The sequence below is a fragment of the Anabrus simplex genome, chromosome X (assembly GCF_040414725.1).
Source record: "Anabrus simplex isolate iqAnaSimp1 chromosome X, ASM4041472v1, whole genome shotgun sequence".
Classification (NCBI taxonomy): Eukaryota; Metazoa; Arthropoda; class Insecta; order Orthoptera; family Tettigoniidae; genus Anabrus; species Anabrus simplex.
Window position 1 is genome coordinate 114310168 of NC_090279.1, and position 72089 is coordinate 114382256.

The 72089-nt window shown below is 38.9% G+C and overlaps 1 protein-coding gene across 1 annotated transcript; it reads left to right on the forward strand.

Annotated features, from left to right (window-relative positions):
- Window positions 1-1092: 1092 nt before the first annotated feature.
- Window positions 1093-40248, forward strand: LOC136886523 (uncharacterized). Its single transcript, XM_067159337.2, has 3 exons — window positions 1093-1389; window positions 19654-19755; window positions 40087-40248. Exons 1-3 carry the CDS (start codon window positions 1240-1242, stop codon window positions 40246-40248), a joined length of 414 nt encoding a protein of 137 aa, XP_067015438.2. The 5' UTR covers window positions 1093-1239.
- Window positions 40249-72089: the final 31841 nt, after the last annotated feature.

The window sequence follows — 72089 nt, forward strand, 5'->3', positions numbered from 1 at the left end:
AAATCTTACATGGAGTGACCGGGATTTGAACCACGTAACCCAGCGGTGAGAGACCGACGCGCTGCCGCCTGAGCCACGGAAGCTTCTATTATTATTATTATTATTATTATTATTATTATTATTATTATTATTAGCTGTTATCTAAATTCCCCGAACTACTACTTAGTCACTCCCATCCCACAATACGGTACGGTACAAATATTCAGGGATTTATATAATATGCACCCATTCCACAACGTGTCGTTTACACCTATCGCTTCAACGATTTTGTTTTGTGAAGGGTTGGGTGGGATGAGGTTAGGCTTACACTTTCGAAGATTACAGACCATTAATAATATTACTGTATCAGCACCGGTATATGTATGGAATACTGAACTAGATTAGGCCTACCGGCACTGCATCCGTTATTAATCCAATAGAAGTCTGGGCCTTTAGTTGCACGCATTTGTAGGTTATTTAAAAGACTTCCTCCAGAACACCGAATCTTCGCACAAAATATTTTCCTTCTATTGCGTTACGGAAATGTAGTGGGTTTTGCCTGTACGAAGGAATAATGTATTTTAGAAATATTTAAAAGATTCTTCCTAACTTGAACACTATATTACTGTACCGTTAAGCCTACATGAATATATTACCGGTACTGCAAACTTTACGTGCATATATCATGTAGACGCAAGTAGTATTTAAAAACAGCTTGCTCAAAAATAAAATACACGGCTGAAATACTTGATTCGCCAGAGGCTGATGACAATTACATTATCTGCATTGCAGAGGACATGACTGTGATGTAATATTTGGAGTGTAGCGTACCGTGTAATTACGCAAGTTTGGTACGCTAAAAGAAAATAGGACAGACAGGACTACGTAACAGTAGCCTACACTTTATATTACTGAAAATCCGTACTGGTACTGTAGAAGAACAGTCATACACGGCAATTCTTACGTTCTCTCTCTCTCTCTCTCTCCCCCTCTCCTTCCCAAGGGAAGAGAAGAGCAAGTTCAGTAAGAGACAGAGAAGACATATGCGTTCCGGAAAGTTGCAGACGCAAAGACGCTAAGGAGAAAGCGGAGAGAATCCATAGGACCGTGACAGGAGCTGCAATGCGAATTTGTAGTATAGTAGTGACAGATTTTGTGTATAAAAGTTTATGTGTTTAATTGTGATACTGTCAAAGTAGAAGTGGTTTGAATTGACAGTCCTTAAACAATAGTGTGCTGTAGTTTATTTAAAGGTATAAAATGTCGGAAGCTGATTATGAATATGAGGTGATGCGATGTGAACTGTTGGGTCTTCCACCACCTGAAAGGCAACCACTCCCACCTAAATCGTCCAAGGATGAGGAAGGGGAGGATTTTCACGTTGATGAAGAAAGTATAGAAGCAGATCAGGTAAAATATACTGCGTTCCAGTGCTGCCAGTGAACTGTTTTTATTTCTTATACTAGGATAGTTGAAGGATCGTAGGTTAATTCATAATCCAGGAAGAAGCTACAGTTTGTTTTGAGTTTGTTGTAGACCATATTTTGTTTAAACCTTTTTAAATTATTTTATTAATCGTTCATATGTTATTTTCTGTATATTTTGTTATTTTAATTTGAAATGTTTTCCAATAAAAAATAAACCATTTGTTTCATTTTAAAAATTGTGTTTTTTTTCCTCTATTATGTGGTAGGTATTGATGGGATAGGAAAGGCCTAGGAGTTGGAAGTGGCCATGGCCTTAATTAAGGTACAGCCCCAACATTTGCCTGGTGTGAAAATGGGAAACCTCAGAAAACCATCTTCAGGGCTGCTGACAGTGGGATTCGAAACCACTATCTCCTGGATGCAAGCTCACAGCAAGCTGCTTTATTAGGTAGAATAAATGCATTTCCACTTTGTATATTTTGTGGTTAGTAATCAGTTGTCATAGCCTCAGCAGTGGAGGTCTTCAGTTATATACTGATGTTTCTCTCTTACCTCATTGCTTGATAGTTATCCTTGGTGAGTTTCAAAGTTTTCCTTGAAACTTTAAAGTGTTATGTATACCTCCTCCAAATTTTGATCATGAATTACTTCAGGTCTTTCTCTAGTAACAATTCTTTCATTTAAGTTATCTAAATCAGTATGCATTGCTATAAGGATAACAAATTGTCATTTCATGAGAACTTATCATTTTTAAGTCAATTATGTATAATCTGAGAATATTTCCTAAATTGCCTTTGTGTTCTGGTAACTGCTACACATGCAGAGTAAAGTTAGAAACCCATTTTAGGTCGAATTAGGATGAATAAAAGGTATTGGTTAGGGTCTGCAAATTCTTATTTTGACTGTCTGTGTTTATTTTCCAATTTTTCTTGTTGAGGTTGGGAGGATATTCTGTCGATTTAGAAATATCCTGACTAAAACTAGGCATAAAATTACACGATAAAACCTTAAAAGATATACAAAAGTCAACTGTAATGTAATCGTTTCAGTAGTTTCATTCTGTCTTCCCAGAACTGAGATCAATAATCAAGTGTCACTTCCACATATGCTAAAACTCCAAAAACATTGTTCAGGGTAGAATTTAAAATTCAAATAGTTATTTAATACAAAGTCTGGCTCATCGGTTGAATGGTCTTCAAAGAACTTCTATCAGTCACCACTGATCTGCATTTAGGGCAGTTGCCCAGATGGCAGATTCCCTATCAGTTGTTAAACTAGTCTTTTCTTAAATAATTTCAAAGAATTTGGAAATTTATCAGACACCTCCCTGGTAAATGATTCTAATCTCTTTAACTCCTCTTCTTTGAAATGAATATTTACCCCAATCCTCTTGAATTCCAATTTCATATTGTGATCTTTCCTACTTTTAAAAACCCCCTTCAAACCTATTCATCTACTAATGTCATTCCATTCCATTACTCCACTGACAGTTCGGAACATACCACTTAGTTGAGCAGCCCAAACATTCCAACATTTTCGTAACGCTGCTTTTTTGTCAGAAATCACCCAGAACAAATCAAGCTGCTTTTCTTTGGATCCTTTCCACTTCTCAAATCAAGTTAAGTCTGGTGAGGGTTCTATACACTAGAACAATACTTTAATTGTGGTCTTACCAGAGACTTGTATGCCCTCTCCTTTACATCCTTACTTTTTTCCCATGGTGCAACAACCCCAAAGGGCCTTGGACTACCAAGCAACCACTGCTCAGCCCAAAGCCCTGCAGATTACAAGGAATTGTGTAGTCGACGCAACTAATCCTCTTGGCCATCATTCTTGGCTCTCTAGACCGGGCTGCCATCTCACCGTCAGATAGCTATTCAGTTATAAGAAGACCTAGAACCAGCGTGCAGATCCAGATAAAAATCTGTGACCTGGCTGGAAATTGAACCAGGGGCTTCCGGGTAAGAGGCAGGCATGCTACCCCTACACCATGGTGCCAGCATTACATCCTTACTACAACCCCTAAATACCCTCATAACCATGTGAAGAGATCTGTAACCTTTATTTACAATCCCCTTTATATGATTACTGCAATGAAGATCTGCACCTAGGTACTTACAGCGATCACCATGAAGAACTTTTACCCCATCAACGCAGTAATCTAAACTGAGAGGACTTTTCCTCTTTATGAAATTCACACCGCTTACCATTGTACCATTCCCTCCTGTAATTCTCACATCATCATTGAGGTCTTTTTGCAGTTGTTCACAATCTTATAACTTATTTATTACTTTATACAGTATAATATCATCCATAAAAAGCCTTATTTCTAATTCCAGTTCTTTACTCATATCATTTATAAAAATTAAAGGTCCAATAACACAGCCTTGAGGAATTCCCCTCTTAATAATAACAGAATCAGATAATACTTCACCTTTTTTAATTCTTCGAGTTCTATTTTCTAGAAATGTTGGCAACCATTCGGTCACCCTTTTGTCTAGTCCAATTGCACTAATTTCTTTCAGTAGTCTTTCATGATCTACCCTATCAAATGCTTTAGGTAGGTCAGTCGCAATGCAGTCTATTTGACCTGAATCTAAAATGTTTCCTAATATTGCTGGAAAGCTACAAATTAGCTTCAGTGGAATAACTTTTCTTAAACCCAAGCTGCCTTCAATCAAACCAATTAGCAATTTTGCAAACATGTCTATATAATCAGAAAGAATTATTGGCTTTATGTTTATCACCCCTTTCCTTTATACACAGAGGCTATTATAGCAACTGTCCATTCATTTGGTATAGCTCCTTCACGCAAACAGTAATCAGATACGTTATGTATCCCAATCCATTGCCTTTAGTATATCCTCAGAAATCTTATAAATTCCTATTTTTGAACTTTTGTATCGTTTTTTAAAAAGATTTTTGCTAGTTGTTTAATATCACACCAACACAGATAGGTCTTACGGCGACAATGGGTTAGGAAAGGGCAAGGAGCGGCAAGGAAGAGGCCGTGGCCTTAATTAAGGTACAGTCCCAGCATTTGCCTGGTGTGAAAATGGGAAAAACACGGAAAACCATCTTCAGGGCTGCCAACCGTGGGGTTCGAACTCACTATCTCCTGGATGCAAACTCACAGGTGCGCACCCCTAACCGCACGGCCAACTTGCCTGGTTGTATCTTATTGTAAATGTCTTCGTTATTGTAGATAAATTTTCATACTTCGTTAGTTACCCCCTGTGGGTGGGGGGGACAGACGAAGAATACACCCACGGTATCCCGTGCCTCTCGTAAGAGGTAACTAAAAGGAGCGACCAAGGGATGATTGAATTAGAACCATGAAACTACTTGTGAATAGTACCATCACTCGGGGAACACCATGAGTCACCTTTACTTGCGAGTAGTACCACTATGTTAGGTACACAATAGGTTTGTGGTTAGTAGCAACAGAGAGCGGTTCACTATGGGTTTACAGTACATGTGATACGTACCACTATATGCGGAACTCTACAGGCTTTTGTTGCCTGTGATTGGTACGATTATGTGAAAAACACCACGGGTCTGCGTTGCCTGCAATTAGTACTCACTATGTGAGGAACACCATGGGTTTGTGTTGCCTATGAGTGGCGCCATTATGTGAGAAACACCAGTATTCGGGAGATAGTAGGTTCGAACCCCACTGTCGGCAGCCCTTCTCCGTCCCATCATTGTCATAAGACCTATCTGGTCGGTGCGACATAAAGCAACTACCAAAAAAAAAAAAAAAATCTGAGTTACCTGTACAACGTACAATACTTATGAGTAGTAATGTGTGGAACCCTGTGAGTCTACGCTACTTTTGATTAGTACCGCAACATGAGAAATACCGTGGTTCTACTTTACTAGCGATAAGTAGCGTTATGAGGGACCTTCGACCTGGATTTTTGACCCCTTTAGACAACGAGCATCATGATTCAGGATTTTGCTTTGGAAGCAGCCCTTTGTTTTAAGATCATTTCTGGGAAGGCGGGCCATTGCGGGTCGAATCCACTGATTGAAGTTCATAATCATTGTTCGTCATCGTATGTTGAATTCTAGTCAGTGGATCGATTTGGGAATTATTTTTAACTTTCATTATTGCGATTTGGATCTGCTGATTATTTTAAATTCATAATCATTCTTCATCATTCCATTTTAAATTCTGGTCCTTGGATGAAGTTTGGACTTTTAAATTGTCATTACATTTTGTCTCATTTCGTACCATTAGGGGCTGATGACCTAGATGTTAGGCCCCTTTAAACAACAAGCATCATCACCATCATCACTTTGTTAGTATTAGTTGCCTCTACCAGGACAATTATCTTTGTAACCAACACATTTTTATTTACTTTTTTCCACTGATCATAATTACTTTTTTAAAATCACTCATACCTGACATATCAACCATATGATACTGCCTAAGTGTCCTACTTTTACAATCTTCCTTTCTATTGCATTTATTTTTAACTACAGCAAAAACAGCTTCGCGATCACCTATTCCGTCTGTTACTTCAGTTTCTGTATAGAACTAATCTGGTTCAGCGTATTCTTCCCTCTAGGTGGTTCCATCACTTTCTGATTCAACTTATTTGCCATTCATTGGCCATGCTTCGCATTACATCTGGTAAAGTGCGAGCACCCACTACAATCACATTCCTTTCTGTGTCGTTTCACATATAGCTGATTATCCTATCAAATAATTCCATATCAGCATCAATGCTACCCATTCCAGGTCTGTACACCCAAAAACACCAAATTGCCTATTATCTTTAGAGATGAGCCTCACACCTAGAATTTCATGTTTCCCATCCTTAACTTTTCCGTAGCTTACAAATTCTTTCACCAGATGAATACTCCCCCTCCTACCATTCTTATCCTGTCTTTACGATTAACACTCCAGTGACCTGAAAAATTTCTGCATCCATAATATGACTTCTCAGCCATGATTCAACTCCTGTTACAATATCTGGCGTGAATATATTAAATTAATTTTATTCCTTTCTTTACAGTACTTCTACTGTTTAACACACAACATTTTTATGTCATCCCTACTTGACTTCCAGATCGCTGTACTCTTATCACTGCTCCGTAGTCTACTCAGTTTCTCTGAATGTACCTCTCTATAAGGGAAACCTCCTAAATTTTACGTACCACTGCGGTTCAAGTGAAGGCCATCTGATCCCTATCTCCTACTCACCCAGGAGGATCTATAAATCTCACTCCCAGTTTCCCTTATACCCACCCCATAGTCTCATTTATATCCCTGATCACCTTCCAGTCAGCACAGTAACAATGTCATCATCCCAACTATGTTGGTACCTATACCTGCTTGCTTTACATTGTTAGTACCAATGTGAAACATGTCAAGGCCTTCTGTTCAGAGGACGCATAGGTTGAATAAGGGGACGTCATGCTACCGTACTTGCTGTATGTTCCAACTGCAGCGCATGCATATCACTGTGGCATGCTGGAGCATGATTGTCTTTTCTTGAAAATTCTATTTCGTATCAGCCATTGGCCCACAATTTTTTGGATTTTTTCTTGTGCAGCAGCTTTTCTTTATTGGTCTGCACACGTCTCGGCTAGTGACAAAAAAACAACATTGGTTTAACACGTCAGGGCTGTTTAGCAGGGAACTTCTTGAAGGGAGTGAGTCCCCACTCGTGTCATCTATTGGCCCACATTGCTTAGGAGATTTTTTTCTGCAGTAGTTGGTAACAAAATCTAGCTCTGTTTGTTTCTAGGAGTGACATCATATTGCATGGAATTCCACCCAATAGCAGTGGCAGTAACCACAGGAAATGTGGACGATCCTATTAGGTTATAAAAGTAATTGTACTTCTTTGGGCAGTTTGGTGGATCTCTGGAATTCTACAAGTAATCTGAAGGAGTTTGTAATGGTAATTAGTAAAAAGAAAACTGTAGTCATGCACTGTGGAAAAGAGAAGCCAAGTGAACATAGACGGAGAACGGTTAGAGAATGTAGAACAGTTTACATATCTGGGTAGCATTATTAATGGGAGTAATGAAATCAACCCTAAAATTAATAACAGACTAAGTAAAGGTACAACATTTCATCAAGTCAGAGAGCTTTTATGGGATGACAAAGTACCCAAGAGAACAAAGTTTAAATTATATAAACAGTATTTCATACAAATTGTAACATAGGACTAGAAACGCTGGTAACTAATAAGAGACAAGATAGTAAGATCCAAGCAGTAGAAATGAAATTTTTAAGAACACTGGTTAAAAAGACAAGAAGAGATAGAATTCAAAACATTAAAATTGGAGAAGAGCTAAATTTAGAACCGTTAGTACAAAACATACAGAAAGCAAGGCTGAGATGGTTCGGACATGTAAAAAGAATGGGAAAGAAACAGGTAGCAAGAAGGGAATTAAAAAGAGAAGTTAAGGGAAAGTGACCAGTAGAAAGACTGAGAAGAAGGTAGATGGATCAGATTTGGAAGGACATTAGAGAAGCTGGATTAGATGTGGCAGAAGTAATGGAGCAGGAGAAGTGGAAGGACAGAAAGGAGTGGAGGAAGCTTGTTAACCACACCCAGGCAACTGGAGTGGGACATTGATGATGATGATAATGAATATGAAGTAAGATTTGAGATTTACCTCTTGCTATGTCAGTTATGCTGAGGGAACCTTATACCACCTCTACCTCAGAGGGCCCCTGGTTTGATTCCTTACGAGGTTGGGGATTTTACATGCATCTGGTTAATTCCTCTGACTCGGTGACACCATACTACCAACCACCACAGAAACACGCAGCAGTGGTACGTTCCTCTGCACGGGGTTTAGTGATGAGCGATACCGTGATTTGTGAGTCACAGTGTGATTTGATATCGTGATTTTCTGATATCAGTGATTTTTAGTTGTGACGTGATCACGATCACCGCATCGTCCGTGCTGCTTGTTATTTGTAGCTTGTGATCAAGAGAATGCGTGATCACAATCACCGCATTGTCCGTGCTGCTCGTTATTTGTAGCTTGTGATCAAGAGAATGCCTTGTTATTGTGACTAGCTATCTCTATGTAAACATTTATAAGAAAATCAGCCACCTAATGTTTTGTACTTAATAAACAGCCTACATTTTGGTTGCATTACAGACACGACCGTTGCCAATTTAGTTCTAGGCGTACTAACATAATCATTTTATTATTTACATTTCTTTTTTGTGCACATGCTGAAGTTCAACCAATATGTCAAGAAAAAAATAGGATCAATACTGGCAACAGTCGTCTTTTATACTGTAACCGATAATTTGGTATATGCTAGGATATGAAATTCTACATCTTTATCTGGCACAAGTGAAAAATATAATGATGAATAACTATTCTCAGCCACCTAAATGTAAGGTTAAGGATACCACTGCACCTTTCCTTAGATACCAGTGCCGGCAGTAATTTTGAAAGATGTAAGGTCTGGAAAGGTGGTGACACAGCTGCGTGAGGGCAATTAGGAAGCTACAGTGAGCAGCGGTCGCAGGGGCAAGGCAATACAGCTGAGGGATGTGGGGCGTTGACTACATGGCTATCCAATATCTCCAAGCCTAGAGCTGGGCAGCAGCTGTTATTGAAAGCCAAGGCCTTTTGAGGCCTGGAGTGATCTTGTTCTTAATTAACTTTAGAGCAGGGCCTCTCAGGGTGCATGCGCGTGGTGCATGCACTGTGCACGGTGCAAAAGACGACTTGGCTTGGTTGACCAGAGTGCAGACCCCCACTCCTCGATTTGGAGCATTAGCGCTTACTCTCTCTTTCCTCACGCCTGTCTCGCTCGCTCTGCCTGTCTCCCTCTGCCCCACTTGCGCCGTAGCGCTCCAAATCCGGGCTGACTTGAGCCGAGTATAGGCGAGTTGAGCCGACCTTAGCCGAGTAGCCCAGAGACGAAGCGTTGATCCGAGCCATGCCGAGCGGCAGCGATGCACAGTGCACGGAGCTCTTGCACCTCTATCTGCACGCGTGAGATTTTGGGCGTTTGAGAGGCCCTGCTTTAGAGTAATAGTGGTTTAAATGAAATAATTCAAAATTACAAATTATATTCATTAGCTATTCCTTATCTTAGTCTGTAATTTTCATTACATTACTGCATTTTAGATTTCACAAGAGAAAAAATGCCACCTTCAGCAGCATGCTGATAGTGCCAGTCACAAAGCGAAATCAGCCATGAAAAGTAGCATTGGACAGACTCTACTCACACAAGTATACCTCTCACAACCCATAGTAGTTTCTATGCTGATATGTGTAGAGCCCTAGTTGCTGAAAATATCCCCTGGAATGTGTGCATAGTCTGTTTTCAGAGATTTGTGTACAGAAATGCACCAACAGCACATACCTTCAACATCTACATTAAAGAAAAACTATTTAGAAATTTGTTACAAAGAGGTAATTTTGTCAGTCATGGAAGATATTTGGGAGTCTTGCATATGGTTGTGTGTGGACAAAACCACCAATTCTGTGAGCAGGTACATTGCTAATCTTATGGTAGGAAAACTGGAATCCAATTGGGATCTACTGCTCTCTTTCTTTGCTCTAAGCAGCTTCAGAAAGTAGATCAAAGCATTGTGTACATCATCAACAAGGGGTTCCAATTGTTGTATCCTGGGAGTGTTGATGATCATAAAAGTCCTTCTCCTTGTCTCCAATGCTGTTTCCTTCATGATTGCTACTCCACCTCTCCTCAAAACTTTCTACCCTTCTTTAATATTCATGTTACTTGCATCACCCATGCCTTGCATAGACTCACAGGAACAGTTAGGGCCAAGTTTCTTGCAGGAAATAATCAATCAATCAATCAATCACTACTGATCTGCATTTAGGGCAGTCACCCAAGTGGCAGATTCCCTATCTGTTGTTGTCGTCCTAGCCTTTTCTTAAATGATTTCAAAGAAATTGGAAATTTATTGAACATCTCCCTTTCATAAGTTACTCCAATTCCTACCTCCCCTTCCTATAAATGAATATTTGCCCCAATTTGTCCTCTTGAATTCCAACTTTTTCTTCATATTGTGATCTTTCCTACTTTTAAAGAAGCCACTCAAACTTATTCGTCTACTAATGTCATTCCACGCCATCTCTCCGCTGACAGCTCAGAACTTACCACTTAATTGAAATAAAACAATAAGTTAATTTATTGTTATTATTTCAGTCAAATATCATCAATACGGATCCAAAATTTTAGTGTACCATTTGCCACCGAGGTAGACACCTCATTTGCAAATAAAGAGATTTTGATTTGATTTGAAAATGATATTTATCACTTGTAACATACCACTTAGTCGAGCAGCTCATCTTCTTTCTCCCAATTCTTCGCAGCCCAAACTTTGCAACATTTTTGTAACACTACTCTTTTGTCGGAAATCACCCAGAACAAATCAAGCTGCTTTCCTTTGGATTTTTTCCAGTTCTTGAATCAGGTAATCCTGGTGAGGGTCCCATACACTGGAACCATACTCTAGTTGGAGTCTTACCAGCGACTTATATGCCCTCTCCTTTACATCCTTACTACAAACCCTAAACACCCTCATAACCATGTGCAGAGATCTGTACCCTTTATTTACAATCCCATTTATGTGATTACCCCAATGAAGATCTTTCCTTATATTAACACCTAGATACTTACAATGATCCCCAAAAGGAACTTTCAACCCATCAACGCAGTAATTAAAACTGAGAGGACTTGTCCTATTTGTGAAACTCACAACCTGACTTTTAACCTCGTTTATCAACATACCATTGCCTGCTGTCCACCTCACAACATCATCGAGGTCACGTTGCAGTTGCTCACAATCTTGTAACTTATTTATTACTCTATACAGAATAACATCATCTGCAAAATGCCTTACCTCTGATTCCATTTCTATACTCATATCATTTATATATATAAGAAAACATAAAAGTCCAATAATACTGCCCTGAGAAATTCCCCTCTTAATTATTACAGGGTCAGATAAAGCTTCACCTACTCTAATTCTCTGAGATCTATTTTCTAGAAATATAGCCACCCATTCAGTCACTCTTTTGTCTAGTCCAATTGCACTCATTTTTGCCAGTAGTCTCCCATGATCCTTCCTATCAAATGCTTTAGACAGGTCTGTCGCGAACAGTCCATTTGACCTCCTGAATCCAAGATATCTGCTATATCTTGCTGGAATCCTGCAAGTTGAGCTTCACTGAAATAACCTTTCCTAAAAGCGAATTGCCTTCTTTCGAACCAGTTATTTATTTTGCAAACATGTCTAATATAATCAGAAAGAATGCCTTCCCAAAGCTTACATGCAATGCATGTCAAACTTACTGGCCTGTAATTTTCAGCTTTATGTCTATCACCCTTTCCTTTGTACGCAGGGGCTACTATAGCAACTCGTCATTCATTTGGTATAGCCCCTTCAAGCAAACAACAATGATGAAAGTGTTCTGTAAGACTCCATCAAGAATAGCCATCTTCCGAGAGAAATTCTCCTCTGTTCCCTTTCCACCACAGCCGTTGGGGTTCCTCAATGGAAGCTGCCCTGTATTATATGGAATATCTGTGATAACAATATGCCTTTAACAGACAATTCTGCATGTGTGTCGTATGGGCAAAGAACTGCTAAAGGGTTATAGCAGTGTTCAGAGACACATTGCATATATTCAGGCAAATTTCTCATTTCTTCCAGTCACCATTGCAAAAATAGAAAGAAAAAGAAGTAAATAGTCTCAAGCAGCTATTTTTTGTAATTGAGGAAGCTGAAGTACTAGGGGTAAAGTAGGGGATAAAATGAAAGACAGGTGGGCTAGTGTACTGCAGAAGAATCCAGGTAATTCAGTGCAGAAAAAGGTCCATCAGGTAATGGATGGGGGAAAAGATAGACCTACCTAGTGAAATGGAACTGAAAGATGTAGGTAAATTTTGCTATGCCCCTCCAACATCTGTGAGTGTAGAGTGCATTTTTTCTGCTTTAAAAAATATTTTAATAGACAAAAGACACAGCCTGACTGTGGAAAATTTGGAGAAGATTATTGTTATGCACTGTAAAGCAAACTACGAATGAAAAGTGCAGTAGGAATGTTCCTCACAAATAGATACACATACCGGTACTCCGCATTTACACCGTTATGGGATGCCTACAGTGTTGTAATTGTGTTCAGTAATTTTAGTACAGTACTGATGAATTTTTTTGTATACCTAATCCATAGCTGTTTGTGATAAACGGCTGTTTAATTATGCCCTAATTTTGCAGCTATTCCTGTTAAGAATGGGTAGCCTATACCACATTACTTAAAGTTTAAAAAAAAAGATAATATTACAGTGTAGGTCTAAATTGTCATATTTTAAAGTCTATTTTCTGCCTATTTTAAAAGCATATTTGAAGTGCCTAAAACAATTTTTTTAGAGTCTAAAATCCCATGTATCATCAGATACATACTGATTGTTGACTACTACTTTCTGGCAAAGCAACTGAGGGATGCTTGTATTTCAAATGTTTATTCAGATTTGAAGTACTTCTTTTATAAGACAATTTCTGTTTGCACATATTACATAATGTGAAATTTTCATCCACTTCTTTAAGGAACTGCCATAGGTCATTATTCTTCCTCTTTCTATAAAACACCATTTGAGTCAGCTTGCCTCCTAATACTGAGCTCAGGTGACAATATGAGAGGTAAGAAAGGGAAATACCCCCGGCCATTCCAAAATACAGGAGAAAAACATGTTTGTTACTATTCTAGGCGAGTCCCGTGAACCACGATTCTTTTGAATGCGCGCTTAAAGATAATACCACACTGCGAGTCAACTTGACAATTTTCTAAAACTGATATTGCAAGCGATGCCAAGGATTACAAGGTTTTCAGTGGTTACTATATTCAGGAGAAATGTGCTCAATTTCTGTAAATACCTTATATACTTACGATAAGTTGACATCCTAAAAAAAAAAAATGAAATCTACAAATGTCCATACGGTTGGTAACCATGGTGATGCTCCTTGCTTGAATGCATCGCTTCGCGTGGATAGCGTTGCTGCAGTACATGTCGTAATATCACAACTGATCACAACATCGATCACAGTTTAGGTAGCAACATTCTAGTTCGGTAAATGGAGAGGGTGCACGATGATCACTTGAAGTGAAATCTTGAAATCACAGTGATAGCGTAGAAAGTAACAGTCGTTACTCATGATTTATTGATATCAGTGAAAAAATCACAGTTTGTGAAATATCGCCCATCACTAATAGGGTTGGTGCCAGGAAGGGCATCCGGCCATAAAACAGAGGCATGTCCACACGTGCAGCACAGCCTACTCGGATGTGGGAAAAGCAGAAAAAGAAGTTAAGACATGGGAGACAGCCAGACTTGAATGTGCTATCCTCCAGAACTTGCAGGATTTTTAATGGTTTTTTAAATGTTTTTCAATCTAGGGAAAATAGTGATTGTAATAACTTTTAGAATTTTGGAGAGATCACACTTTCTTCAGGTTCCCTAGGGGAATAAACATGTATATCATCTGATGGCCAGGCAGGCAACAATCTTTGGTAATGAGACAAAGTCTCTCAAAGTGCATTGGCACTGCTGGTGGCTCCAAGTAGTCTATGCAGTGGCCATGCATCTTGTTGGGTGTGCTATTTACCAACTGAAGAACCCAACTTAGCACACTGGGATAAAACGCTGGCAACCAGGAATGAGTTAGCTGGAAAATTTATAATGTCCAATAGCGGACCATTTATATTGGTATTATACATTTACTCATTCGGGACAAATGTTTCAGGTTCCCTACGGGAGTCAACATGTATATCAGGTGTGCTATTTACCGACTGGCAAGTTCAAATTAGCACACTGGGGCGAAATGTTGGCAGCTGGATTGAGTTACCCTGAAAATTTATAATGTCCAATGAAAATGAAAATCCACAGCCTGTTTCCAGTCGTCAATATTGTCTTTAACCGCACAAATTTTTTCGTCTGTAATGCTGGTCCGAGGACAGTGATCGTGTTGCTGATTTTCCACGTGTTCTCCTCCTTCCCTGAACATTTTATGCCAGGCAAACACACGCGTCCTTGACAATGTTTGATCACCGAACTGTGCAGTCAATCTCTGGCAAAATTCCACCGCTGTAACTCCTTCATGAGCAAGAAATTTTATAATTATGTGTTGTGCAGTGGAGGGGTGCACCTGTTGCTCCGACATTGTGAGCGTTACTGACAAAACGGTGGGAAATATCTAACTGCACACTCTCCCCACTACTAACTGTCCTGCCTATGCCTGTCCTACCAACTGTTGATGTTCAGGAACAAAAATCTCATTTATATTTGATCAACTTTCGTATATGTGCTGTGGACCTCAACCATCCAGACATCCTAGACAGGGCCAAATGGCAGAAATGTAGTCGAAGCTGACCCCACTTAAGGGGAAAAGCACTAGGAAAGAGAGAGAGATACTGCATACTAAAAAGCCTGCATTAATTTCCAAACCTATCCTATGGAATGACACTGTTGATAGTTATTCGTTCATTGGATGGGAACGTTATACTTTGAACAGACCCCTTGGGTGTTATTCGACAGGAGTAGGCTACATGCCGACACCTTATCATCACATCCAGACACTAGGTCACCTGTCCGACTTGTTGGCTGAACGGTCAGCATACTGGCCTTCGGTTCAGAGGGTTCCGGGTTCGATTCCCGGCCGGGTCGGGGATTTTAACGTTAATTGGTTAATTCCAATGGCACGGGGGCTGGGTGTATGTGTTGTCTTCATCATCATTTCATCCTCATCACGACGCGCAGGTCGCCTACGGGAGTCAAATAGAAAGACCTGCACCTGGCGAGCCGAACCCGTCCTGGGATATCCCGGCACTAAAAGCCATACGACATTTCATTTTTTTTTTACTAGGTCACCTATGGGTATCAAGTATCAAGACCTGCACGAGGCCTCTCAAGAGCTCAAGAGGCCACATGATCAACTGCTGTCAATGAGGATGAGACCTCAGAGAAAGCTGTAATTTTGCTCTGATGTGTGCTAAGAGGCAGATGAAAAATGTCTGCGTCCATTAGGAAATAGCCACAGGCGTCATTTAGGCAAAATTTCGGGAGCCCCCTTAAGACAAAATCGTAGGCAGTTAAATATTATCAATCTTCCCTTAGGAGGAGTAGAAGTATATATTGCCACCGGCCTTAAGAAGTATTTTGACAAACTGATCAAAATAGGTGGCTGAAGGAATTCACTGTTGCATCACTCACATAATTCATCACAAATTATATTTCATTGCCAACTGGAGAATAATAATATCTTGTTGTCCTGACCGAATGGTCTGACGCGAAAGAGTTGAGCATTGCTACCCTCCCCTTGAGGCGGTTTTCCGCTGTACCTTAAGTAAGGCTACGGCCGCTTCCCTCCCACTCCTAGCCCTTTCCTATCCTTGCGTTCCTGTGTGTTAGTGCGACATTAAACAGCTGTGACATGTTGTCCCGATCAGGGTGTGCGCTTCAGCAACAGCAGGCTGAATGGTGAGCGTTCATTTGACTATTAAGGGAATAGTGTTATTTGTTTTTCAGTTCCAGTGGACAGAAATGTAACTTACATTGTAAGAAATTAGTTATTTCTGTTCTGTTGTCGTATATTGACAATAAAAAGTTTAACAGTACCTTAAAATATACTTGTACTGTACTCACTTAACTACAGTTTTTATGTTTAAATTATAAGAAGGGTATGCTCATACTGTATAGTAAAGACCAAAGCTGTGCCGGGCTGAGTGGCTCAGACGGTTGAGGCGTTGGCCTTCTGACCCCAGCTTCGCAGGTTCGATCCTGGCTCAGTCCGGTGGTATTTGAAGGTGCTCAAATACGTCAGCCTTGTGTCGGTAGATTTACTGGTATGTAAAACAACTCTTGCAGGACAAAATTCTGGCACCTCGGCATCTCCGAAAACCATAAAAGTAGTTAGTGGGATGAAACGCAAATAACATTAAGATAAGCTGTGGCTTGTTGTTGGTTCAATCAGTCAGTCAATCACTACTGTTCTGCATTTAGGCCAGTCGCCCAGGTGGCAGATTCCCTACCGGTATCTGTTGTTTTCCTAGCCTTTTCTTAAATTAATGCAAAGAAATTGGAAATCTCTTGAACATCTCCCTTGGTAAGTTATTCCAATTCTTAACTCCCCTTCCAATAAATGAATATTTGCCCCAATTTGTCCTCTTGAATTTCAACTTTATCTTCCTACTTTTAAAGACAAATTTATTTGTCTACCAATGTCATTCCACACCATATCTCCATTGACGGCTCAGAACATACCACTTAGTTGAGCAGCTCGTCTCCTTTCTCCCAAGTCTTCCCAGCCCAAACTTTTGCAACATTTTTGTAACGCTACTGTTTTGTCGGATATCACACAGAAAACATCAAGCTGCCTTTCTTTGGATTTTTTCCAGTTTTCGAATCAAGCAAACTGGTGAGGGTCTCATACACTGGAACCATACTCTAGTTGGGGTCTTACCAGAGACTTATATGCCCTCTCCTTTACATCCTTACTACAACCCCTAAATACCTTCATAACCATGTGCAGAGATCTGTTCTCTTTATTTACAATCCAATTTATGTGATTACCCCAATGAAGAAGTGTCCTTATATTAACACCTAGGTACTTACAATGATTCCCATAACGAACCTTGTTGGAACCTTGGTTAGTTTAAATGCTCTGATAAACCCATCAAAAATCCAATCATGTTTACTGGGAATAATATTAGTCAGACATGATACGCTTTTGGACCTTTGCCATATTGGAACAAGGTGAAATTCTTTATGTTTTGCAGAGAACTTTTGTATCATCTTTTGAAAAAATCTCATCTGTTCACCAGCAAGACTTTCCTAATAATGAAGGATTGAATTTAAGAATACTTTACTGTTGGTCTATAGTAAGTGGTATTCTCGTTCGTCAGATGGCTGGCTCACTGTGTTCTAGCCTTCCAAGTGGGATGTGGCGACATCATCCCAGCTCCATTTAAGATGTTTCTTGTTCCATAGTTTGTGCATGCAAAGTAAACAGCAAGGTCATCAGACGGCTTAACTTAAAAACCTGTTCTGGTTTCATGTCCTTTGTCTCCAGCATCTGAACCTAGGCAATAAAATTATGATGGGGAAGTTAAAAGGATAGTAAATACACCACAGTGTCATAAAGCAGCAAGAATAGATTAAATTAGACCTGAAATAGTGGGGTGACATCAATGAAATGGCTTGATAGAGTAGTAGGATTAGCATGGAATGTAAGGTTGGTATAAGAGCAGTAATACCACCCATTTATAAACAAGGGAACAGAAATTACTGCTTCCTCCTTTTCCTCCTGATATGTTTCTGCTATGCAAGTCATTCTAATCTTCTCCTTTTTTCTGCACAGTGTAAAGTTCATCTCTCTCTCCCACTGTAGTCCTCTCTGATTTACATCATCCTCTACCTGATCCCTCCATCTCCATCCTCCAGATTCTGTCCATTCCAGAGCTCTTCTTGGTAATCTTTCTTGTCCCTTTCTTTTGACCCGGCTTAACCATTTCAACCTATTTCTCTCCATAGTTTATTTTAGGGGGTTGATCTGTTGCGTATTATTTCATTTCTTATCTTGTCCCTCCTCGTCTTACCCAGGATTCCTTGCAGAAAGCGCATCTCTGTCACTTGTAATCTGAGTAGATCTTTTCTTGTCCATTCTGGTCCATAGGTCAGTATTGGCAAATAATATTTAAATATCATGATTTTTTGCTTTGGTAGGTAATTTCCAATTTCTAATTATCAATCAATCAATCAATCAATCAATCAATCAATCAATCAATCAATCAATACTGATCTGTATTTAGGGCAGTCGCCCACGTGGCAGATTCCTTATCTGTTGTTTTCCTAGCCTTTTCCTAATTAATGCAAAGAAATTGGAAATTTATTGAACATCTCCCTTGGTAAGTTATTCCAATCCCTAACTCCCCTTCCTATAAACAAATATTTGCCCCAATTTGTCCTCTTGAATTCCAACTTTATCTTCATATTATGATCTTTCCTACTTTTAAGGCACCACTCAAACTTAATTGTCTACTAATGTCATTCCACGCCGTCTCTCCACTGACAGCTCAGAACATACCACTTAGTTGAGCAGCTCGTCTCCTTTCTCCCAAGTCCTCCCAGCCCAAACTTTGCAACATTTTTGTAACGCTACTCTTTTGTCGAAAATCATCCAGAACAAATTGAGCTGCTTTTCTTTGGATTTTTTTTTTTACAGTTCTTGAATCAAGTAATTCTGGTGAGGGTCCTATACACTGGAACCATATTCTAGTTGGGGTTTTACCAGAGACTTATATGCCCTCTCCTTTACATCCTTACTACAACCCCTAAATACCCTCGTAATCATGTGCAGAGATCTGTACCCTTTATTTACAATCATTTCTATGTGATTACTGCAATAAAGATCTGTCCTTATATTAACACCTAGGTACTTACAATGATCCCCATAAGGGACTTTCACCCCAACAACGCAGTAATTAAAACTGAGAGGATTTTACCTATTTGTGAAACTCACAACCTGACTTTTAACCCCGTTTTAATATTACGGCAGTGAGGGGGGCAAACACAAACACTCAGTGCTCGAGCCAGAAGAATTAATCGAAAGGGACTAAAGTTCCCAACCCAGGACCCTGTGAAACAAAGGGCAGAATGCCAAAGAGTCGGACAACACATATGTTTGCTTTGTCTTAAATAAACCTCACCCTGCCCTAATCAGCCAGAATCTGCACTCCTTGTCACTTATTCATAGTGTACTTTGGAGGGAAAGCCCAGGTTATCCTTGAAAAATAATCAACAAACAAGATCATTAACCAACTCCCTGATAAGTTTCCCAGCTCATCACGTGCCTAATTACAATGATTCATTCATCCCCACCTGTGAAATTTCCTGCCAGATGAAATTAGAGGCATTCCTATTACACAGCTGTTGCAATTGTTACTTACAAAAAAGAACATAGTACATAGCATAGGTAGTAAGAGAATTTACTTTCTTCATGTAAATATTAACTGTAGGAAGTGGATGATAAGCTGTTATGATCAGTTTATAATAAGTCACCATTTTGTAGTATATTTTAGAATGTAAGATCAATTAGAAATATGTATTGTGGTTTGGCTCTCTAGCCTAAAGCATGTCATACAAAACAAGGCACCAGTAGATCAATAAATATGTATATATGACCACAGGCCGTGAATTGTGTAAGGTATGTTTTTCCTCTTCCAGCAAGTGGAGGTGGAGAGTGAGCAGCTCAAGAACACTTCCGGGCGACTGGACGAGCTGAACAGCATCCTCAACGTGACGCAGAAGAAACTCAACAGATTCAAGGTACAGAGCAAAGTGCTGCATCTCACTCTTGTGGATAGGAGCAGTAGAATAACACCCCTGCCTATCGTAACGGGACCCAGGGGCTCTTAACTTGGGGTTGGTGACCACAGGGCCCTCAGCTGAATCCTGGCATTGCTTCCACTTAACTTGTGCCAGGCTCCTCACTTTCATCTATCCTATCTGACTTCCGTCGGTCAACTCTTGTTCTTTACCGACCCCGACATTATTAGAGCACTCGAGGTCTAGGGAGTTTTCACGCCCTTCGTGGCCCTTGTCTTTCTTTGGCCAATACCTTCATTTTCCGAAGTGTCGGATCCCTTCCTTTCTTCCTCTTTGATTAGTGTTATATAGAGGATGGTTGCCTAGTTGTACTTCCTCTTAAAACAACAATCACCACCACCACCACTCTCACTGTTGTTCAGGGTTATAAGTTTGATCACTGTGTCATTCCATCAGCTCAATATTGCTAGGGTCAGCAGACATCCATATTTTGTACAGACAGTTTGTACTTTGAGGGTAGGGTCCGTGTCCTTATCATACGTTCTTAAAAAGGACAAAATGACCGTATTTTCTTGTTTGGATACATGGTGATACAGAAAAGAAGTCAAAAGATTACTTAGTTTGAATTTCAGTTACTAGATGACATCACTGTATGCACTATAAAGCCGGTCATGACGTTGTTTTTAACATCAAAGTTCGTTCTACTTTGGCAAATATTTAGATATTCAGTAAAACAGTATTCTAATAAATGTTAAATGTGTTCACTATCCCCTTACCTTCACTTCGCTACGAAAGCTCCTCCAAGCCAAAGCATATTTATAACAATTGTCTGGCGTGTGTGTAAAATTGCAGCGAAAATAAAGATTCTTTTTTGTTGTTGGTTATGAAATGAGTATAACAAGTTAACAAGTTCTTCATAAAATGTTGAAGCGGAAATATGTCTTCTCAACTGAGTTAGAAAAAGGAATATCTATTTCTGAAGATAAATAGAAGTTATGAAAGTGGGAATGAAAATGAGGTATGCACTCTGTTTTTAATTCACAAGAGTGATACTAAAAGTGCTGAACTACAAAAATCGGTAGCCTGGAAACAATGGAAGAATGCGCCTTCCGAGAGTAATTATAAAATATTCTCGGACCTTCGCAAACACCACAAGTACTTATTAAGGCGGGATTACTCTGACTGCCTGCATTGAAGTAAAACACAACAGTAAAAGGTTCTGGTCACTTATAAATAACAGAAGAGACAATAAATGAATACCGGAAGTAGTAACCTGGGACCAGTCTGTAGCCAGTGGAGCAGATAGATCTGAATTATTCAATGAATATTTTACCTCTAATTTTGTTAAACCTGTACAGTATGCTGATTTTCCTAAAATCAAACCTGTTACTTCCCATAGCCTCAGTAATATTTCCACCATTGAATCTGAAGTGTACTCCCTACTTTCGTCATTGTCAGATAATAAACCCACTGGTCCTGATGGTCTTAGTCCTATCTTTCTTAAGAATACAGCAGTAAGTCCTTCATACCCTATTAGTGTGATATTCAATCGGTGCTTCTCAGTCGGCTACTTTCCTAGCTCCTGGAAACTTGCGTATATCACACCCGTTCTTAAAGGTGGACAGAGGTCAGATATTGCAAATTATCGCCCGGTCTCTATATTACCTGCTTTATCAATCATTTGTGAAAGGATCATCCATCAGCATTTGCTTGCGTTTACAAATCCATATATATCCCCTCAGCAGCATGGTTTCCTTCCTGGAAGCTCCTACGTAACTAACTTGGCTATCCTCCTCCATCATGCCACGTCTGCCATCCACGCGGGCTCTCAACTTGATGTATGCTACATCGACATTGCGAAGGCCTTCGATACCGTGGATCACACCCTTCTTGTGCACAAACTTTCTGAACGGTTTAACGTGCATGGGAGACTCCTAGCTCTAATTAATAGCTTTCTGAGCGAAAGACTAGAGCGCATTGTTCTTGATGGATGCAGTTCTTCTCTCACCACCACCCTCTCTAGTGTCCTGCAGGGTAGTGTCCTTGGTCCACTTCTTTTTGCCCTGTTTATTGATGACCTTATTGATACTGTTTCCCACCATTCATGTGAAATACTGCTCTTTGCTGATGATTGTAAAATCTTCAAGCATATCGATTCTTCTACAGATACAATCCATTTGCAAAATGCACTTGATTCACTATCAGGTTGGTGTACTACATGGCGTCTTAAACCTCATCCCTCCAAGTGTTCCACCATTTCGTTCACACTTCGTAAATCCCCCGTTCTACAAGAATATCACCTACTGAACCAACTGATTGCTCTTGTTGACAATCAAAAACATCTAGGAGTGCATTTTGACAGTAAATTGTTGTTTGTCTCGCACATAAACAGGGTTACCTCACGTGCTATGTCACTCCTTGGGTTACTGTACAGGTTTTCTGACATCACAGATGTAAATGCCCTCAGAAGAGCATTCTACGTCTCCTGTATCTTACCTATTGTTGAATACGCCTCTCCAGTCTGGTCCATTTCTGCTTCTTCAAACCTCAGCCACCTTGACCGTGTACAATCTTTTTTCTGTGCTATCGTCAGAGCCAAGGTCCCTGCATGTAGCAATCTAAGCACTATCCCAGTGCTTGGGAAACTGAACCTCAAGACTCTTTCTGCTCGGAGGAAAGTAGCCGACCTAAAGCTGCTATACAAAGCAGTTAATGGTCTGTTTAGGTCTCCAGATTTAGCTTCCTTATTCCCCCTCCACATCCCATCCCGTAATACCAGAATGAAGACCCTATTCCATACTCCTTACTCCCGGCTTTCTCTCACCCAAAGGTCCCTTTCGGTACGTATTCCAGCAATGTTTAATACATTATCTATCAACAACAACCTAGATCTCTTCGTAACGTTTCCTTCCTTCTGTCATGATATTTATCATATAACTTAATTTTCCTTCTTGTTCTTTCCCGTTCTGCTCATGTATTTACTGTAAATGTATTTTTCTTTGTTAATAACGTTGTTTATGTAAATACGTATTAAATAGAATTGTACAGTTTACATTGTGTATATTTGTGTCCTTTTTAAATATTTATATATCTTTAATTTTAGATTCATATCTATTGTACATAGCTCAGATCATTGTAATTCGGCGTTATGCTGTTGCTGATCCTGAATAAATAAATAAATAAATAAATAAATAAATAAATAAATAAATAAATAAATAAATAATTTTCATAAATAACCACATGGGAACTCAGAAGCATTGCAGAACTGCTAAAGCTTCAAGTGTAAGCAAGGCGGTACAGTATATGTGTGTAGGCAAGTCAATAAACATCTGTAGTTTTGCTCTAATTTTCTTTGGGTTGGTTCTGGCGTTGTGTGCTCACCAGCCGCTAGATGGCACTGTTGTCTACCTCTGTGATAGGTTTCGGCGTTATCAGATTAGTACAGCTTGCATTGTTGCAACATAAAGATGGCCGCGCCACTGTCTGTTTGTACCGGGGAAGAACAACATTCCATAATCTGGTTTTTTTTTTGTGGTCTGAGGGTGTACCAGGAGCGGAAATTCATAGAAGACTTTCAGTACAATATGGAGACAATGTTTTGCCACAGCGAAATGACTACCAGTGGATTGAACAGTTCAAAAGTGGTCGCACGAGCGTGAAGGATGAAGAAAGATCCAGTCCATTTGCAGCCATAAACGATGCCAATATTGAACAAATGCGTGATATGATCCTGAATAATAGACGAGTGACTGTTGATGACGTGGTAAACAATATACGTCGATTCAGCTCCAATCAACAGGTGAAGGAAGCGGTGCCTACGTGGCTTGCTACACAACCAGAAAACTTTTTTGCAGAGGGTATCAGAAAGCTTGTGAAACTGTGGACCATGTGCACTGAAAAGCAGGGTGACTATGTTGAAAAATTATATCAATGAAAAGTGTGTGCTCTTTTTTTGTAATGAATTATAAAAATTGCAGATACTTATTGAGTTGCCCTCATATTTTTTTAAAGAATAAAGTTGCCTGACATTGACAAACTATTTGGTGAAGTAATAATTGTGAATCTTGTGTTTAAAACAATGAAAGAAAATGCTGAAGACACAAAACTGTAGGGCGTAAGTCTGTGGGTTGAACTTTCGAAAACAAAAACAAAAAAAGCTGAAAGGAAATGGCTATGAACATAATTATTTTGGAATTTATTTAGGCCTAATGTCTTCCAGGTACTTCTGTCCTGTAGAGAGAGTGATTTCTTTGATGCAAAGTATTTGGATACCTGGCAGAAATAGGTTCTAGGTGAATAAGGAAAAGGCCTTGTTACCAATTAAGGTGAATTCAGAATACTTATGTGCAGATTTCTGTGATTTCATCAAAGAAAAATTCAATGACCTCAAAACATCCATACATTGAACAAATATTTCAATACGTGGCAACTTAAACCTAACCTGAATAAAACTGAAGTTAGCTGTTTCCATCTAGACAATAAAAGAGCCAACTACACACCTCAAGTGGAATTCAAAGGCCAATGGTTAAAATATAATCCTTGCCCAAAATATCTGGGCATGACAATGGACCGGACACTGACGTACAAACAACATCTTCATAATACCACAGAAAAGATGAAAACAAGAAACAACATCTTGCATAAGCTCAGTGGAAGAGGTTGGGGGCAAATGAATCGGTTCTATGAACATAAGCCCTTGCTTTAGTTTATCCAGTGGCTGAATACTGCTGTCCTGTGTGGCTTAACAGTGAACATACTGCACAATTTGATATCCAACTAAATGACACAATGAGGACAATATCTGGCACTATCGAATCAACACCCCTACAATGGCTACCTGTGTTATCCAACATCCACCCCCCTCATATTCGAAGGGAAGCAGCTCTGGTAAGAGAATGGAAAAAATGTCTCAGCAACCCTCACATCAGGACTGCAAATTTCAGAAACCAGTGAGATCGAAATCAAGGAACCCATCATATCACATTTTAATGCTGATCAGACCTGGAAAGATGAATGGTCTTCTTCAAACCCTGATCAGCTGGGTTTAATTAACGATCCATGTAAAGCTCCACCTGGTTTCAATTTACCTTAGAAAGGCATGGACATCTTTAAACAGAATTAGGACAAACCACGGAAGATGCAAATTCTGGCTTCAGAAGTGGGGAAAGGCTGAAAACTCATACTGCGACTGTGACCGTGTCCCCCAGACTATCCAACACGTTGCTACAGAGTGCCCAAGAAGAAGATTTGAAGGAACTATTCAAGATATACACAGTGCCACTGATGAAGTTGTGAACTGGTTGAATACACTGGACTCCTCCCCATGGCACTATGGCCTACCAAGCAACCGCTACTCAGCCCGAAGGCCTGCAGATTACGAGGTGTCGTGTGGTCAGCATGACGAATCCTCTCGGCCGTTATTCTTGGCTTTCTAGACCGGGGAATACACTGGACATTACATGTTACTTTACCTGATCTGTAAATACTGCATATAGCTTATTGTAATATTTACATTTCCAATGTATCTTTATTTTGCCATACAAAATAATAATAATCAAAGATAACACTTCTTTTCTTAACTTGACTCTTATTGATACCATGTGTGATAAAATAAGTTTATCAATTTAAAATATATTACTATTATTATGAAATTAGTTTTAATCTCGCTGGTTGTCTTTAGTGTTGTTACAATGTTAATTAGATAATAATGATAATCCATTTTCATGAGTTTCCTAACAAAAATTTGCCTGAATTTGGCAAGAATAAAAATGTCCATATCTGTTGGTCCAGAATTCTGGCTAGAAAATGTGTCTTCTTTCAAATAGTGGGCGAGTCATTTTAAATGTTGTCTACAGTATGTATTGTAACAACTACTGGTAGCGAGTAGGTTCAATGACAACCGAGTGAGTGGCTGTGCTATCAGCTTGCATGGGTTTGAGCCTCATTGTCAGCAGCTCTGAAAATGGCTCCCCATGCTGCAGCCATGGTTGATTCCTTTCTGCTCCTAGCCCTTTCCTATACCATCATCACCATAAAGCCTGTGTCAGTGGGATGTAAAGGACATGCATATTCTCTCAAACTCATTCACACCAGTTTTACAGTTTGTGCTCTCTATCACACATTTTACAGTTATGCACCACAAAGTTCCCAATACTGCACATTGTACTGCCTGCTACATGACATAACTCACTGGCACTCGTTCGCCAGTCGAACACTCCAACAGTAGAGTAAAATAATATATTATTATTGGTCCACCTTTTCAATACAAAATGAAAATTACATAGGGACTAGTTTCGACCTAGTAATAGGTCATCATCAGCCTGAAGTAAATTAAAGCGTAAATATCGAAGAAAAACATAAACAATGTAAACACAAGTACAGTCTTTTTAAAGGTACATACCATGTGGGAATTTGAGTAGAGATATATTAAAAATAATAACTCTTCCAATTGACGAAGCACTGAGCGGAAGTTATGTAAAGTTCGGTGCGCCGTATATTATAAAAGACCACTGTGCACTAAATGATGTAATAAAGAAGAAGAGTAGGTTGAATGCTGGCTTCTTCTTAGCTGTTGTATATTTGAAGAAGATTACGTCATATTTTATAAGGTATTGAAAGACGTCAAAATACATGGATGTTGGAAAGGCTCTTAATTTTTTGGAACAAGGCAATTGTTGCGCGAGGAGGCTTAGGAAACCAGAGAAGCGCTATATTATGTTAAAAAATAGAGATCCTTGAAAACGTTCCGTGCGTCGTATAAATTGTGGAAATGGAAATCGAAAAAACTTGGTTCTTAAGCGATAATGTTGTTCATTCAGAGATCAATTGAAAATAAAGAATCGTAACATTGTCTTCTCAAGATGTTTATAAAGTAGAATTAATAGACGATGCGAAGTATGATACTAGGAGAAAGCTGTTCTGCTTCTGGAATCTTGAAGGACGATGGATGTTTCACGAGGTGGAATAACATATATGGAGTTAAATAAAGGTGGATATAAATTCGCAGTTCAATGCGGACCATAAATTTGATTCTGAATAAAAGACAGTAAGATTTTTTTATTTTTTTATATTAGCTGAAGAGAGAAACGGAGGTAGGTAAGGATCAAAGGAAAATATTTTTTTGAGGAGGTGAAGGAAGGAAAATAAAGGTATGAGATTTTTTTTTTTTAGCTGAAGAGAGAAACGGAGGTAGGTAAGGATCAAAGGAAAATTTTAGAGGAGGTGAAGGAAGGAAAATAAAGGTATGAGGTTTTTTTTTTTTAATAGCTGAAGAGAGAAACCGAGGTAGGTAAGGATCAAAGGAAAATTTTAGAGGAGGTGAAGGAAGGAAAATAAAGGTATGAGGGTTTTTTTTTTTTTTTTAATAGCTGAAGAGAGAAACGGAGGTAGGTAAGGATCAAAGGAAAATTTTAGAGGAGGTGAAGGAAGGAAAATAAAGGTATGAGGTTTTTTATTTTATTTTATTATTTTTTCTTTTCTTTATTACATCATTTAGTGCACAGTGGTCTTTTATAATATACGGCGCACCGAACTTTACATAACTTCCGCTCAGTGCTTCGTCAATTGGAAGAGTTATTATTTTTAATATATCTCTACTCAAATTCCCACATGGTATGTACCTTTAAAAAGACTGTACTTGTGTTTACATTGTTTATGTTTTTCTTCGATATTTACGCTTTAATTTACTTCAGGCTGATGATGACCTATTACTAGGTCGAAACTAGTCCCTATGTAATTTTCATTTTGTATTGAAAAGGTGGACCAATAATAATATATTATTTTACTCTATTGTAATCACAGTTCAATACGGATCTATCATTATGAAACTTATTTCTTTTAACTCCAACAGTATTCGTAAACTTCTCTGAGCACACAAAATTCCATTGAAAAGGAAAAATTAAAAATACAAAAAAAATAAAAGACCCATCCACCTTAGTCAGTACAATTCAATATATTACAACACTTCTTCTTTAGGCCCTTTCAGCCACATATTAAAATGCAATGAATGGATAAAATGATGAGAGAAACAAGTGATGTAAACTGAAACTATATAAAAACTTATCAAGAATAAGTTATGTTCATCCTGATGCAAGGTGACTATTAAAAATTGGTATAATTAGTGTTTTTTAAACGTACGTCTGGGCACTTATACAGACATTACATGAATCATCTATATATATAAAATAAAGACGTTTGCCTGTACGTTGCTCAGAATTTGAAACAGAATGGTATTTCTGTATCTGTCATGCCCACAGTAACAAGGAAATGCACTTTCCTTACGAGGATCTTCAAAATGCAGAAGTATTCAGTCAGCAGTATGTAAAGATTGTTGGCTTCAAGGAGAATGTCCAGATAGAGGAGGTGACTAATACTAAAGAAGTATTAAAATTTACCTATGACAACAATAATATTTACAGTAAAATACAAAAGTTGAAAACTAGAAAAGCAGCTGGAATTGATAAGGTATTGGGGGATATAATAAAGAAATGGGTTGGGATATAGTACCATATCTGAAGTAATTATTTTATTATTGTTTGCATGAAGGAGCTATACCAAATGAATGGAGAGTTCTTATAGTAGCCCCTGTGTATGTATGAAGGAAAGGGTGATAGGCATAAAGCTGAAAATTACAGGCCAGTCAGTTGGCATACATTGCATGTAAGCTTTGGGAAAGCATTCTTTCTAATTATATTAGACATGTTTGCAAAATTAATAACTGTTTTGATAGAAGGCAGTTTGTGTTTAGGAAAGGTTATTCCACTGAAGCCCAACTTGTAGTATTCCAGCAAGATACAGCAGATATCCTGGAATCAGGAGGTCAGTTGGACTGTATCGTGATTTACCTATCGTATTATGGTACATCATGTGAGACTACCGGCAAAAATGAGTGCAATTGGACTTGACAAAAGAGTGACTATGTTTCTAGAAAATAGAACTCAGAGAATTAGAGTAGGCGAAGCTTTATCTGTCCCTGTAATAATTAAGAGGGGAATTCCTCAGGCATTATTATTGGACCTTTATGTTTTCTTATATATATCAATGATATGAGTAAAGAAGTGGAATCAGAGATAAGGCTTTTTGCAGATGTTATTCTGTACAGAGTAATAAATATGTTACAAGATTCTGAGCAAGAAGCCTCCGTGGCTCAGGCGGCAGCGCGCCGGCATCTTACTGCTGGGTTCCTTGGTTCAAATCCCATTGCTGGACAAAGCAGAGGCAGGACAGGTTTTTCTCCGGGTACTCCAGTTTTCCCTGTATGTTTCATTCCAGCAACACTCTCCAATATCACTTCATTTCATCTATCATTCATTAATCATTGCCCCGAGGAATGCGACAGGCTTTGGCAGCCGACACAATTCCTATCCTCACCACTAGATGGGGGCTTCATTCATTCCATTCCTGAGCCGGTCGAATGGCTGGAAACAGGCTGTGGATTTTCATTGTGAGCAACTGCAAAATGACCTTGATAATGTAGTGAGATGGACAGCAGGCAATGGTATGTTGATAAACGGGGTTAAAAGTCAGGTTGTGAGTTTCACAAATAGGAAAAGTCCTCTCAGTTTTAATTACTGCGTTGATGGGGTGAAAGTTCATTTTGGGGATCATTGTAAGTACCTAGGTGTTAATATAGGGAAAGATCTTCATTGGGGTAATCACATAAATGGGATTGTAAATAAAGGGCACAGATCTCTGCACATGGTTATGAGGGTGTTTAGGGATTGTAGTAAGGATGTAAAGGAGAGGGCATATAAGTCTCTGGTAAGACCCCAACCGGAGTATGGTTCCAGTATATGGGACCCTCACCAGGATTACCTGATTCAAGAACTGGAAAAAAATCCAGAGAAAAGCAGCTCGATTGGTTCTGGGTGATTTTCGACAAAAGAGTAGCGTTACAAACATGTTACAAAGTTTGGGCTGGGAAGACTTGCAAGAAAGGAGACGAGCTGCTTGACAAAGTGGTATGTTGCAGGTTATAAATTTCATTTTTTGTCCATATTGAATATCTACTTGTGATACAAATTCTTATAATATATATTATTATACATTATTATGTATTGAATAGGTGGTATTTAATAAAATTATTAGAATTTGTATCACAAGAATTTGTATCGTAAGTGGTATGTTCCGAGCTGTCGGTGGAGAGATGGCATGGAATGACATCAGTAGACGAATAAGTTTGAGTGGTGTCTTTGATGCTTGTTGTTTTAAGGGGCCTAACATCGAAGGTCATCGGCCCAGTGGTGTCTTTAAATGTAGGGAAGATCACAATATGAAGATAAAGTTGGAATTCAAGGGGACAAATTGGGGCAAATATTTGTTTATAAGAAGGGGAGTTAGGGATTGGAATAACTTACCAAGTGAGATATTCAATAAATTTTCAATTTCTTTGCAATCATTTAAGAAAAGGCTAGGAAACAACAGATAGGGAATCTGCCACCTGGGCGACTGCCCTAAATGCAGATCATTAGTGATTGATTGATTTTTAATTTTCCATCATTCCTGTCCGGCTGGCTGTATGTATGTATGTATGTATGTATGTATGTATGTATGTATGTATGTATGTATGTATGTATGTATGTATGTATGCATGCATAGTGGGACACCCACTTGGTGGCAGCACAGGTGATTGTAATGTCAACAGAGACCCTTGGCCATTAGCCCGCGTTATATTCGTCTTCAGTTGTAATAATTTTTATTGCTCATTATTGTCGCTGTCAGAGATTTTCGACAGTTTGCATTGTTAGTGTATTCACGATTGAGTGGTGTGAGAAGTGTTATGTTTTAAATACCTTGGTCTTTGTCACTATTGTGCTATAAGGCAATGTATATCAGTGCAGGAGGAAACTACCACATCATGCCCTCGTTTTTTGTACCCGGCTGCAGATCTGGATATGACCGATCGTCTTCAGGTAGGCATTACTTTAGGACCCCTAAAGAGAGTGGCGTTTTACTGAAATGGGAGAAGGCTATCCATAGAAAAGACCGAAAATTAACTCATAACTTTCGTGTGTGACATTCATTTTTGCGATGACTTTCTAGTAAAAGTAGACTCGTTTACGGTGAATGGTGAAAGAGTAGAGATACCAAGACAGCGCGAAATTAAAACCAGAAGCATTTCCTCACATACTTCCTAATCTACCCAGGTATATTTCTAAGGCAGTTAAGAAACACAACTCCCCCCACGAATAGGCACTCCACACAAAGAGATTTCTCTAATAAAAGCCCTGAACAGATCGTAAATATCAGTGATAGTGATCAACCTGTATGCTCAGCAGTTTAAGATAGCTCTAATGTCACATATGCTAGGAAAACAACTGCGCTGTTAAAGAGGAGATTGAAGAATCAGAAACGTAATTTCATTAGAACGCAGAATCAACTCAATGTCGCTAAAGCTAAGATACATTTGTTTGAAAAAGACATTTCTGATATAAAAGCAAAGTCATCTCCGTACAGGCCATGAAGGCCCCTGGAGGGTGGAAGGTAAAGGCTTCCACTATCCGTAACCTCGGCACTTGATGGGGTAGAGTGGTTGGCTCTACATCCTGCCGCCTTTGCCCCCAGGAATTAACCTGGTACTCATTTTTTTTGTAGGCTGAGTGAACCTCAGGGCCATATGCACATCCAGAAATGGAAATATTGTTTCTTAAATTTTACGTCTTCCTGATGGGGATTCGACCCCACGTCCTTCCGGGTGAACCGAGCACGTTTTTACCGCCTCGACTAAGCAGCCCCTTTTCTGATATAAAATCAAAGAGAAATTTCACTCAGTCAAAACAATTTGGTTCTGTCAGCAAAAACAGAAAATTATAGTCAATACAATGTTAAAGAAACGTCAAGCAAAAATTAAAAAAGGAAAGAGATATTGTGTTGAAATTCTTCTTAAAGCACTTCTTTTAAACATAAAGTCTCCCAAGGGTTATACTTATCAGCACTGTTTAAATCATGACTTGCTGCCTTTGCCTTCTGAATCCCACTTGAAAAATTTGGTGAAGGGCCTAAAATATTTGTACGGCATAAATGAGCATGCTACCACTGCCATAGCAGATTTTTTTAATGGAAAGGAGGAATATCAACTCTTAGGAATGTTGATATTTGACAAGGTAAAGTTACGAGAAGAAATTCGCTTTAACTCAGAATGGTTTCAAGTGAATGGTTGTGTTGATGTGGGGAAATTTACTGAAGATAAAAGCAAGGGTCAGTTGGCAAATTATGCTCTAGTTTTTATGTTTGTTCCTATTCTATATAACTGGATACAATCCATAGCGATATATGCTAGCCGGAACGCCACCCGTGATGATATAATTGCAAACATTCTCACTCAAGTCATCATACAATTAGAGCAAGTAGGTGTCCAAATCATTGGTTTCACATCGGATGGTAGCCAGTCAAATAAAGAGTTGTGGAAATGCTTAGGAATATCTGGTAACATAAAGAGTCTGAAGTGTTCCAATCCAGCAATCAATCAATCAATCAATCAATACTGATCTGCATTTAGGGCAGTCACCCAGGTGGCAGATTCCCTATCTGTTGCTTTCGTAGCCTTTTCCTAAATGATTTCAAAGAAATTGGAAATTTATTGAACATCTCCCTTGGTAAGTTATTCCAATCCCTAACTCCCCTTCCTATAAATGAATATTTGCCCCAGTTTGTCCTCTTGAATTCCAACTTTATCTTCATATTGTGATCTTTCCTACTTTTATAAACGCCATTCAAACTTATTCGTCTACTAATGTCATTCCACGCCATCCCTCCGCTGACAGCTCGGAACATACCACTTAGTCGAGCAGCTCTTCTTCTTTCTCTCAATTCTTCCCAACCCAAACATTGCAACATTTTTGTAACGCTACTCTTTTGTCGGAAATCACCCAGAACAAATCGAGCTGCTTTTCTTTGGATTTTTTCCAGTTCTTGAATCAGGTAATCCTGGCGAGGGTCCCATACACTGGAACCATACTCTAGTTGGGGTCTTACCAGAGACTTATATGCACTCTCCTTTACATCCTTACTACAAACCCTAAACACCCTCATAACCGTGTGCAGAGATCTGTACCCTTTATTTACAATCCCATTTATGTGATTACCCCAATGAAAATCTTTCCTTATATTAACACCTAGATACTTACAATGATCCCCAAAAGGAACTTTCACCCCATCAATGCAGTAATTAAAACTGAGAGGACTTTTCCTATTTGTGAAACTCACAACCTGACTTTTAACCTCGTTTATCAACATACCATTGCCTGCTGTCCGTCTCACAACATTTTCGAGGTCACGTTGCAGTTGCTCACAATCTTGTAACTTATTTATCACTCTATAGAGAATAACATCATCCGCAAAAAGCCTTACCTCCGATTCCACTCCTTTACTCACATCATTTATATATATATAAGAAAACATAAAGGTCCGATAATACTGCCTTGAGGAATTCTCCTCTTAATTATTACAGGGTCAGATAAAGCTGACTCCAACAGAAAACTATGGGCATTTTCAGACATGCCACATATATTTAAATGTATAAGAAATAATTTTCATGACAAAGGACAGATTAATTATAATGATAATATTGTTGGTTATTCATTCTACGGGAAAGTTTACGAATATGACTCGTCTCCTGAATTTTCCGGATTGAAAGTTTGCTACAAACTGACGTCTGCTCACTTGGATCATAATTAGTTTCGGCGAATGAATATAATGAATGAATGAATGAATGAATGAATGAATGAATAAATATAAGACTGGTATTTCAACTATTCAGTAGATCAGTTGCTAATAGTATAGCATTCTATCAGGGTATTAAAACACAGGGTTTAGAAAACAGTAAGCAAACGGAAATTTTCACAAGCAATTTAAACTGTCTGATTGATGGATTACATTCGTCTATTCCCACTCAAGCACTGTATAAAGGATCACAGGCACATGAAACATTAATTAAATGGCAGAATGTTCTCAGAGATACTCGAAATTCATTCACTTCACAAAGGATACTGGAGTCTTTAAGAGTTACCATAGAAAGTATCTTAGAAGTGTCTGAATATTTGTGAGAACACAATTATAGCTACGTTTTGACAGGAAAATTTAATCAAGATCCCCTAGAACGTCATTTCGGTATCCTGCGATCACCAAGTTGTGATGATCATTTGTCCACTATTGACTTTCTACATTTACACACGTTGCAGTCTATTTACATACCGACTAAACTTGCCTTTGTTGATTCCCATAGGGAATTTAAAATATTTGTCCTGAATGAGTAAATTTATAATACCAATATAATGGTCCGTTATTGGACATTATAAATTTTCCAGCTAACTCATTCTTGGTTGCCTGCGTTTCGCCCTCGTGTGCTAAGTTAGGCTCATCAGTTGGGACTTAGCACACCACCCAAGACGCAAGGCTAGTGCTTACCGTGGAGGCCACTGCATAGGCTACTTGAAGCCACCAGCAGTGCCAATGCACTATGAGAGCTATGTCTCATTTCCAAAAATTGATGCCTGCCTGGCCATCAGATAATACAGTTGTTGATTGCCATAGGGAATCAACAACTGGTCTTGGGTGGTGTGCTAAGTCCCAACTGATGAGCCTAACTTAGCACACGAGGGCGAAACGCAGGCAACCAAGAATGAGTTAGCTGGAAAATTTATAATGTCCAATAACGGACCATTATATTGGTATTATAAACTTGCCTTATCGTCTGGCGGAAACTGTGAGTACAGAGCTGAATCCCCACTGATGTCTCTTGTTAATCAAATGCGTATTCTTGCAAGAGAAATTGAAAGTAAAAATTGTGCAGTGAAAGACACAAGTTGTAGCTAAAATCAGGGAAAAAGTTATGAACGTCAAAAATGACATTCAAATACCAGACTGGGAAAACAGTTTACCTGAGTTAAATGGGCGGGATTGTAGCAAAGAGTTCTTAGTGAATCAATACATAGTGTGGAGTATTTCAAAAGTGATTCAGTGGGATTTATGACGTCCTTTCCTTTTCGGCAAATCGACTGATATTCTGCCTGCTTCCCTAACACTAATTAAAGATTACAGCTCAATGCAAAGCGCCACATATATCACCTATGCGTTGGAAAGTGTTTGTAATGTGTTGCTGCGAGTGGAAAATGTTGTTGCGGAAAAGCTATCGTGTATGGATAGTTTATAGGGTGATACTTTCTTCGAGTGCTTGGATAAATTAGATTTTATTGAAGTGAAATCATCGCAGTTGGGGTGCTGTGAAGATCATGTGCTGTGTTTGCTACCAGAACTCGTATTTCACTACTTGAAATGTCGATTCTTCTTCCACACGAAGGAGATGAGAAGGGAGCTGGTTACTTTGAAGGCAGCAAAATCATCCAGGATATATTCCAAAGTGTCCAGCAGATGAAATCATTTTCAAACGTAAGCTGCATGCTTGAGTTTCTTAGTAGATTTTGAAGTAGTAGTCCCGATAATGCCTCTGTTATCCTCGCGCTCAGTCATCACTGTGGATGGCAGTACCATCTGTGCGGCGGTCCATGGTAAATCTTGAAGGTGTCGCACTTCCTCTTCGTAGACTATGGTACTGGCTATAATAACAGAGATATTCATGAATTTTGATTTTTGTTGCTAAGTCCATATCAATCATTCAATTTATAAACTTCATTGTGTATCCGTATGGAACCGAGAATAGAAAAGTCCATAGCAACGTCTAACCACGAGAAAATGGCTAATCAGAATTAAATAAAAATTGGTATGTGAAGGGAATAAGGTGCTACAGTCTATGTTATAAGTAATTTTTATTCACACTGGATGAAATGGTAGTTTAGGGGAAGGTGCCTAAAATTTAATTTTTTAAATACCTGTGTTATTGGTTCTATGGAATAGTATTACATACCATAACAAAAGTTGTAGAGAATACAATTTCTGATAATTTATGTCTTATACAGAATTTGTTGCTTAGTGAACGTCAAGCATTGTGATGTGATTTCTGTCTTTTGCTGCCACTCTTCTCCGATAGATGGGATTACCCGTGTAAAACAGCCTGCCTGAATATTGGCGGAAAGTAGACGGGGAGTTTGCACGTGATTGCCCCGTCAATGATGGATGTTTTTTAATTCTTTCTTTTTAAGGTAATTTTGTGTACAGAGGACCGGTGCATTTGTTATAAATAGGTCAGATACCGTGTCTTGATAGAAAATTGCTCCATGCTCTGCCTGGGTAATTTTTTTAATGTTCGCTTTTAGGATTTGTATTACCTGTTAATTATGTGTGAAGAGAGTATTTTGTGATGTTGATTGATATTTTACTGTTTTTTAGTTTTAGAGTTCTTGTTGTGTCTGATTTAAAGTTTTAGATTATTTTGTTGCACTTTGTCCATGTTGTCTGGGAAATACTTGATCCTATCAAATAAATAATACCCGTAAAAATAAGTGATAACTGTATGTATTTACACGTTGCGCTATAGATATGTTGTACATGATTCCAACTGTCATTAATCAACCTAGTGAACCCAAAAACTGTGTATTCAACACTAATCTCAGCCATCTTGGTTATTTTCCTTTTCACCTTTCTGAACTTGGACTGAAAAGGCACATAGAGTGCCATAATTCATTTCAGCAACACTGAAAGTGTGGATTAGACATTAATATTGGTGTGTAACTTACTTTTTACAATCCTGGTTTGTAACTTGATGTTATATTCCACCTGATCAATACATATATTTTTTATGAATAAGACTGGTTCTGTACACAAGGAAATTTCCCACAGAATTCAGACAGGTAGCAACTTCTACAAAATAGTTAAAGACATAATATGGAACAAGAAAATACCAACCAAATATAAGAGAGTCATAATGAAACCTATTACGTACCAATCCTGACCTATGGTTGCGAAACGTGGACCATGAGAAGTAAAGATGCCAGTAGAATCCAGGCAGCAGAAATGAGATTTGTCCGTAGCATGATCCGTAAAACACGGAGGGACAGAGTCCGTAATGAGGAAATCCACACAAGCAAGCTCAAGTTGAAAGACTGCAGGACAGAATAACATCGCAGCGGCTGGATGGTATGGACATATGAGACGCATAGAAGATAACAGATTACTGAAACAAATGTATGATCTAAAACTTGAAGACGAAAGACCAAGAGGGCAACCAAGACTTAGGTACAAGGACATGATAAAGACTGTCGTTGACGAGCAAGGACATACTTTGGAAAGCATCGAAGGAGAGAAGTTCAGAGACCGGAACTGGTGGGGAAGTCTTGTTCGCCGACCCAGCGCTTAAGATAGAAGGACATGGGATATGTATGTATGTTGTTTTTTTTTTTCTTTTTTCTTTTTCTTTTTTTTTTTCTTCACGTCGCACTGACACAGATAGGTCTTATGGCGACGATGGGATAGGAAAGGCCTAGGAGTAGGAAGCGGCCATGGCCTTAATTATGGTACAGCCCCGGCATTTGCCTGGTGTGAAAATGGGAAACCACGGAAAACCATCTTCAAGGCTGCCGACAGTGGGACTCGAACCCACTTATCTCCCGATTACTGGATACTGGCCGCACTTAAGCGACTGCAGCTATCGAGCTCGGTATGTATGTATGTATGTATGTAGGACTAGTTTCGACCATATGACTCGGTCATCTTCAGGTATTCATTTACACAAGTTAAACTAAAATAAGGACACGATCATTAAATTAAATAGGGTTTCTAAACCCTGAGCTAAAAGTATAAATACATTGTGAAACACTTTAGTCCACATTAAAATTCTTGGATTATCACTTGACTTCTGAAATGATGAGATTAGACTAATTTAAAAACTTGATAGGAATGTTTCAATTGTGTGCAGGTTGCTTCTTATAAAATAACAAATGTTTTAAATATAATCAAAAGATTATGTTCACATTACAGGCAAAACAACCTGATAATGGTTTTTGAGATGCTCAAAAACAATAGTTTAAAATTGGAGGAATTATTACATCCGGAACACATTGAATCTTATGAGAGTGACATGTACATCACTGTCTGTTGATGATCCGTAATATTAATCTGATGTATGTAGTTCATAAAACAGCTAAGTAGTCAAAATGATCTATCTTCAAAAATGGAATATTTAAAGAATATCCGTAAGTTCTTAAAACAACAGTTTATACTGTATGCCGGAAGAGTCCCTGTCAAGAGTGAGTTCCCAAGTGTTTGCGGAAATAACTTCTACTACTAAAGACACACTAATACATGGAAAAAAATGGTAGTCTTCATACACATGACAGTTCACTCCGGAGAAAGACAGTTATATGGAGATATCCTTCAAGGTCGCTGTATGACACCTGGCCCAGAAATGTCATCTCCGTACACACATGATGTTTCACTCCGGAGAGAGACCGTACTAGGGATGTCTTACCCCCACAGTATTTTTATCCATACAGTAAATCTATTTTACCAAGTTTTGTTGAGAGCATGCTGGAACATACATCCATATTCTCGGTCATTTTGGACATTTTTCACCCCTCTTCACACCTCATCCTTATGGTGATAGAGACTTAAGCAGCGTCTGGAGTGTCACTATTCGTCTCAGTGACCCTGAAAACTTTGTATTCAGCACTAATATAGGTTGCTTTAGATTATGTCACTCTCTCCCCACTGTCCCCCATCCCTCTCCACAAGTATTGTATTTCTCTCCAGATAGTATCAACTCATCTGTGTATCAAGTTTGGTTGAAATTGCAGGTTTGTCTATAGTCACCGTCGTTTAGCTTTGCTGATATCTTTATGTAAACATATTACTCCTTAACTGTGTGCAAGCTGCTAAGTTCAGAATGTATTGCGGACTAGGGTAATTCTTAGCCTGCAGTTATTGGAGTAGTTATTTAGTGATTTGATTTTAGGATTACGGTACTCAAAGTAGGCTGAACGTAGAGACCTATCAATGTCTCATGATTCACCGATAGATAATTCTGGAGAGAATAAAACAAAAATGAAGAAAATAGGTCCAATAGAACGGCTGAATGGACTGGACAGAGCCGTTTTTAGTAAACTTTTTAAATATATAGATGAGATTGTTAGTCCACTCTCGCATGATCAAGATTGGCAAAAATATCAAACTCAATTGCCTGGCATTTGCAGATGTCCTTGCGCTGCTCGCAAATAGTGTGAAAGAGGCTAAACACCAAACTGAAGAACTCTAAAAAAGAACAGCAAAAGTCGGACTACAAATCTCATTTGAAAAGACGGAAACGCCAACTATCACGCTGAATAATAACAAACAAATTAAGATTGTAAATAAATTCAAGTATCTTGGGGAGGTTAAACAAGAAAGTATCATTAGAAAATAGAACAACTAAATAGAAACAAGCACAACGTATCACTTGGCCAACCTACAAGAAGAAATCTCTCTCGATAAATGCAAAATTCAAATACTACAACTCTGTTATTAAACCAGAAGCAACCTATGCTAGTGAAACACTATTCAACAACAGATAAATTACAGAAGACAGAAACAATCATAAACAAAAAACACCAAGTAGATGGACAATGGCGATTATTACCTAGTGAAGTATACCAGGAAACTGAGTCAATAACAAAAACAGTGCAGAAAAGGAGGGTTGCATTTTTCTGCCACATATCAAGACTACCAGAAACCAGGGTAATGAAACATCTTTTCAACTATTTTTGAAAAGTAAAACCAAGAATAATTTGTTCAAAGAAGTCCAAAATGTTTTAGATGAGTTAGATTTGACAATGCAGCAAATTGATGACCGAGAAAAGAGGATCCTGAGAAACAGAGACTTAAACTAACAACTTTTAGAAGCAAACAGTACACCATAACGGATGAAGAAAGGGCAGTCAGGTTGAAAAGAATGAAGAGTTCTGGGAGCAGAATAAGAAACATAAACCAAATTTGTATTTAATACTCTTAAGACTTAAATGTATATGGATTGATTAAAGTGCTCCAATGTGGACATAAAATAATTTTTAAAAATATTTAGATAAGATTCATAAACTGTAGGCAAAATTGTGTAACACTATGTTAACTAGCAACAGTACCTTGAGAGCTGCGCAAGCCATGGATCTCTATGTCATGGCCATCATCACAGCCTGCACGGTTGCTAGGTAACATCGCACCACACATTTTATTGAAAGACATATTATCATGATCCTTTGATTTCCCCAGAGGGAAATTTGACTCTTTTTTTTTTTGTCCTATATCTTTGAGTTAAATGTGTACGAATACTGAATGTCATGCGTTTACCAGTATTTCATATTCTAATGTTTGTTTTCATATTTTGGTAAACCTTTCTGTCTATAGCAATAAGGAATGAGAATCCCATATTTGTCTAACGAGAAGCTAGAGTCATCCTTCAATTGTCACTTTCAGGCAGTGTGTGGGAGCCTGACCAACTTGCTAAAGATCAGAGTGCCAAGCAGCGGCAAGGACACGGCATCGTCGAGCAACCTGAGTAGTCGGGCCTCCATCGCTTCCAACACGGAGGGTGAAGCAGCTCCATCATCTGATGATACTGGTATGCTTACAGCTTGAATATGTTACAGCGAATATTGAAAGTCGATAACGCTAGGCTGTGTGGCTCAGACGGTTGAGGCACTGGTCTTGTGACCCCAACTTGGCAGGTTTGATTCTGGCTCAGTCTGGTGGTATTTGAAGGTGCTCAAATACATCAGCCTCTTGTCAGTTGATTTACTGGCACGTAAGAACACTCATGCAGGACTAAATTCTGGGGAGTGGGACTTAAAGCAAATAACAATATTATTAAAGTTAATTACTGTCAATAGTTGACGTTCACGGGGACGAGTAAGGAAAGTTGGATATTGAGCGGTTAACGTAACACAATTAAATGGAAAGAACATTAGAACACTTTAGAATGGTCAAAAAACATTGCAACACAAAATTTAAAAAGACAAGGTAAGGAAACACGACAACTACATGCAACCCTGTGAGGTGGTGAAACATATCCTTTTTGCGAAATAAATTTTCAGAAAGGTAATTTTCCTGGTACTCAAACATTCTTCTTCTTTTTTTTTTTTTTTAACTGAAAAGATTGAACAAACTCAAGTAACATAAATGTAACAAAACCTTTTCAGTCTGCCAAACACATTAGAATTACAATATAAATTATAACACTATAAACATACCTGTTAAAATACACACTGTTATACAAAGAATGACACGTTTTGTTCTACAAGAACATCCTGAGATTCTATCAAATCACTAAAACATGCTTATATATGTACAGTATTGTTTAAGTTGCGTAAACTTGTCAGTGATAGAGAGTTTAGTGATAATATGAACCAGTAATGACAAAAAATAAATTTACAAGTATTAATATAATGAAACACTTCTGTACTTATCTAGACTGCCAATGCTAAGTCCGTTGTCACCAAGCACGAATGAAAGAAGATATAGCACTCACCCTGAGATAGCGAGTGAACACCTTGGCTTGAGCACTACCGCTCGCTAAGATGGTCAGCCAGACAAAGACACCGAAAGAGTGGTGAAGTTCAAGAAACAGGAAATGGTGCAAGGACAAAAGGGGATCAATCAGAATGCAGAATTCACCTTCAGATCCTAATTTTACCAATTAAAAACACTTTAATTTTGTCCAATTAGATCTCTCTTCTTTCTTGCTTACTCCATGAGAGTTACATGTTCTAGAAAAGTTAGATCTTGTGATAAATTTCATCGTAAAGCCCGTATTATTGTAACTACTTGATCATACATTCCACCTTTACAATATAAATGAGAGTTCCCATCAGTTCATGCCAAATTCTGCCTTTTCACTGCCACAATAATCAACTTAAAAGCTTTGCAGTCTGTCGAACACACAAGTATAAGTATTACACTATAACACACCTTTAAAAAGCACATTATTGAACTAGGAATAAAAATACATAATTGCCTTCCTGATGAATCTGGAAAGTAGAAACGAGCTCGTGAGGGTCTAAGAAGAACTGCCTTAATGAGGATCTGCACTAGCAGAAATGGAAAATGATACACCATGAAGTATCACTCCAAACTTTGTGGAGATATTCATCACATCATTATCAGGTATGGCCCCCCAATGTCAACAGCCTCTGAATGTCATCCTGAGGGATTTCTTGCCATGCCTGAAACACATGCTTTGTCAGTTCATAATGATTGATGGCTGGAGGCTGGTATCACCGTATACGTCTTCCCATCACATCCCAGACATACTCTATGGGTGACGAATCAGGCGATCGGGCAGGCCAGTCAGGGATCTGAACATTCCTCAAGGGATTTCTGTTATGAACTGCAGTGTGGGCTCGTGCATTATCTTGCTGGAATATGCCATTTGGTAGCCTCGTCATAAAGGGTATTACAACAGGGTTTACCATTCTTGCCACATCCTGGCGAGCATTTAGTCTCCTTTCAACAAGTACCAAATCTGTCCTGTTGTCATATCCACTTGCTCCCCACACCATAATTCCAGGAATCTGAGAGGTATCTGCCTCGATAATTGCTGCTTCCTGTGACCTTTCACCAGGTTGTCTACGGACATGTTCACGTTGCTCTGACTCTGACTCGGGCTCTACACCATGCAAGTCTCTGTTGTTCTGTGCTTTGGTGTCATGGCAACTCAAGATCTAAACCCAGCTTCCAGTAATCTGTTCCCTACGGTTCATGGTGACACTCTGCCTGTAACACCAGTGTCCAGATTTCCGTTGGTGTCATCCGTCTGTTCGTCAGAGCCAGCCGAAGAATCCTACGATCTCCTTCTGGAAGGACCCGTGCCTGCTCTTCGTGCCACACTGTTGCCCTGAGTCCATCTTGTTATTACTCGTTCTTCAGTCATTGCACTACAACCGTCTGCGCAATGTGTCGGTATGATGCTCCCATATTCCTCATGCCAATGATTCTACCTTTCACTAAGTCCGAAAAATGGCAATTAGCTGTCTGTGCACGTCCTCTAGGCATGCTGTGTTGTGATCTCTACCTGAAAAGAGACAGTAACATTAGACACACCCAGCAGCCATCACGTATACACCCCGCCGCCATCTTTAAGAATGGTGTTTCCCTGTACTAGCAATTAGGTCATACAAGGATGAACATATCTCATGGGGTATCAGTCAAGGTGCTCATGGCGTAACACTTTCCATTTCCGCCTCGTGTATTTGAAGATGTGGAGATTGTCTTTCTTCATTATTTATTTATTTGATTTATTGTTCAACAGGCATTTCTGCCCACTTACAGAACATTTCCATTTCTTATTTCTAATTTTATAAATAATTTATAATAAAAATTAAAATATGAAACCTAATACTATACTTATGAACTATGGACAGTAGTAAGTGTGTGTTTCAACTTATTATCTTAATTTCTCCTAAAATGTACATTCATCATCATCATCGTTGACCAACTCCAAGTTTCCCAGGTGTGGTATATGAGTCCCTTCTGGTTTGTTCGGTCCATGAACCATTCTTCGTTCACAATCCACTCCCAATCCTGTCCTCTCTCCTCTACATCCTTCTTCCCTAAGTCTGTCCATTTTTCTCTACGTCTCCCCACTGGTCTCTTTCCCCTTATTTCTCTTTCCTACTCCTTTCTTGCAGATCTATTGGCACTCATTCTTTTCACATGACCAAATCACTTCAGTCTTGCCTTTGGATCTTCTGGGGTGAGGAGTCTTCTAGTCCTACATCTTCTCTGACTTTTTCATTCCTGACTTTATCCTTCCTGGTCTTCTGGATCATTGTGTGTAGGAACTTCATTTCTGCTGCTTGAAGTTTTGAGTTGTCCTTTCTTGTTAATGTAGCAGTTTCCAGGCTGTATGTGAGGATAGGGGTGTAGTATGATTTATACAGTGTCATCTTGGTTTTGAGTTGTACTTGTTTATCCCGTAGCAGCTCTCTGGCTTGGAGGTAAAAATGTATTGCTTTGCTGATTCAGCTGTTTACTTCATATTTAGCTAAATTATCCTTGGACATTATACTACCCAAGTACTTAAAATTCTCTGACACTGTCCAGCTTAGTGCCATTTAGCATTATTTCTGGCTGGTTGTCACCCTTCTGTACCTTCCAACACCACCGTTTTAGCCTTGTTGATGTTTAATCCATATCTCTCAAACTTCTGACTCCACCCCTGCAGTCTCTCGAACTTTGAGTTTTCTCAGGCACTCTGAAATAAGCTCCCTTGGTATGCTGTCATAGGCCTTTTCGATGTCAAGGAACAGTAGATATAAAGGCTTCTCTCTACATTGTTAATCTAAATTAATCTAAGGACTAAATTATTCATGGTACACAAGTATGCTACTCTATTTAACTTATGTCTTCTCTGTGTGTGAGTTCCTCTCTGACTCTCCTCGTGAAATATGTCCATGCTTGGCATTTTATTAATTGACTGACATATTCTGTTTAATGGTGAATTCATATGGTGATTTGTGTTTGACCTTTTAATAAAGAAAGTTCTATTACTTCCAAACGGTGCATATAGGTTAATCTGTTGGAGTAACTCTCAGTTATCTGCTTTACCTTTGAGAATTCTATGTAGGTATTTTACACTCTTTAATGTTCTCCTAGTATGCAACTTATCTATCCCAAAATTTGTTATTAAGTCACTATATGCCACATATTTTGCACTAGTTTTAGAGATACAGAAATACAGATATCTTAGAAATTTAGCTTGAACATTTTCTATTTATTTTATATATTTAATACATAATGGATTCCAGATTATAGATGCATATTCTATTACTGTTCTAATTAGTGAATTGTATACCTGTATTATCGCTTTGATATTTTTGAATTTGCTTGTGTTTCTCATCAGAAATCCTAGGTTCCTATGGGTCTTATTTACGGCATTATTTAATGTGTATATTGAACTGAAGTTTACTATCAAATATTACTCCTAAACCCTTCTTTTCTTCAACTCGTTTTAGGCTGATACTGTTCATTTCATAAGAATGGATTTTTGGTTGTATTTTTCTAGTAAAGATCATTGATTCACATTTCTTAACATTGAATTGAAAGGAATTGTGTTTTCTCCATTCAACCAGTGCTGTGAAGTCTTGTTGTAATTTTTCATTATCCTTGTTTGAAGTAACCTGCCTGTAAATTTTCATGTCATCAGCATATAACTGAAATTTAGAATTCTTCAATACAGAACCAATATCATTAACAAACAGAGTGAACAACAGTGGACCTAATTTTGAACCTTGATTTACGCCTGAAGTTACCCTGTTCATGGATGAAGCTAACCCTTTGAAACTAACAAATTGAAATCTATTCCTGAAGTAGGAGTTAAATAATTTGACCAGTTCAGGGCTGAAATCAAAATTGTGAAGCTTGTTTAGAAATTTATGATGATCAATCCTATCGAATGCTTTTGTCATGTCCGTGTGTATGACATCCACTTGTCCTCCTTGATGACACATAATTTGTGTAGTTTGCTAAATTTGAACTTGTTGATCTCCCTTGGATAAAGCCATGTTGTTGCTCTATGATGACTTTCTCAACATGTCGATAGATATTGCAGTAAAGTATACCCTCTAACACTTGCATAAGACTGATAGTATTGATATTGGTCTATAATAATGTATGTTTTCGATATTACCATCTTTATGAATTGGACACACTCTTGCTATCTTCCACAAATCAGGAAATATTTTTTGTTGCAGAGATTTGTTAATAATTATACAAAGTGGATATGCAAAAGTGTCTCCGCGTCTTTTCACTACATCATCATAATCATCATCATCATCATCATCAGTTTGCCCTTCCAGCGAGCCGGGTAGGGTGTTTGAAAACAAGCGTCTTCCAAAGTTGCCTATTCAAAAAGATTTTGTTGTCCATGACAGATTCCCAATTCCATCCTCTTCTCTCCATGTCTTCCCTCAGTTGGTCCATCCATCTTCTTCTTGGTCTTCCAGCTGGTCTTCTACCTGTTATTCTCTTTTCCAAATAAGCACATGGTAACCTTGTGCTATTCATTCGTTTACCATGCCCAAACCATATTTAAGTTTAGATGACCTAAGTTTCCTCCATCGATTCATTTACACCTAGGTTAGATCGGATCTCATCATTTTTCACATGATCAAGTCGTGTCTTTTGGAGGGCAGTTCTAAGAAATTTCATTTCACAGGCGTGAATCCTACTACAATCCTTTGATGTTAGTGTGCAGGTTTCCAGAGAATATGTAAGGATGGGAATGAAATATGACTTGTACATGGTCATTTTTGTTCTTTGTGGGACCTTCTCATCCCATAGTAGGTGTCTAATGATACTGTAAAAGTTAGAACCTTTGGTTACTCTCTTTGTTATTTCTACCTCAGCTCTGTTATTACTAGCCATTACACTTCCTAAATATCTGAACTGGTGTACTACCTCAACTTGGTGGTCCTGTATTTTTATATTGCATTCTGTATTATGTCTGCTGATTTTCATTGCTACTGTTTTTGATGGGTTCAATTTCATTCCAGAATCATCAAACTTCTTACACCATGCATTCAGATTTTTTTGCACTCCCTCCTCTGTTTCATCCCATATTGCCACATCGTCTGCAAACACTAGAGCCTGAAGATCTTTATTACCTTTTCCTTTTAGTTCCTTTAAAATGGTATCCATAACTGCTATGAATAGAAGAGGTGATAAGGCACTTCACTACATATTGGGGTGTTTTATCTTGACCAGCACTCCTTTTAGATTGTAATCTTTTTATAGCACATTTGACATCATCAACAGATACCAGTGAAATGTTTGGCATGTCATGTTCCTTATATTGCAGTTCCTCTAGAATATACTGCTCATTATTTTTGGTGTTATTTTTTGTGTATTTACTTTTGAAGTAAGAGGTAAATCCATCGACTATTTCTGTCTTAGAAGTTAAGGTGCTATCATTCAGTACATATCTGTGACATTCTTGATAATTGGTCCTCTTTTGCTTTAAAAGGAGCAACCGTTTTTGCTATTACCAGTTATACTACTTTCTGTACCTTGAATGTATTCTTTATACTCTTTTCTTATTTTCAATTTAAGGATTGCTCTCTTTGTTTTGAACTCTGTCATACTGTATTCACTACGATGTCTTATTTTCCTATTCTTTTCCTTATTTCAAATTAGTTGTATTATTTCTTTATTATACCATCTTGGATAAGTTCTTTTACTATTCTTAGTCAGAGAAACACAATAATCAAGAATCTCATAGAATTTATTATAGAAGCAATGTAAAGCACTGTTAATGTCTTCAATGTCATTCAATTCTGACCAATCACAAGTGTTTAGTAATTCAAAGAGTAATTGAAACTTAGCTGTATTATAATTACGATGCCCAAAAGTTGACCTACTGTCCATTGTACTAAGTCTTCTTAGATTAACTTCTGTTGAGAGAATCAGTGCAGGATGATAGTCATCTTCAGGTAACAAAGGCTGATCATCTCACTCAATGTGAATTTGCTCTGTTGTAGAGGCCAGAACTAAATCTTAACAGTATCCAAATTTATTCATGATAGTATTTCTAGACGTTAGATTCGTGAGATTTAGGAAGTTTTGAAGCTGCATTGCTGCCGATCTTGTACCAGCATCCTGATTTGTTTCTCTCATCTCCTACAGTACAACTAGGACTTTTATTTCCTGGATTTATTGTTGATTCAATTATTTCAAAAAATTCACAGTATTTATCAAGGTTAGAATTTGGTTGAAAATAACTACTCCTATAACATATGACATACATTTAAACTGAACTTTAACCATTACAAATTCAAATTCACGAGAGTAAGGAATAATTTCATGAGTTTTAAACATTTTATCAACGGCTATAACCACCCCACCTCCCCTCCGTTTACCTGTTGCTTTATGTTCTCTATCTGCTCTAAACACGCAGTAATTACTAGGGATGATCTCATTATCATATATAGACTTAGTGAGGCAACATTTGGTTATGCAGATTATCTTATGGTTATTTCCAGAGGCAGCTAAAAATAGTTCTTGAGTCTTTGTCCTAACTCTCCTCACATTCTAATAACTAATAGTTACCACTTCTTTACTACTGTACCTATCTATACTATTATTTGTGTTTTGTTTTGGCATTTTACTTTATCTTCTCAATGTCTTCTGCATATTTAATCTGTAAGACCGGATCGCCTGGCTTCCTTGTAACAAATATCTTACCATTCCATACCCAGCAGAACTGGTAATTGGTCGTTTTCCTCTTTGCTTCTTCCTTGAAGGGGAAAGGCACTCAGCTGGCTTGTTGTCCACCCAAGGTCGAGGGTTGTTATTATCTTCCCTCATTTAGCTCTGGCATCCATCAGTTTCTCCTTATCCGCTCTCCGCACGAGAATTACTATGATGCCATGAGGTGGTGTTGGAGCACCTGGTCCAGGAAATGTTCTTGAGGGAAATCTGTAACATGTGTCAATCATTGATGAATCTATATATACCCCATTGGCAGCAATAACTTTACCGACCACCTCCTCCGTGCTTTCACCTTGTGTTTCTGGAACTCCATGGATTTCTACGGAATTCAGTCTGGAGTACTGCTCGATGTCCTCCGCTCGTCCCTTTAAGTCATCCACTTCCTGTTTCAGTTTGTTTGTTTTCTGATTTAAGAATGTTAGTTACCTGTAGCGGATCCACCAGCAATCTCTTTTTGTCACTCACCGCACTCTGTGTGTCGTCTAGTTTGCTCCGTTGTTCTCCGTTGTAACTTTAGAAGGTTTATCACCCCCTCCTGCTTTCGTTTCTCCTTTGTTACATTCCTCACAATTCCATGTTATACTTTTATTTTTCACAATTGCATCACTCTCGCTTTTATTAAGTTTTACACACTGGCCATGGTACACAGTTCCACACTTACCACAAGTCACCTTCTGACCTCCTGTGATCGAGTCTCCACAGATCTTGCATGGGGCCATGTTAGAGGTTAGGTCTGTGTGTAGTTCTTTATAAATGTCCGTTGAGCCTCTACCCACGTTACTTTCCCGAAATTACACTTTACGCTGGCCACACTTTCCTTAATTTACTCAAATTTACTATATTTATGGCAACATCCTCATTGGTGTCGCCTTACTTCGTCCAATTTACGAAGCTTCACTCGCACACACTCCTACACGACCGCCATTTAACTCAGGAATCATCATCAAACTCATAATGATTAGATTGTAAATTAAATCAATACAGAGTGCACACAGAGTCTGTACACCCCTACTCATTATTTACTTATTTCTATTGTCAGATACCCGTTATTATTGACTTCAATTGTTGACAGCAGGTAGTGCCAAGATATTGAAAGAATGGCTGATACAAGTGATTTACAATTGAGGAATGTTTGCTGTCCGCTGTGTGGATTCACGAGCATAAAATTAGTGGCAAATCAGTTTAAAATGTGAGGGACAGTTTCGTTGCATGGTTTGTGAAAGCAGCGCCGACAAAGAAGACATTGTTAGCGGTCAGTGTTCGCGATGTGCTGAAAGTGGAAGACCATCCACCAGACTTGAACTTTGTTCTGACTTGGAAAAATCTATTGAGCAATCTCCAGTCAAATCCATACAGAAGCGTGCATCAGAGTTGGGGATACGGAATCAACCATGAGGAAACGCATCGAAGTGGATTTAAAAATGAGGTGTTGGCATCTACTGGGTGTCAGTGAATTATCAGATGATGATTTGACAGACGTGTTGATGCTTGTGGTCGGATGCTGCAACAATTCCAAACAGCCACTCAGAAGGCAGAAGTCATGTTCACTGACGAATATGCAATTTATCGCAGCTCCCTTAGTCACAATGTTTACTTTTGGGGAAAACAAAATCCTAATTTTTTTTTCAAGAAATTGAACAAAACCCACCTCACGTCATGATCTGGGCCAGAATGACACAAACGCATCTGTTTATCCCATATTTGTTTGATCATTCTGTTAATCAGAACAGCTACCTCCAGATGATTAATGACTGGTTCAAAACTTAGACGTTTAGTTTCAACCAGATGGGACGCCGGCTCACTTCGCAGTGGCTGTTCGACAACGTCTGAATGCAGTCTTTGGGAATCGCTAGATAGGTGGAGGATTGGATAATGATCTAGCTTCTCTTCCATGACCACCAAGGAGCCCTGATCCAACAACACGTGATAATGCACTCTGGGGTTACATCAAGGAACAGATGAAGAAGCAGCGGTATGTTGGAATTGATGATCTGAAAACTGCGGTGCGCGAAGCTTTCCAGAGAGTGACCCCAAGGATGTTGCTTAATATGAGGATGAAAACATGGTGGTGTATTCAGCTGTGCAGAGACCACGGAGGGACACGTATAGATATTTCAGATTCTTAAGATGTAAGATGTAAGTAGAAATAAATAATGAATATATGTACTTTTATATCATGTCAGTTTGACTTGAATTTAATTTAACGTAATGTAGGGGTATTTGAACTTTGTACACACCCTGTAGTTCACGTAGATAATTTCAAGTATTTAGGATGTGTATTCTCAATGTATGATCTAAAACTTGAAGACAAACAACTAAGAGGGTGTCCAAGAGTCAGGTACAAGGACATGGTGAAGACTGACATTGAACAGGGAGGACATACTTTGGAAAGCATCGAAGAAGGAGAGAAGTTCCGAGATCAGAACTGGTGAAGAAGCCTCGTTCGCCGACCCATCACTTAAGATGGAATGACGTATGTATTCTTAATGGGATTGAATCAAGGTGCAGCAAAGCTAATGCACTGAGTTTGCAATTGTAATTAACAGTACCGGTATTCTCTAAGACGTTAGCTCCCGGTCTGTTTTTAGACGACTTTTGCTTTATGGGAGTGAAAGCTAGAAGTAACAGCTGGTACAATCAGGATGATACTTGGAGGCTAAGTCAGGAATGAAGTGATATGCACTCAGCCATCGAGGGTGAGAGAAGTAGAGGGAGACCAAGACGACCATAATTAGACTCGGTTTCTAATAAGAGGTATGGAACTAAACAAGCCCACAGTATTGTGGCACGCTTGCAGACTGAATGCTGATGGTGATGCAGTTTGGCTGTTTGCTCACCCGTTTTACTCTAGGCCCACTAGATGGCAGAATAAACCGAATCTCTCTTGGGTGTCTGTGGCTGAGATTTAATTAATTTTGTCAAGTTCACCAAATGTGTTATCAGAGATCTTTTACGTGCTGGACTTGTTTTTTTTCCACCCTTCAAAAATTCGGACTACTACTGTTGGGTTTGAACCTGCTATCTTGGGATCCAGAGACCGACACTCCACAAGGGAGCTTGGTGATGAAGATTAATATTTCATATTTATTAATAATGCACATGGTTCACAAAATGGAAAAATAGTGTCATTTAAATTTTCATTACTTTTCATCCATCAAAAAGAGCTCTCACTATATTTTTGATGACAACGGCTGAGGCGCTGATAACAAGTACAGAAGGTCATTCGGGATCTCTGGGAACGATGTTTGAAGGGTAATTGGCTTATGAAGAGCCATGTCTCCACCAACGATCATGCTCGATTGGAAAGCCAGCATTTCTAGCTATAGCCCGACAAAGTCATTTCCATTGCAGCAGACTTTTCCGCATAGCTAGCATGTCTTATCTTATCCCACTCTTCCTGACAGGCTTTCCAGAGGCCATTGATAATGCATCGACGTTTATTTCCTAAGGCCCTTTTTAGGAGTTAAAATGCGCGTAAGTCCATGGTTGATCCATTGGGTGCCTTCACCGGAATGTCAGCTGCCTCTGTGGATCAGTGGCAGAGTGTCGGCCTCCGGATCCCAAAATAGCGGGTTCAAACCCGGCAGAGGTAGTCGGAATTTTGAAGGGCGGAAAAAAGTCCATTCGACACTCCATGTCGTACGATGTCGGCATGTAAAAGATCTCTGGTGACACATTTGGTGTTTACCCAACAAAAGTCATTAAATCTCAGCCATAGATGCCCAAGAGAGTTTCGGTTGACTCTGTCTGCCATCTAGTGTGCCTAGAGTAAAACGGAACGTCGAAATTGACGAGCAGACAGCCAGATGGCGTCAAATTAAAATGTCTGCATGCGGTAGCTGAGGCCATACGATGATGATGATGATTATTATTATTATTATTATTATTATTATTATTATTATTATTATTATTATTATTATTATTATTATTATTATTATTATTATTATTATTACCGGAATGTCAGTGAAAGCAATTGCATGGATTCCATTTTCCATCTCCATTCTCTCTAAGAACAGACGAGTCGAAGAAGAGGTGTGGCTGGATGCCTTATCTTCATGTACTCCTACCAGATTTTTCACCCTTCCATTCAGTGTTGGGATATCTGTAATTTAAATGGGTGTTAAAACTTCTTGTTGATAGTACGTAAAGTTCACCTTCACATTATTAGTGACACGGCAAATGGTTACATTGTAGCAGCATCCAGCGATGATCATGAAACCCTTTGGAAAACTTTCCTGGCATTCCTTATACAATGTACAATTGTCTCTAGGGCAGGAGTAAATCAAGCAGGGTTTGTTACATACACTAAGGGACACATATGCTTCGTCAAATGTCACCACAATTCTCCATCAGTCCTCTGCCATACAGCTTTCGTGCGTGTTCCGAAACATGACGAGGCAACAGCTTGTGAACTCGTTGCTTATGCGCCTTTTCTGATTGCAGGTTCCTGTTAATTATGGTGTTAACTGTTGAAACAGACATCCCCAACTTATGTGCAATAGTCCTTTGAGGGGCAGGGTTACTACCTGAGAGAAGGACCTTCACTTTCCTCACCACTTCTGGTGTATGGCTGGTCATGTATTTTCCCAGTCAGCCTTTCCCTTGCGTTATTCAATACCGCACTGATCCCGTTCTTTGATATCAAGAAATCGTGCTTCTTGCACACTCCTTGCATTGCAGAATAGCTATATTTAGCATCAGAAAGGGGTGTTGTGTAGCCCTCCCAGTACGGGTCAATCCGCTTCAGTATTGTTGCATCTAATGTCACGAAACTCGACGCACACATTCTCAGTTCTGATGTGAATCATCACTCAACCTTTTGACGTGCTCAAGTTGATACCAGCACCACTAGCAACCTTCAAACTCGTCAACAAAGATCCCAGATGACCTTCTGTAAACTTTCAGAAGAAGGAATAAAATGTTTTACAATGTAGAAAAAGACCATTTATTAACGTAAACTCTTCCATAATTGATATTAATGACAGGTGCATGATGCTCGTGCCATTTGAAAATGTCCTTCACTTCTATATTCTAACCATCATCTTCACCCTCTGAAAATGACTATTGAGGAGTTCTTGTCCCTGGAAGAACTTGGTTATTGGAAACCTGTGACATAGCCACAGGAGTAGGTGTTGCCATTGTGAAGTCTTTATCCGATGAATCACTTTCGGAAGATACTGCATCTGACATCAAAGATTAACTGTCACTTGGGATTTCCGATACAGCTGCATGGATAAGTTCTGAATTGAGGTCAACAGCTTTTCTTTTCCACAAAGACATTTCTTCCATGAAATTACCACTATTCTAGTGTTTTATTCCCACAATCATATTAGAATCATTAGCCTGAACCAACATCCTCGAAGAATATCTTAACTAATGGTTTCAGTCTGAAGTCAATCAAATATAACATGGCCTGTCATTTGACAAAGTTTTTTGAAACAAAGAAGCAGGACCAAATAATTCTGTGCCCTCGTCCTTAACCCTTAGCCCTCTTTTTTTCTGAACACTGTTTCCTATGTGGGATATTCTCATGGCCGCGTGAGTGCTAAGGGTTAAACTTGATAAGACAAAATTGCAATTTCTATATTTTTGTGCAATGAAAAAAGTAATCATCATCATTTCCCGTTATCCAGCTGCTGCCGGGTCAGGGTATTTATGGCACTTCTCCATCTTCCTCTTTCTTTCCACCATTCCTCTTCCACGATCTTGTCCCAGTCTAAATTTCGTCTTCTTATTTCACTCTTCACTGATTCAATCCACCTTGTTCTAGGTCTTCCTCTTGCTCTCTTGCCTTTGCACTTTGCCTCCAGCATCAGTCTTGGAATTCTTTCCTCCTACATCCTCTTTACATGTCTAAACCACCTTAATTTATTCTTTTCAACTCTCTCATTTAACTTTCCTATCCCAACTTCCTTCCTAACATCTTCATTTCTCACTCTGTCTCCCCTGTCTCCTTTCCGTTACTCACACATTCTACCACTTCAACATACTCCTCCAATTGCTTTGAAATGATTAGCCTCACTCCGTTTATTGCCTCTTGATCACTACTCCAGTATAATATGTATCCATTCCTTAATTTCTTCCTTCCATTACCTTTCCATTTCACTTCACTCAGCCCCATTATTTCCACCTTCTCCTTCTCCATTAAATCTACTACTTCCTCCGCCTTTCGTGTCAGGGTCATAAGATTTACTATTCCTATCTTAAAGCTGGTTACCTTTTGCCCATTTATCACAGTTCCCCCAGTACCCTGAGAACTGCATGTCGCCTGCAGGGGATGCCCTAATCTTTTCCGAGGTTGATTTACTAGTATCATACCATATATAGGCTATTATTATGATGGAGTCGTCACTCCCAAAGGCATTTTATACCTACTGCTAGGTGTTATTCTAGGCTGCTCCTCTGGAGTACAGATGCTACAAGTTTCCCTCTTCTGCCAACGATGCTGTGCCACCACTGATGCCGTTGGAGTCTTCACCCATACCCTGGGCTTGGGCCGTCCATATTTGTGACCCCTGGAGAGAGGGTGTCCCAGTATTTTAAAGCTCCTGGGTACTGGGCTGCCAATTGATCCGCGGGTTGTATTGGGTATTTCAATCAGCCCTACTGAATTGTAGAGTTCCCCTCCTCCTCCAATTGCTTTGAAATGATTAGCCCCACTCCGTTTATTGCCTCTTGACCACTACTCCAGTATAATATGTATCCATTCCTTAATTTCTTCCTTCCATTACCTTTCCATTTCACTTCACTCAGCCCCATTATTTCCACCTTCTCCTTCTCCATTAAATCTACTACTTCCTCCGCCTTTCGTGTCAGGGTCATAAGATTTACTATTCCTATCTTAAAGCTGGTTACCTTTTGCCCATTTATCACAGTTCCCCCAGTACCCTGAGAACTGCATGTCGCCTGCAGGGGATGCCCTAATCTTTTCCGAGGTTGATTTACTAGTATCATACCATATATAGGCTATTATTATGATGGAGTCGTCACTCCCAAAGGCATTTTATACCTACTGCTAGGTGTTATTCTAGGCTGCTCCTCTGGAGTACAGATGCTACAAGTTTCCCTCTTCTGCCAACGATGCTGTGCCACCACTGATGCCGTTGGAGTCTTCACCCATACCCTGGGCTTGGGCCGTCCATATTTGTGACCCCTGGAGAGAGGGTGTCCCAGTATTTTAAAGCTCCTGGGTACTGGGCTGCCAATTGATCCGCGGGTTGTATTGGGTATTTCAATCAGCCCTACTGAATTGTAGAGTTCACCTCCTCCTCCAATTGCTTTGAAATGATTAGCCCCACTCCGTTTATTGCCTCTTGACCACTACTCCAGTATAATATGTATCCATTCCTTAATTTCTTCCTTCCATTACCTTTCCATTTCACTTCACTCAGCCCCATTATTTCCACCTTCTCCTTCTCCATTAAATCTACTACTTCCTCCGCCTTTCGTGTCAGGGTCATAAGATTTACTATTCCTATCTTAAAGCTGGTTACCTTTTGCCCATTTATCACAGTTCCCCCAGTACCCTGAGAACTGCATGTCGCCTGCAGGGGATGCCCTAATCTTTTCCGAGGTTGATTTACTAGTATCATACCATATATAGGCTATTATTATGATGGAGTCGTCACTCCCAAAGGCATTTTATACCTACTGCCAGGTGTTATTCTAGGCTGCTCCTCTGGAGTACAGATGCTACAAGTTTCCCTCTTCTGCCAACGATGCTGTGCCGAAGTCCACCTTCTCCACCACTGATGCCGTTGGAGTCTTCACCCATACCCTGGGCTTGGGCCGTCCATATTTGTGACCCCTGGAGAGAGGGTGTCCCAGTATTTTAAAGCTCCTGGGTACTGGGCTGCCAATTGATCCGCGGGTTGTATTGGGTATTTCAATCAGCCCTACTGAATTGTAGAGTTCCCCTATCGCCCACCCGGAGATGCGCCCTGTAGGGGTTAACAGGCTCCCCAGAGGGATTAATACCATTAAGTAGTAGTAGTAGTAGTAGTAGTAGTAGTAGTAATAATAATAATAATAATAATAATAATAATAATAATAATAATAATAATATAATAATAATAATAATAATAATAATAATAATAATAATAATAATAATAATAATAATAACAAGAATAATATATATATTTTTTTTACGAGGGATTGTGGAAAATCTTCAAAAGACACTTGTGAAGGGTCCGCACTCCACAAGTGTGTGGGATTCTTACCCACTAAAAACCACACACCCTTTTCCCACGATGTGTATCATCACCCCGGAACCGCTCTCGCATTACTTCAGGGTGATATCGTGCTTTGTCTTTCAGACGTCTTCTTTCTTCATTTCTCCTTTACGAACGTTCGTATGCTTCCAAATCCTTCTTCTTCTGACGAAGGACATTCTCCACGTACACTGCCACGCGATCCCAGGATTCCTGGTTTCGCAGCATCACCGAAATAATATTATCTGCTGTCAATTCTCCTAGTTCAGTTTCCACACATCTTCTCTGAATCGTCCAATGGCCACATACAAAAAAGGTGTGAAATACGTCGTCAGTGTCATCACAGTATATGCATGCTGCGTCATTCGCTCTGCCCACTTTATGCAGGAATTTCCGGAAATATCCATGCCCTGTTAGAAGCTGCGTGAGGTAGTAATTTACTTCACCATGGGCCCTTTCAACCCAGATATCCAAGCGTGGTATCAGTCGCTTGGTCCATTTGCCTTGAGGGTCACTTTCCCATCTGAGTTGCCATCGCCTCATCCGTTGACTGAAGGCACGCTTCTTTGCACATTTCTTTCCCAGCTCTCCTTGGGTTCACCAGATTTCATGTCGCTCTAATGTAAGTAGGTCTATTGGGGCTGTTGCTGCCACCGTGAGGATTGCAGGTTCGGAGACCGTGCGGTATGCGCATGCAATACGTAAAGCCGCTCTCCGTTGTACGGCAGCTATCCTTCTCCGATACCAAGCGAATCTCAGGGATTCAGCCCAGATTTCAGAGCCATATAAGAGCACTGACTGAACCGTCGACATGAGAAGACGTCGTTTGCTGGATTTCGGACCTTTAATATTTCCCATTAGTCTGCTAAGTGCAGTCATGTATTTTACTGCCTTGTCTGTCGCTCTCTGAATATGATTCCAGAATGTGAGCTTGGAGTCAAGTGTCACTCCTAGATATTTTGTGCTCGCAGATGTTTCAATCACTAACTCTCCAACAGTCATTGGTACAAGAGTTTTGATCCTTTTCCTCGTCAGAAGAACTATCTCCGTTTTGTGTTCGGCTAATGTTAGACTGTGGTTCATCATCCATTCTTTTATGCGCCACATCACCTGGTTCAGTTTGATTTGAGCCATTTCAACATTACGAGCTACTATCAAGGCGGCCACATCATCGGTGTAGCCCACAAGCTTCGTGTCCTCTGGCATCTCCAAACGTAACAAGCCATCATACATTACGTTCCAAAGATCTGGACCAAGGATCGATCCCTGCGCTGCACCAGCCGTCAGGCGTTTTGTCTTTTCTCCATCTTCCGTATCATACAACAGAGTGCGATCTTTGAAGTAATCTCTCATTATGCGCATAAGATATTGTGGTAGCTTGAAGGTTTCCTCAAGAGCTACCAACATGTCGCTCCATCTTGCCGAATTGAAGGCATTTTTCACATCCAGGGTCACAAGAAGTGTCAATTTACGGGAATGATGATTGCCCATTTGTGCCCTTTCTGCTGTATTCACCACCTCCCACACTGCATCTAGCGTCGAGTGTCCTCTCCGAAATCCATGTTGGCGAACAGATAGATCCCCTGCTAGTTGAACTGCTGAGAGGATTCTGGGCTGCAGAAGTTTCTCCAGGCCTTTTCCGGCTGTGTCCAGCATACATAAAGGTCTATAACCGCCAAGTTTTCCTTTGCTGATCAGAACCAAACGAGCCATTTTCCATCGGGGACTAAAATAATAATAATAATAATAATAATAATAATAATAATAATAATAATAATAATAATAATAATAATAATAATAACAATAACAATAATAACAACAACAACAATAATAATAATAATAATAATAATAATAATAATAATAATAATAATAATTGTTCCAAGGTATCTGTGGAACAGCAGAGGTGAAAGAAGGTGTGGGGGTGAATGGGTCTAACTACAAGGCTGAGATATGAATTAAAATTTCATTAAAGGTTATATTTTCGAAAATAGCAAAACTTAACAATATTCACATAGACTTAACAATATTCACATAGAATTTGAAAACTTAACAGGTAAGAATAAGTCAACAAGTAACCGACACTCAGGTACAAGACCAGGAAAAGCCAAGATTTAGAGACAATTTAACAAGCTGGGCTTCAAGCCCCAAGTTTACAATTTCTGAGCTCTCAGCTCACAACCACATATTTACCAAAGGTCAGAAAACCCCTAATAACATGGAGCACTTGCTCCCACCTTTGAATATCAAGCCTCTCTGAGGCGCTTTTACCACAAATAAAAGAGCTGACCCGCTCTCAATTTTCTGAGCCTATCAAAGGCCACAACAAACTTTACCATTAACTGCCCCTCAAGGCACACTTACAAAGAAACAGGGGTATCTTGTACCCAACCTACTGGGCCTTAGTAGAAAAATAACAGGTTAAATTAATGGCCCAAAATGCAAAATGAATGGAGGCGTGAATTTGCACTCCTACATCAAACTTCTTAAAACCTAAGAGGCACTAGGCCGATGAAACAGGGGCTATTCTCAAGCTATGGAGGTGACTCGTATACAGAATAAATTTAACACATTAAGGAAGAGTAGAAAAACGGTTACGAAAACGTAGTCACCTCAGATCAAAAAAGAAGGGAAGCTCGAGAGGGTAAAGCACTCTCTATCCCCAATTTACAGTTAAAGATATGTGAAGTTTTTACAAAATTTTACATGTTTAAGAGGTAGGTTACATGGTAAAGGTTTTGGACCTTCCCTGCCAGTTAAACTGCTGAGCTAGCAAGAAATAAAGATGTTAAGCGGCCATTACCTTACTGAAGAACTGCTGCCTGGAGAAAGAGGCGCTTCCCGCCTCCTGCTACACGTCCATACACTAAGCTAACTGCTGATGATGTGGCCGAGAGACAAGAAAATCAGCAGTTTTTATACCCTCGGGGAAGATTTGAGACCTTTCATGAATAATTAAGACACACCCCCAGGAGTTTATTGGCTAGAGTACACAGTTACATACAAAATCGAAGAAGAAGAAGAAGAAGAAGAAGAAGAAAGACACGATTGGTCAAAAATTAATTACAGAAATTATTGATTGGCTAACTTCAAAACTGGCAGAAAGAAAAGATTAATATTGCCAACCCACAAATGAAAGAATGAAATTTAGTAATAAGAAAACTTATGAGTACAAAATATCTTCAAGAAAGTTCCTTCACTTCGCACCAGGGTGTATGATCATAGTTTTTTTTGTAGTGACATCTATGAGACAATGTCCAAACTTCTTGATAAATAGTAAACAAAAACACGACGGAATTAGCACAGTGACATCTTCAGAGCAAAGTTTAAGTAGATCCAGTTTTAAGTTCACAGTTTCTCCTGTAGAGGAGTACTTTAAGGCGGAAAATTCAAATATGCGGCGTAGAGGTGTATCAGCCGGTATAATAATAATAATAATAATAATAATAATAATAATAATAATAATAATAATACATGGAAGGGCTTCTTGATATTTAGTTGGAAAACCTATAACTAGAGTTGGCAAAATCTTTCAGGTGAACCAATTCAGATATTTGGGAGAAATTATTCATCCGTCTGGTTTAAATCGCAAAGCAAATAAAGAAAGAATTCCCAAGTTACAAAAAGCTTACAGGATCACTTGGAACAGGTACAATAAAAAATCAATATCTTGGAAAGCAAAACTTAGACACTATAATACAGTAATCAAACCTGAGGCGTTATATGCTTCAGAAACCTTAATCATTGGTGGCGGGTCTCTAACCAAAGATATAGAGAAACAGGAAAGGAAAATTTTAAGAAAAATTTTTGGCCCAGTTTTTATAGAGGGAATATGGAGGAAAAAAATCATCCCAGGAAATATATTCTGAAAAAAATATCTCCCACTTTTCAGAAAAGACGACTGAAATTTTATGGACACATCAGAATGAACAGTAACATACTAACTAAAAAAGAATTCTCAACCTGGCCCTTTCAACTAAAACCAAGAACAGCTGGCTTCATGAAAATGAAACAGATCTCCAGGAAATCAACATCTCAGAAGACATTATACAGGACAGATGGAAATTCAGAACCAAAATCGACAATCACCAGTTTGAAGACAAACCCAACACCAGAGCCACTATTACTTGGACAGAAGAATCAAGGAATAAGCTCAGTGAGACGATGAAGAGATGTTGGGAAGAAAAGAAGGCCAACACATCAGCTAAGCTGGTTCAATCGAGCTCTTAAGTAGGGCATAACGATGTAAAAAGAAATGTATATATATGTCTACAGCAAGTCAAATTTACATGGCCTTAGCATGCCATTTGACAACAAAATCCATTTGAAACATCTCATCATTGAACAAAGTATAGAATCTTACATTTGTTCACACACAGAACACACAGAAGTAAGACTGAACTGCTGCTCATGATTTTTTTTCTCTTAACCTGTGTGTTTGTAAACGTAAGATTCTTTTATACTTGAACAACCACTTGTTGTCAAATGGCACACTAAGATTTGCTGTAGACAGGAATATAATACTTTTTTTTTTTTTTTTTTTTTGGTTATGCCAATTTTACTGTTTAACTTTCGTTCTTTGCTAGGCTGAAGATGTCCCCAAGAAGGACAAAACATGTACCTATTACTTCGCTTTAAGAATAAAAACTTTTGTAAGCATTGTAAAGGTAGAACTTTTAATGTTAATATCTTTAAACTGTTTTTGTTATGAAATATTTCAAATACATTCGTTGATATCTTTGCCACTACACAAAGTACAGCTCTCGCTGTGAAGTAATGGTTGGAATGTTGAAGCATCATCGAATACTGTAAGAGGCTGCTAGATCGTACCAGAGGACCAGTAACTGGAATACGATTATGGTTTCTTTTGCTAACCACTGGGAAACATGAGTAGAGGGTCTAAAAGCATGGTTGTTGCAGTAAAACCACTGGAAAGCAAAGGGTTAAGGCAGAATTTCTGACTCCAGAATAAATATGTAATTTCTTCTCCATTGCAATGAACTGGTAGATAAGCTAGCAAAAAAAGGCACTAGTACCTACATGTAGGATATTCGATCCTGGTCCTTATTTCTAATCCCGGGATTTTGGGATTACACTTGGTCAGTCCTGGGATTATCCCAGAATGGAAGGTTACAAACAAAAAATAAGAAAAGTTTACAGAAATCAGCTGTTTAATCAGCATATCGAAATTTAGACAAAATCAACATATTTTACGGTATACACGTAGCTAATCTAATCACTCTAACTAATCAGACTTAGAGTCAGACTAACTAGATTTAAAATCACTCGGTCTCTATGTTAAAATTATTATTTTCCAAGAATCGGTGAGATCTCTTTAAACATACATAAATTTTAAAAACCCCTAACGTAACAAACTATGCAAATAAACTTTGGAAATTAACAACAATCTCTCTGAACTAAATAGATGACTTTCATGTAACAACATAATAAGTACTGTAGGTAGAAAGTTTCTTAGCAAGTATTTAAAAATAGCATTAATCAGTCACATTTCACATTTCTCGTAAATATAAAGAAAACTAATTTAATAGGAACGTTCTAATTTGAATTGCAAAAATATTATCTGAGAAAGCGTGTTCAGGTTCGATGGAAGTTGGAGGAATCATTAGTAAATACTTATAAGCCTGCTCTAGGTTATAGCTCCGAGTAGAATTTGAAGACACGTATAGGTTCATTTCCTTCTTAATGCTTCAGGAGACATAATTTTCATGCTGTTTTCCATTTCCAGCTAAGCTTTTCTTTGAGCGTCAAATCACTTTTTTCTGTATTTGTAGGCTCGACTTGCATATTTTATTCTTCCTCTTTGTCATTTTTTTACAATTTAATCTCTCAATTAAAGAAACAATCTGGTTTTTTATCAGGACTTTGCTCGGACTTGAAAATGTACGCTTTATTTCATCATCGAACGCCAACGCCACGTTGTTACTATGAGGATTTTTTAGGTAGCATAATATGCCACTCAGTTCATTTCTTCAGCGATGTTTCATGTTCTTTTGTAAATGTATTAAATGTATCTTGAATTTAGAAGCCAACTCGGAGCTACTGTCATTTAACTGCTTAAAAAGAAACTTAAGGGCAGCATCAGCTGTGCATAAATTCGCATCAGTGCGACAGTGCTTCTACAGTTAATTTGACTGGAGCCAAGACTTTAATGATTTCATCGATGAGCTCAAAATGGGACTCTTCCAACTGCACTGGATTATTAAAATCTATAAGCACCTTTTTGACGCTAAATTTTAAGAAGGCAAAACACTCAAGCGTAGTGTAGAGGCTGTTCCATCTGGTTTTGCAATCAAGCAGTAAACTTGCCTCCTTGCCATGTTCTATCTTCACATATTTTTGAAGGACACTGTTTTGAAAATAAGAACCACTTTGCGAACTTTTTTTATTACATCCTTGATGTTCTGGTCATTCGTCAAATCCGGGCGATTTTCTCTTTCACTGACACGGGAGAGGAAATGAACTAATGCACACATTGTGGTCAGACTTTCGCGCACATAGGGGATGAACAATACAGTCATGCACTAAACGAGAACAGGCATTTACACACCGAAGGGACTCATAAATAACTCACTGAGAGTTTCACTTCGTGCAGTCTATTTTGCAAATTTTTAAAAATGATGTCAATCCCGAAAATCCCAGGATCCGGAAAACTTAATCCCGAAAACTACGGAAATGAAAAGCGGTCGGGATCCTCTACCTACATGAGAACCAAACCTCTGGCAGCTAACTCAATCAAGAAGATAATCACAAATAAAACCCTTGAAAAATGGAAGAAAGAAACTGCTCAGCTTACTACAATGAAGAAATGGAAAAACAAATAAGTGACCAATGGTACAAAAATAAAAGCAAGCCAAGGAGAGAAGCAGTGGCAATCTTCTGACTGGAAACAGGACATGACTGCTTAGCTGCACAACTAGCTAGAATAAAAATATACCCGACGGAAAAGTTTACCATCTGATGGACTCGAAACACAGGACTCAAGCCAGCCCAACAAAAACAAGGCAATTTTCCAGCCTTATGCTGCACAGCCAGACTCTGTTCTCTAATACATCTGTACTTAATAATGTTTGTATATTACTGTTGTCTAGAGATATCAGTTTTGTATCGGAGTTACTTCCCAATAAAGCCATAGGTTACAACAACATATGGATGTTTGGGCTGTACGAGGCATGCCTTGATTACTTCCTACGTTCTGTACATAACTTGATTCATGTTGAGTTTCATCTTGTTTTGCTGTGCTAACATTAGTAAACCTGTTCTGTTTCAGCAACTGGAACCAGTACAACGAAACCTACGGGTAGAACTGCACCCAGAGACATAGACAAGACTACGCAGCTCGGCTCGCAGGTAGATGCACTTGACAATATCCTGAACAAAGCCGAACAGGCGGAAATGAGTATGTCTCACCAGAACAAAATGATGAAGAATTTCCTCAAGTAAGGTCTACTGTAGAGTAGCATAAAGAATGTTGAAACCCATCCATGATATATAAAAGTTCTCTCTTCCTCCTTCCGTCATCCTCTCTGTACAACCCACTGGTTCCTATCATTTGTTTAGTTTATGGAAGATGAAGTGAAGAAAGTGGCAACTTAAATCATGTTCTCAGCTCAAACATCTTTGTTTTGAGTAACATCTCTTTTCTCATGTTTTCTCTAGGTTTACTTCAAGTTTAGGCAACTCTTCCAAACCAAAGAACCAATCTCTCGTTCTCTCATCACAATAATTTGACTTTTCAGCAGAGCTCACAGCCCAGCTGATTTTCTTTAATTGCCAACTTGGGAGCGTGGGTTGGCAACAAAGTGGTGATGTGAAAGCCATTTGAAACATCTCACCATTGAACAAGCTGACTCTGTGGATCAGTGGTAGAGTGTCGGCCTCCGGATCCCAAGATAGCGGGTTCAAACCCGGCAGAGGTAGTCGGATTTTTGAAGGGCGGAAAAAAGTCCATTCGACACTCAATGTCGTATGATGTTGGCATGTAAAAGATCTCTGGTGACACATTTGGTGTTTACCCGACAAAATTAATTAAATCTCAGCCACAGACGCCCAAGAGAGTTTCGGTTTACTCGGTCTGCCATCTAGTGGGGACCTAGAGTAAAATGGAACGTCGAAATTGACGAGCAGACAGCCAGATGGCGTCAAATTGAAATGTCTGCACACGGTAGCTGAGGCCATACGATTATTATTATTATTATTATTATTATTATTATTATTATTATTATTATTATTATTATTATTATTATTATTATTATTATTATTATACCATTGAACAAGTATAGAATCTTATGTTTGTTCAAACACAGAACACACAGAACCAAGACTGAACTACTAGTCATGATTCTTTTTCTCTTAATATGGCGATGGGGCCCTTAGCTGAGTCCTGCCATTGTTCCCACTTTTTTGTGCCAGGCTCCGGACTTTCATCTATCCTATCCAACATCCCTTGCTCAACGCTTGTCCTTTTCTGACCCCAGCAGTATTAGAGCATTCGAGGCCTAGGGAGTCATTCATTTTCACACTCTTCATGGGGATGCAGATGACGAATACACCTACGGTATCCGCTGCCTGTCGTAAGAGGCGACTAAAAGGGGATGATCAAGGGTTGATGATATTAGAACCATGAGACTACTTGAGATTAGTACAATCATGTGCGGAACATCATGGGTCAATGTTACTTGCGACTAGCACTATCTTGCGAGGTAAATTATGGGTGTACGTTACATAGGAGCAGTACCATTATGCGAGGAATACTATGAGTGTGGGCATTGCTTGTGATAAATGTCATTGTGTGCATTCTACCGGTCAGTTGCACTGTCTTCAGAATGGGTCTGTGTTGCCTGTGATTAGAACCACTGTATGGGGAACACCATGAGTTTGGCTGGCGCCCATGATTAGTACCACTATATGAGTAAAACCATGGGTGTGTGTTGCCTCCGAGTAGTACCATTATGTGAGGAACACCCTGTGTTTGTGTTACCCGTGAGTGGTGCCATTGTGTGTGACATTATCTGTGATTTATACCACCATGCGAGAAACACCATGAGCCTATGTTACCTGTGATTATTACCGCTATAGGAGAAACACCATGCGTCTGCTTTACCACTGAATAGTACTACAGTATTATGAGGGGCTGGTGACCTGGATATTGGAGGACAAGCATGATCTCTAAAAAGTGGACACACTGAGTGTTTTGGATTCATGGTTCATTTTTTCATCATCTTTCTAGTCAGTGGATTCGTTTTGAAGTTTTAATTATCGTTTCATTTTGTTGCACCTCGATGAGCTAGCTGTTCTGCTCTGCCTGAACCATTTCTTGATGCATGCAGTACTTTTGTATCTGTCTCTTGTCACAGACTAGAGCGAAGTGTAGCTTGCAGTCTCATCCATGGCTGTGACGATATGGGTGGTGCTGAGTGTTGTGAGAGGTCAGTCGTGCTGCAGTAGCAATGCATGTCCCAGTGAGGAAAGGAATGGCAAACTACCTCACTCCTCATCTAGCCTAATACGCCGCCATCGGTTGTTGCAGTTTCCCCATAATCGTGTAATCTTTGGTGGTTCTGTTTGAGGATCCAACCAGCCACTTAGCTGATGACCTCATACCTACTACGGACCACGTTAAGCATAGTTCTTCCTTCGATCAGCCTAGTATTCCTTCATCCTTTTGGAATGGGATTTTTTCTTTTACATAGTTGCAACCAGCTATTGCCGGTCCGTTTCCTGTTGATTGATTGATCTCAGAATTCCATAATTTTATTACTGGTCATCCTATAATGTCTAGTATATACTGCATCCTGTGGTATGTTCTTTTCCTCCATGTTCTCCTTGACTCCTTTCCTAGAATGATTCACGAGGCAATAGAAATTGCTAAATACCCAAATAATTTTAACAAAGAGGACGGCTATCTGCTGAGTAAAGCATGGCTACCCTCCATAGTTAAGTCTTGACTTTGATGACCCTGGAAAGAACTACATTTCTAACAGGGGCTTTTTATCTTGACTTCGGAGTGGCAATTACCATTAACGGTTTTCATTCTTCATTGTCGTTGCTCTGAAAACAGTCTTGGTTGTAAGATGGGAATACTCCAATTATAATAAGATCTAATATCCCCTAAACAATATTATATATGAATTCAGTACCATTTAATTTTTTTTTTTTTTTTTTTTTTTTTTTTTTTTTTTTTTAATGACAGGAACATATGCTCTTGTATGAAACTAAATTTTCAGCTCAGTTGGTACCTGCAGTTTTAAAAGAAACATAAGTTACCAATTGAAAACCATTATGCAATTTTTGCAAATATTTTTGCATTCAGGTCAACGTTTTGAATTAAAACAGTCATTCTTGTGACCTCTGAGATGGTTTGTTTGCAGTTTAGATGTGTTACAAGTAATAAACTTCATTCTGGTTCCATATTGACTACAAATATCTAAGATGAAATTCTAAAAGAATTTAATAGTACAAGGTCCACCTTTTCAATACACGTTTGTCATTTATTAAATGGTCTGTCTAAAACACTGCATAGTTGTTTAAAAGCTACCTAGGACATGTTTCGACCTAGCCTAGAGGACATCATCAACTAAAATAACATAAAAAAGAAAGACATGTAACAAAAACAGTGATATATAAAAGAATATTCGAGATAAAATACACTCAACAAATACAATGCGAATCTGTGTTAAAAATGTACATAGATTCAAACTATCTAATTTAATATTGAAGCAGGGTGAGTGCCTCAGACGGTTAAGGCGCTGGCCTTCTAACCCCAACTTGGCAGGTTCGATCCTGGCTCAGTCCGGTGGTATTTGAAGGTGCTCAAATAAGACAGCCCCGTGTCGGTTATGTTTCACTGTTTTTGTTATATGTCTTTCTTTTTTATATTACTTTAGCTGATGATGACCTCTAGGCTAGGCCGAAACATGTCCTGGGTAGCTTTTAAACAACTGTGTAGCTTTTTAGACAGACCTTTTAATAAATGACAAACGTGTATTGAAAAGGTGAACCTTGTAATTATTTTAGAATTTCATCTTAGTTTAGATGTGTTGTCATTTTTTTAAGGCAGACAGACAGATGTAACTTCATTTTTATATAGCTGTACAGAATATTTAAAAAATACACGCTATAATTTCAGTGATGGATTCGTCGCATGTAGAGAATGATAAATGTGTATATAAACACGGGTCCGGAAATGTGCACTTTCCAAGAATTGATAGTCTGCGATGGGATAGAGGACTAGCTGGCATGTACTTGTGTACTCTGGTTAAGAGATGTTCAAAATGCCTGCCATACCGCAGGCTTGTGCTCATCATCGCATGGAGTTACGAACATACTGGAATGTGTCCGGTGTTGTATGTATTGTTTGAAAGGACCTTAAAATTGCTTCATCCTCCACAGCAATCGCATTCACCAAAGACTTTGCATAACCCCACACAGAAATGTCCAATGGGGTTAGATCAGGTGATTGTGCAGGCCAAGAAAGTACGTATTTCCAGAACCATGTTTGTATACACTTTTTGCCTTCTCTGTATGCTGGGCCGAGTGACTCAGACAGTTAAGGCGATAGCTTTCTGAGCCCTGTTACCAGGTTCAATCTTGACTCAGTCCGGTGGTATTTGAAAGTACTCAAATATGTCAGGTCTTTGTTGGTAGATTTACCAGCACATAAATGAACTTCCACAGGACAAAATTCTGGCACTTTGGTGACACTGAAAACCATAAAAAAGTAGTTAGTGAGACCTAGAACCAATAAGATTATTATTACCTTCTCTATATGTGAGGAATCCAACCCTGGAATTACACCATGTATTTTTGAAAGACCCATTAGAGATGTGATGGTATTCTTTCACAGTATCGATGATATGACCCACCTGTGATGGCTGCACACTTTCTTCACTTCTTCTTATCGAGTCAGTGGTTCATTTATTGCTTTTGCTGTTGTTGTTTTTTTGACATATCATGTAATCATTATGGTGATTACAAACATATCTATTGCCAGCGGATTCATGAAGGTCTGCACACACTGTGGAGTTGTGTTCTTCTGTGCAGAATACCTTAACCCTCGGTTAGGCGCATACAATCTCAGATTGAGGGCGGAGTTTTCTCATTGTCACGTATGCATAATTAATTTTGTCTGCCTCTCCCCTCCGATATACCTACTACAATGTGATAAACTTACCGACTGAATAAACAGGAAATAATGAATCTGCCTTGTCAAATTAATCATAAAACTATTTAATATATGTTAATTACTATTTATTTTAAATAAGTTATTGAAATTGTGAAATACTTTTGCTGAAGAAGAGAATGATATGTTCTCGAAACATATATTAAATAGTTTTATGATTAGTATTGACAGTATATTCACTGTTGTATTTGAAATCAGCCTTGCCAACTTAAAGTTACCATACTTAATTATTCATTATCACATAATACATCGTATGGCCTTTGCTGGTGGGACCTAGTGTTTACAGTGTACTGTGTCTTCTGGTATAGACTAGCGCAATTTTTTTTTACTTTCATTGACCTGTCTCTGTCTTATCCTTGAGAGATACCCTCCCCCATGGCACAACAGCCCAAAGGCCTGCAGGTTATGAGGTGTCGTGATCAGCACGACGTATCCATTTTTAAGAGACATTGATCTTAATAAACTGATTATTTGTAGGTAATAGACAAGGCTGACACTTTAATAAGATTGTAAATAGAAGAGTCTAGTTTTGAGTTTGTTTAAGACACACATTTTATATTGATTAAGAGATGTTTAGAATTAAATATGTTGTACAGGTTATAAGAGGACTTGTTAAGAATGTGATTGGTGCTTAATAATAATTAAACGTAAATAGGTCCAAAAGATATTTGGTAGTTTGGGTAAGCCGCTGAGGAAGAGGACACTAAGATCCTCGAAACATGTATGGTGTATTATGTGATAATAAATAATTAAGTAACTTTAATTATTGACAAGGCTGATTTCAAATTTAATAGTAAAGTTATTGGAGTAGAGATTGTAGTCAATACGGAACAATAAAAAATCATATCAAAATTGATAAACTTAGTATTGACAAGGCAGATTCTTTACCTCCTGTGTATTCGCTGCAGGAAGTTTATCACTGTAAGTAGTCAATATGGTCAAGTTTATAGATACTGCAGTGTGTACGTGACACACCCGTTCAGTGAGATCATTCGTCAGCTTAGGCCATGCAGCGTTATTTAAAATAAATCTGTGAGATTTGTGTACTGCCTTCTCTGATTTAGCTATATGTAATAAGAACATGTTTGTATAATAAAAAACAGCATAAAATACATAATTATTCCACCTTACTCAATACAACAAAATGTGTCTTAAAGGAAACTTTAAGTAAATTCACATAAACAGTACATGTTTCAGCCTCATTGGGCCTTCTTTATCCTTGCATTTACCAAGGTGAAATAATTATATAATTTTTCTTTATTGTGCTGTCAGTACAGAACAACGCAAATATGAGCTTCATTAATTGCAATAATAATAATAAACAGTGTAAAATACATAACAAAGAGAAAACAAACACTATGACAATACAATATTGACAAATAATCGCCCGCCCAGTTTGCCCAGTCCACAGTGTGTGTGTATATGCGACCTTCAGATGAGACTGTAGAGGATGTGTACAATGTTTTCTTCCATGTGCATAGTTGTCTATGAATGTATCTGTACAGGTCATTGCTATGCCTTATTTCATGTTCTTCCTTCTACACACTGAATGATGGAAGTGATGTTCATATACAGAAACAGTATAATGTGTTGCGATCATGTCATGTGACATGGATAAGCCAGTGTTGAGGTCTAGAGAGCCAAGAATAACGGCTGTGAGGATTCGTCGTGCTGACTGCAGGACACCTCATAATGTGCAGGTCTTTGGGCTGAGCAGCGGTCGCTTGGTAGGCATGGCCCTTCAGGTCTGTTGCACCATGAGGTTTGGTACTATTATTATTATTGTTATTGGTCCAAGAGGTGACGGGTTTGATTCCCGGTCGGGCCGAGGATTTAACTCTCATTGGTTAATTCCTGTAGCTCGGGGGCTGGGTGTTTGTTGCATCTTCAGCATTAGATTTCGTCTTAAGTAGAGCCCCAACCTCATAGAAGCACTGGGTCTCTCTGTAGGCCACACACCGTTATTAATTATTATTATCATCTCGCTGACAAAAGGTCCATTTTTTGGGTCAGCGTTTGCCAGGCTGAGTGGCTCAGATGGTTAAGATGCTGGCCTTCTGACCCCAACTTGGTAGGTTCGATCCTGGCTCAGTCTGGTGGTATTTGATGGTGTTCAAATATGTCAGCCTTGTGTCAGTGGATTTATTGGCATGTAAAAGAACTCCTGTGGGACAAACGTCCGGCACCTCGGCATCTCCAAAAACCGTCAAAAGTAATTAGTGGGATGTAAATCAATAACTTGATGAGCCAACACCATTTTGTGCGATCCTGTGCCTCCTTTTGCTGTAGACTGAAATATTAAAGTGTACATTTATTGTATCTTGTCAATGCTGCTTTGGTCATTCTCTGGGGTTTGGCTTTTAACATCAAAATAGGGCTGTACCAGACACTGCACCATTGGAGGTGCTTATCTCTCAGTGTCTCTGCAATAGACACAGTGCACATTTGTTCCCTGACATGCTTGATGAGGGGCGTGCCCATTCTGCAGAAGAGCGTGTAGCTGACGTTCACTGATTCATCTGCAGACAACGCAACTGGCCGTACCACTGACATATATATATCTTCAACTTATCCTTATTCAGATTGCATTAATCCTTGCTCCGACTTCAACATTCATGCTGCTATCACTCTGCAGACAATATCCTAGATACCTGAAGCTGAGATTTTGAAGGTACATCACTTGGTTTCATATCAAGATATTCCGTCTTCTTGATTCTCAGGTGGAGGCCATATTGTGAGAGGCAATGGTTCCATTCCTTGACTTGGCACTGAAATTTTGTTCAGATGACGTCTGGGAGCACATTATCTGCATGCAGGAGGGTCCAAGGACCACTCCGTTGTAGGTCTTAAGACGTGGTGTCCGTGGCGAGAGCAGAAAATAATGATGATAGTGCTGAGCCTTGGTAGATGCTGACATTCCGATTTACATGATTCCAATATAATTGTTCTGTTATTGGAAATAAACCAATTTATAGCTAACTCATTCTTGTTTGCCAGCATTTCATGACAGTGTGGCAATTTGGGCTAATAAGTTGGTAACTAGCACATATACCAAGATTAATGGCTAATGAATGTAGTGGAGGTCAAGTCTCTCATGGTGCATTGGCCCCCACTATATGCACTAACCATGTGTCTTGGTAGGTGTGCTAGTTACCAACTGATGAGCCCAAATTGGCGCAGTAGGGTAAAACACTGTCACCAAGAATGAGTTACCTGGAAAATGTGTATTTTCCAATAATGGACTAATTATAATGGAATTATGAATTTACTCATTCACAATAAAAATAAGTTTCCTATGGGAATCGATATCTAATCCTGGTCAATGCACGTGACATTTATAAAGTTGAAGGCCCCATGAATGTGATCTTATCAACAGCCATACAAAGTTGGAGACCCTGATCTTATCAGCAGTCACATTAAGTTGGAGGTCCCATGGCTATTTACTGTATATGTGAGCTCTCATCATTCAGTCGCTCTGTAAAATGCTTCACTCCTGTAAACAAATGTAACTTTTCTAATGATCTCTGAACTTGTATGTATGACACACGATATAGTAGTGTTGTTGATGTTTACAGTGTTGCAAGATGTTAAAAGTTGTGTATTTTTCTTAATTTGTTTACAAATAAGTCATGTTCTTGGTGCCTTGTGATTGTCTTGAGTTCTGCTAAAAATTTTGATGCGTCCTCAATCTCATTTGTATTGAATGTAGTTTTTAGACTGGGAGCATCTTTCTGACATAAAGGTACATTGTGTTGTATACCAGAGTTTCACCTAGCCTTTAGGCAGTCATTTTCAGGTGAAACCTTTAT

What these genes read in the sequence shown, in the direction of transcription:
- LOC136886523 (XM_067159337.2), top strand. Translation starts at nt 1,240, where the DNA reads ATGTCGGAAGCTGATTATGAATATGAGGTGATGCGATGTGAACTGTTG. An exon ending in AAAGTATAGAAGCAGATCAG is followed by an intron (nt 1,390 to 19,653) that starts GTAAAATATACT and finishes TTCCTCTTCCAG; the next exon opens with CAAGTGGAGGTGGAGAGTGA. An exon ending in AGAAACTCAACAGATTCAAG is followed by an intron (nt 19,756 to 40,086) that starts GTACAGAGCAAA and finishes TGTCACTTTCAG; the next exon opens with GCAGTGTGTGGGAGCCTGAC.